Source organism: Primulina tabacum, chromosome 11 (assembly GCF_025594145.1).
Source record: "Primulina tabacum isolate GXHZ01 chromosome 11, ASM2559414v2, whole genome shotgun sequence".
Taxonomy (NCBI): Eukaryota; Viridiplantae; Streptophyta; class Magnoliopsida; order Lamiales; family Gesneriaceae; genus Primulina; species Primulina tabacum.
In genome coordinates, this window is record NC_134560.1 from 34,612,405 (window position 1) to 34,684,493 (window position 72,089).

General features: G+C 36.4%; 4 protein-coding genes across 4 annotated transcripts; 2 read left to right on the forward strand and 2 right to left on the reverse strand.

Annotated features, from left to right (window-relative positions):
* Positions 1 to 3,754: 3,754 nt before the first annotated feature.
* Positions 3,755 to 5,512, forward strand: LOC142518163 (upstream activation factor subunit UAF30-like). Its single transcript, XM_075620869.1, has 2 exons — positions 3,755 to 4,129; positions 5,249 to 5,512. The coding sequence occupies exons 1-2, from the start codon at positions 3,854 to 3,856 to the stop codon at positions 5,369 to 5,371; spliced, it is 399 nt and encodes a 132-aa protein (XP_075476984.1). The 5' UTR covers positions 3,755 to 3,853; the 3' UTR covers positions 5,372 to 5,512.
* Positions 5,513 to 5,858: 346 nt separating this feature from the next.
* On the reverse strand, positions 5,859 to 9,702 carry LOC142518784 (uncharacterized). Its single transcript, XM_075621599.1, is given in 8 exon segments — positions 5,859 to 6,188; positions 6,354 to 6,399; positions 6,401 to 6,514; positions 7,343 to 7,465; positions 7,616 to 7,730; positions 8,184 to 8,236; positions 8,325 to 8,497; positions 9,490 to 9,702. Coding segments are annotated over 8 exon segments (939 nt in total). The 5' UTR covers positions 9,619 to 9,702; the 3' UTR covers positions 5,859 to 6,002.
* An 8,421-nt stretch (positions 9,703 to 18,123) lies between these two features.
* Positions 18,124 to 27,705, reverse strand: LOC142517854 (serine/threonine-protein phosphatase PP2A-2 catalytic subunit-like). The gene is made up of 11 exons (XM_075620341.1): positions 27,481 to 27,705; positions 26,542 to 26,598; positions 22,397 to 22,480; positions 21,776 to 21,847; positions 21,613 to 21,684; positions 20,504 to 20,544; positions 19,504 to 19,570; positions 19,020 to 19,211; positions 18,841 to 18,930; positions 18,607 to 18,714; positions 18,124 to 18,448 (listed from the first exon to the last, which is right to left on the reverse strand). Exons 1-11 carry the CDS (start codon positions 27,571 to 27,573, stop codon positions 18,383 to 18,385), a joined length of 942 nt encoding a protein of 313 aa, XP_075476456.1. The 5' UTR covers positions 27,574 to 27,705; the 3' UTR covers positions 18,124 to 18,382.
* A 31,052-nt stretch (positions 27,706 to 58,757) lies between these two features.
* Positions 58,758 to 59,382, forward strand: LOC142518352 (uncharacterized). The gene has a single exon (XM_075621108.1). The coding sequence runs from the start codon at positions 58,856 to 58,858 to the stop codon at positions 59,213 to 59,215; it is 360 nt and encodes a 119-aa protein (XP_075477223.1). The 5' UTR covers positions 58,758 to 58,855; the 3' UTR covers positions 59,216 to 59,382.
* The last annotated feature ends 12,707 nt before the right edge of the window (positions 59,383 to 72,089 follow it).

Genomic DNA, 72,089 nt, shown 5'->3' on the forward strand with positions numbered 1-72,089 from the left:
CATAGGAATTGTAAACATTTGATCTTGAAATGTCTCATCCCAAACATATCATAGTTTTAATTTTAATTTATGAACTAATAAAACAATGTTGGTTATTCTATATCCGGGTTGACAAATAGAGGAAAAGTGGTATATCAATTTTTTTCGAGAAAGGAAATGGTATTCCAATTTATTTATCTCTAAATCAAGAAAAGGACTTCATAGTATTTTTTTTTTACATATAGCTCCAAAAGATCAACTTCAATATTAGCTTATATGAATGTCAATTTCTTAAATCAATTTATAAACTTTTATTTCTTAAATCAATTTATAAACTTTTATTTCGGATACTCCCAAATATATAAACTTCGGACAAGTCGTACTTCATGTCAGTTGGGCTAAATCAGATGTTATATAGGCAAATGGATGATTGCAAAACCAAACTGATTGCACGAAAACAGCAATTAGTTGAACATGAGCAAGTTAAGTTGAGCAGATCCAGTTGACCAGTTTCAGTTGAGCAGAGGAGCAAAACTGAACCAGTTGACCAGGAGCAAAACTAAATGACCAGTTTAGGCTTGCGAAAATGTCCAGCAAGAGAATTGACTGTTTCAATATCAGAAACAGTACAAAAACTTTCTAAACGGTCATATTCTTATATCTAACGTATATATCATTATTGGAGCCTATAAATACATCTTGAAGATCAAATACAAGCTTTTGAAGGGGATTCAAAGCTGAGTAATCTACATGAAAAAATGAGCAAGAATGAGAACAAGTCCAAAAAGTGAGGATAAATTTGAGAGATAAATGCATTGTAAATGATTAAATCCTTACACACAATCATCCACACGTATACATGATAGTTGAGTTTCAAATTTTAGTTGAGTGAGTCTTCACATAAAGACATTAAAGATTGTATTGTAGCCTTGACATAAAAGACATTAAATATTATGCGGATTGTGAGGTTGCGGCCTAGAATCGATGGTATGCTAGGAGTTTCAATTAGGCAATAGATAATTCATTAGTTGAAATAGGTTTGTACAAGAAATTGTATAAATCAAAGCCTTTTAGTAGATCCTTCCCAAGGGGAAGAAATGGTGACATAGAAGTTGTTAATTTCTGAACATCCATAAATAAATTTGTGTCTGTTTATGTACTGCATTTACTTATCATTTCTATTGTTTTAAAGATGTATTGTTGAAGCATTTTATGTGTTCTTCAAATATCAAAATATTGCTTACCAAGTGTTTGATAAAATGATTCAACTAAAATGTTGAGAGATGCTATATCCAACCATCTCATCTTCAATAATGGCATATCCACTTACGTAGAATAGGCCCTCACTGTATTCATGTATGAAGGAAAAATTAAGATATAATGTCACAAAAGCATAAATATTTTTATTACAAATTCAAATAAGATATTTTTATAACAACGAGTAATTTCGAATAAATTAAATAAATTAATATCTTTGTACAAACTGTGTATATTTTCTAATTTAGTTGTTAAGATAATTTATAATAATAAAATACATTAACTTCTACAATAAATGTTTTTAATACTTAACTTGTGTAACTATAATTTGTAGAGATATAGAAATTAATTGAAAGCCAAACATTGTCATTTTTTAATATAAAAAGGAGATATTAAATATTTTTAAGATTTCATTCGTATTAAGTACACTAATAGCAACTCATTTGTCATATTAATTATAATTGTGTATATCAAATTAATATAATTATATTTAAATACTAATACTGAGAATATTTTCAAAATAAAAAATTAGTGTTTATTATTAGTTGTCTTATTATTATTATTGTTATACCATAATTATTATTAAAAATATAATATTTAACAACATTACTGTTTATTTATTGTTAAATACTATTATAATTTTAAAAATTTTTCTAAATATTTATAATTAGTGTTATTATTAGCATCATATACTAATAGCAACATCAACGTCCTTATTTTAATTACTATTATCTTTTATATGTATTTAATACAAAAAATTAATTAATGTTTTAATAATACAATCAATATTACAATTATTGCAATTACAATAAGTACACTGATTATTATTATTACATGATGTAATTTTTTCGGAAAATTGGCCTTCAGTCCCCAGCCGTCGATTTTTTTTGTGTTCAGTCCCTGGGTACTTTTTTAGTACCATATTTTCATATGAAGTGTACCACATTTCCACATGAAATATACCACATTTTGTACGACATAGTACCACAATTTTGTAGGTAGGGAGTGAACCCAAAGAAATGTTTTGATTGAGGATTTTTCACCAACTTCCCCTAATTTTTTCAAATGAATAATAATATTAATAGTAATAATAAATTAATAAGTAATTACAAAGAAATTAAGAAAAAAAAAACAATAATCACTAACCGTATACATTAATAAAAATAATACTGGGAATTCTCGTTAATGAGGATTATGAAAAAACATTTATTAATAGTATGTGTACTCATATAAATTTATTACTATTATCATTAGAAAATATTTTTATTATAAGAATAATAATAAAAATGTTTGGTCTTCTTTTAAAATTAATCTTTTAAAATATTTTTAACTAATCACTTAATTTGCTAACTTATATAAATAAGTTTTATTTTAGTCATATATATTTTTGTCACAAATGAGATAGTAGGTTCAATAATAAAATAATTTAAAAAAATAAAAAAGGTGGAATCCAAGAAAAAAAAATTATTGGATCACATGTTTTATGTGTTATTGTTTAATCTAAATATAAACATGATTCAATCTAAATACTCCATTGAAAAAATATAATTATTTTTTATATTATATTTAAAAAAACCACATCGACAATACTAAAAAAATACATACATTCATTATAAGAGTAATAAAATAAATTACAAACAATAATTTTAATATGTAATAACAAATAATACCTTTATAAAAAAATATTAATTAGTAAAATTATTATTTCAAAAGTGTTCCTATGAAATTGGTGATAAATGAAAGAATAACATTACAACCTGAAATTAATGAAAAATGTTATCAGAATATTACAAAATGAAATTATTTTAATATTCATAAAAATATAATATATATTTTGCACGTAAATTACTAAAACGACCAAATATTGCTTGTTGTTAGCTCAAAAATCAAACATTTGAAGGCAAAAATTTGTATAAGACAGTTTCACGGGTCGTATTTTGTGAGACAAATCTCTTATCTGGGTCATACATGAAAAAATATCACTTTTTATGCTAAGAGTATTATTTTTTGTTGTGAATATCGGTAGGGTTGATTCGTCTCACAGATAAAGATTGGTAAGACCATCTTGCAAGAGACTTATTCATATCTGAACTGATGTTAAAAAAAATGATAAATCGTAACTCTCAATTATATAGCAAAAAAATGTTGTGTCATTTGCGCGTGAATAAAAAAGTGATCAAAATCTGAATCTGTGATAGACAGCTACAAATTCACAATATTTGGGTTTTTTTTACCGATTATTTTTTAAATAAAATATATTTTTAAAAATAAATAAAAATCCGGAAAACACTTGTACTACTTTTGTATAAGTTTTGAAAGTGCAATATTTTTAATTATTTTTTATTTTTATATTATTTTAAAAAAAATCCACAAGTGAAGTGTTATTATATTTTTACTATTTTTTGTTGGAAAATGATTTAAATATGTTTAATTAATTAATGATTTTAAATACTAAAAGATAAATAATACTTTATTTATTAAATAAATAATGTTTTTTTTAATAAACAAAAATTATGTCTGATATAGCAGTGATGTAGAGTCTTCCACTTTGAATGAACCCTAAATTCGCCGGTCAACACTCTCTGCATCACGCACAGATCAAATTGAAGAAATTCCAATGGCGCCTACTTCTGGGCTTTTCCGGGGCTGCAGGGCCTTGTATTCCGCCGCCAAGTCCGCCGCAGCCCCTTCCCCGAAACCCAACTTCTCCGCCTCCAGCAATAAACCCGCCGCAGCTGCCGCCGGTACTAAGGACAAGAAGAGTTCGCCTACGGGGTTGTTGAAAGCAAAGCCAGTGTCCCCCACACTGCGTAACTTTGTGGGTGCCTCAGAAATTTCTCGTGTTGAAGCTCTTAAGAAAGTTTGGGGTTATATCAAGCTGCATAATCTACAGGTATCACTATGGGTTCTTATACATCTAATTTCACTTGCCTTTCTTCTTTTGGGTACTTTACCGTTGACGCTTAAAAGCACCTTAGAGGTCACTGTCATTCATATTTCCTTGCATTTTGAACATTGTGGCATGTAAGTTCCACATTAAGCGTAAGATGATGTGATAATTGTAATAAGTCTAAAGTCTAAAATATCATCACCCATTACTCTTTGCTTGAATAAGGCATAAAATATTTTTCATGCTACTGTAGTAACGTGACACCTAAATGTATTGATGTTATTCAAAGCATGTGCTATTATAAAAACTACTTTAGGTTGAAGCCTTGTTCTTTTGATGACATGTTTTCTTTTATGGTAAAAGATCAAACTTTGCATGTATCATCTGCTTGAAACTCTAGGGCACCATTTGGTGCGTTATATGTAGGACTCCAAGTCTTTGTTACATCCTATGTTTGACTCAAATTTTACAATAATTGGAGTTAAAAATAGTTATGTTATCTATAACTTTCAATTTATTATTTCAATATTATAGATCTTTCACAATAGCCAAACTGTGCATGGTTATAATTGGACCTCAATGTATATCGAAATCATAAATTGCTTTGAATTTTTCTTTCTTTTTGAGCAGTGTAGCCTATAGTTACTCTCCTCCTTTATGTGATGAATCTAATTACGTATCGATTTAGTTTTTGTCTGGGCAACTTATTATGAAGCAGATAAAGCATCTATATCTTTTTCAGTCAAGCAGTTGTTTTCTCTTGATAAGCACAGAAATTCCAAACTGTGACAAATGTGTTGGATGAGAATGTACATGAATCAGAATATATGGATTACTTTATCTTCAATTCATTGTTTGTGTTGTGTTCAGTGTGGAACACGCATCCTCTGCATTAATGAGGCTAACGTTGACCTTGCAGAAGTATGTATTACTTGTGTTTTTCAAAAAAAAATACCAAACCAAAACAATAGTCATCGTAATGGCCTTGTGAACAAAATACACTCCCTTGTATAGTTCTTTATGCTTTTGAATTTCATAACCACTTGTTATGAAATATCATGTGATGAATTTCTGATTTTTGCTTTCCAGAATGTTTAGTGACACTGCTGTGTTTGTGTACAGAATCCAAGTAACAAGAAAGAAATCTTTTGCGATGGGAAGCTCAAGGCTCTGTTTAACGGAAAAGAAAAGGTCGGGTTTTTAGAGATAACAAAACTGCTTTCTCCTCATTTCGTGAATAACTAATCGCTGATTAATCGTAGTGGCAATCTTTTCTTGTTGAAACCTTGTAAAATCTCAAGCTTAATCTTTGTGATACTTTGTTAGCTGGAGATCATGTACAAAACAAGCAGATTAATCTTACCTGTGTTTGTTGTTGGCTTTCAAGTATTTCAAGTACATGTAAGCGTTCTAGTGCTTGTAATATGCTCTTTTGATTTTAGTATGTTGTTAACAGGTTACGCTCTTGTGCATTTCCATGTTAGCAGGCTGATTAGATGTGTTTAAATTTTAAATATGGGCATTATTTGCACTACCAAGCAAACACAAACTGAGAAAACCATGTTTGGATCGATTGACCTAATTCATACTTTTTACGGTAATCAAACCAAAGGAATTCGGTTAGTTTGGTATGGTCGAGTAGTTCAAATGACCAAATTTTTACTTGCTATTAACTGTGATCGTGGCTTCAGTGTGCTGCAAATGTTTAAGGTTTTGATGGAAAAGAATGTCATTAATAAACATGAGAGCATGATAAATCTGATTCTGTATGTTGGAGAAATTTGATCAGTTTATATTCGTTCGATGAAGAAAAATGAAAGATAACACATGGAAACTAATTCTAATTGCCAAGTGCATCTGCAAAATAATTGTGTAGCTAGTCAAGTAGGTGGTGTATCCATTGCTCAACAACAGCCGGAGAGCCATACCACGGTCTTTTCTCGTCGTCGGAACCTACAGACGAATGGTACACTCCGTCCAGACTGATGTTGAGTGCACCATCCAAATGTGCAGACATTTCTGGCACGACTCCATCTCCCCATACATCTGCCAGCCCACAAACCTAATACATTCTCCAAGTGATATCACATACCGAACAGGATAAGAATGCCACAAAAAAATGACGCAGAATGGGAAAATGTGATTGTCTAAAACCAAGAAAACAACTTTTCTTCAGGAATAATATTGGAACTAGAAAACAGGAGTTTAAATGTTGCCAACCATTTACCTGTTTATATCCTTGACCAATAAATCGAGCTTGCAAGGAGGCAGATGCTGGAAGCGAAGTATTTACTACAACCGTTTTCCCCAACTTGTTGGTCAAGTGCAATCAAATCTACAGAATCATTGTTATCACTTAGTCCAAGAAAACGGACCCCTTGAATGTACCTGCCATTCACACAAATCGGTTCAGACCATTTTATCAGGGGGACAAAACTTTTTACAGATTCCTGCTTTTATATTCAGTTCTTTTTGGCACATATCCGATATCACCATCCAAACAACCAAGAGGATGATACCTTCAGTGCCGACTCCCAGTTATAGTATCATGTATTAACAATCATTATCAGTCGTGAAAGCTTAACTTAGTAACTTTTCTCTGCAAAATATTTGCATGGAGTGCCCTCTATAAATTATGTTATAGGAACAATAACCAGATTGTTACTTCCCTCAGCAATTTTTTCTCCGATGATTTAGCAATTTCTGAAGCCACCACAGGAATGTAGTTTTGAAAGTGCCCAGAATATAGCCCAAAGAAATAAAAGTGCGAGTCTCATCCGATTTTCTGTATGCACGTATGTATATATTTATCAATCAAATTCCAATCGTTTAAGGAATCTCTCATGCCCAGAATGCTATGTTCACACATTATGGAGTCGTTATTAATACAAAAACCTTTAAAGGTGGGTGATGAATCCTCCTTTAATCACAAATAACCAAGCTTAGAAGATGCATTCCTCATTATTGCTGTAACTTTATCTTACCTTCTTTAGTCACTGTATATAACAACTTTAGCAAGTGTATAATATATCACTTATGAAGGTTTACCTCTACTATAAAATATTATGATTCTGTCAATGAGTAAAAACTCTGAAATATTATATTCGGTCTGCTTCAGAAGTCTGGATAAACATCATTGCAGCATCCAGTGATTGCTACTCAAATATAGTCTAGATATAATCCTAAAAGGATAAATATTGAACAAGCTTCAAATACCTGCCAGCAATGCACACATATCTTAGTTCTGGAGAGTAAACTGCTTTTGCACAATTCTTTTCAACATAATTTAAGAGACCCCTGGTTTGATCGATTACCCCCGATACACCTTTTGGCGGTGCCCTAACATGAATTTAATTGAGCAGTTATATTCATGAAGGGAAAAACTACATAGAATTCCATTTTAGATACAAAAACAGAGCACTTCCTAGCAAAGGGTAACAAGGCATAGAGAACTGATGTATAATTTCAATAAAATGAAATATAACATACAGGTGTGGGGTTCCTAATGTCAACAATAAAGAAACATCTGATGCCCCAAATTCTTGCAAGTAAACACGAGCCAGCCATCCTCCTGCTGAGTGCCCAATCAACGATATCCTTGAATCTACAATGGAATGCCTTCATTACGTAATGTATTTAAAATTAGCTTGTTTTTTGGTTAGAAATCGAATTACGAGGTTTAAGCTCAAAAATTAGGACAGGTTTCAACAGATTCCAATAATAATTTTTTCCTTGGGGCATATCACACTACAAACAAATTTAAATTGCAAAACATGAGGTTATAAAGATAAAAATAAGGATAGATGCAATCAAATAAATATTAGAGAATAAACGTTAGGATTCCATTTTCTTTCTTTAATCCATCTGAACAATACATATAGGATGTTAAATATTTTACACATGAACTGCCCTTGGCAAACTAGTAGGCATTCCATTTTAACAAAGGTAAAGTACATGCAGGTTGTGAAAGGCACAAAAGTGGAGGCGCAGAGCTAACCGCGACAGCTACAAATTTGATGTAACGTTCTAATGAAAATTGGCAAGCGATTACAAATACCTGGAACCAATTTTTTTGCTTCATATACTGCTTCTTCAACCCTTTTAAGATACCTGCAATGAAATGCCAAATAAGAAAATAAATGAAATATGCATTCGAATACTTAGATTTGAAAAATAGAAGGTTACAAAAGAAAAGTACCAATTAAGAACTGGTCTAGGTTGAAGACTGCCTTTCCAATAGTTCGAGTCCACCAAACCAGCAGCGTTTCGCAGCCAATCGATTCTTGAAACCTTTGCAATCACACTGGATACCCCATAGTCTTTCAAGATAAGGTCTAATTTCTGATAGTCATTTGTGTTGTTTCCTAAGCCCTGACAGAGACAATCTCAAACAACCACAAACACTGAGCCCCGGCTTATGGCAAAGATTTCAGGAAAAGAGAGAGAGAGGTGGCAAAAAAAATTAATTTTAGAATCCCATATCTGAAAAAGCGTTCGTAAAGAACTATTTGAATGACACTCTCATGATATTTTCACAATGCTAAAGAAACTCAGTGGATAAATGAATGAAACTTTCTTATTTGCTACAAAAAATTACTCATGTGTAAATAATTAAAAAAAAAAAACTCAAAGGAGATGCAACTAAAGTCTGCCGTAAGACATAAGATCTCGATTCGACATAAGATGCGAGTAACTCGATTCGACCAAATTTCGGACAATGCTGAATAGGGATGGCAATTTTCCCCGCGGTTTCGGGGCTCCGTGGGGAAAACCCGAAATGGGACGGGTTCGGGAATATGTTAATGGGTTTGGTTTCGGGTTCGGAGATTTTTAAAAATCCCAGAAATATATTGGGACGGGTTTGGTAATCCTATCCTCATACCAAACCCTCCCAAACCCGCCCCGATAACATATATATATATATACATATACAGTTGTATATTTTATATAATACTTATATATATATATATATAAATATAATAATATATTCGGGTATTTCAAACGGGTTCGGAGACGGGGACGGGGATTTTATCCCCGCGGGTTCGGGGACGGGGATTCCCCGATTAGGTAGATCCGGGGATGGGAGCAGGGATATGATTAGGGGACGGGGATAGGAATGGCAAACCCGCACCCACTCCGTGCCATTGCCATCCCTAATGCTGAAGAGCTCAAGGGTAATTAGAGTAAAATAATAAAAATGTCGCAAATTCTTTGTCATTTGACCACAACCACATTCAGTAATGTTAGAAAGAACGTGGGCATGCCAAAAATTTGAGAATGAATCTTCTAAAAATAAAATACAAACGGAAATAGTGAAAGCGGGTAAATAAGCGACAGAGAGAGAGGAAGAGAGTTGTAATAACTGGAAGGATAACAGCAGGGCGGCGGCTGGGTGTCGAAGTGCCGGATGAAGGGAGAGTGCAACTGCAGGGGCGGCGGAGACGTATTGACGGTGGCGGAGGAAGCGGTGGCGTAGCCAAAGCCACGGCCATTTTTTCCCACCGTACGACACAACAGCTAAAGCGTGAGGTAAAGTTTGTGACACGTCAGTGGCTGTTGGTGTATGTTGAAGATATTTTTCATAATTAATAATATTAATTTTAAACATTAAAGTGTTGGTTTAAATCACTCTCAAGACATTTGTTAATATTCAATCTTAATATAAGCTATTCTCTAGGTGCAAATATAGGAATGGGGATAATAGAAAAGGTATGTTTCTTAAATGTGCGTTCATGAAACTCATTAAGAAGTGTACTGTATATTTCGAATCAGCCAGCCTAAAATAGAGATGAAGATAGCTTGAGTTTGAGACTAGCATTTGTAGGTAAACGTGGTGTGTTGTTATTGAGCCTCCAAACTTAAATTCTTACTCTCTAAGTAAAATGAGTTCAATGGTGAGTATGATCGAATCCACAAAGAACAGGAGATGATTTCTTTCAAGGAAAAATAAACAACTTTATTTAATTTATTAACTTTTTTAATAACTGTGGTGGTTAGCAATAAAACTACTAGATGAATGGTTTAATCAGTTAATTAAATTTGTTTAATTAATTGATGTTAATATGTGATATTAAATGCATGAAGGATGATCGAGAGTCTCAACCAATGTGATAGGTGTATATTATGATATTTTACTATTTAATTCATTTTGTTAATATTTGATATTATTAAAGTGAGCCTGATTTATGACTCGTTTCATCTCACGAGATGTATCCCTTATGACTATTGAAATGTAATTATTAGAATAGTGGGAGATCTAAACTGAAAGATGGTGGGTCCGATTCACAAAGTGAAGACATATAAAATATTGGAAGCTCTTATAATAAATAGCATTTGCATCCCTGCATTCACCTAAGTTATGAGTCTGGATCTATGTCTGTCTCACATGCAGCGTGCCATTGGTAATGATTCTACTACGGTGCCACAAATTCACAAGCTCTAATAGTATTGATGATCCATCATCCTTATTAATTTTTATGTAATATTATGATATATATGTTACAAGTACTAATATGCATTTATGTATATTATTAAATAATATAATTGCATGAGACCCAATTAGGGATGTAATCGAATCGAGTCGAGCCGAGCCGAGCCAACTCTTGAATGTTTGAGCTTGGTTCGTTTATAATCGAGCCGAGCTCGAGCTTTATTTAACGAATATATGCATGGCTCACGAGCTTATTCAAACTTTTATCGAGCCTAAACAAGCTTAATAAATATGAATTATACATTTAAATTTTCATTAAATTAATTAAAATAAAATTATATATTTAAAGAAAAATATATTATTCTTATTAAAATTGGTAAATTTATTATAATAAATAAATTTAATAGATTTTTCTATATATTTAATAAATAATATGCAAAATCAATAAATCAAATATCAAAACTATTATTTTTTCATCTAAAAGATTACTCATGAACTTACCAACGAACATGTTCACGAGCTAACGAGCCGAATACTGTAAAGCTTGAGTTTGGTTTGTTTATCTTAATGAGCCTCATTAAACGAGCTTGATACTCACGGGAAATTTAGGGTCCGATTCCTGCAAGCGTCACTAGTACAGACGCAGGGTTTTGAAAGTGCCCTGGGCCTGAAATCACGAAGAAGACCGTTAGAAGGGGGCCAGGAGGGTGTCTTGGCGTAGCCCCTCCGACGCTCAAGTCAGTGACTGAGGATATATGGGGGGAGCAGCTAAGGGTGTTGCTGAAAACAATATATTGAATCCATAATTATACGCTCAAACCTGGTATTTATAGGAGAATACATGGGTTTGTTATGGGCCATTCACCTGTGGGCCTTAGAGATTGGCCAGGAGTTTGGGCCGGATCTTGATGGGTTCATCCCTTGGGTATCACCAGTCTCCCCCTCCCGAGTCGAACTGAATCGTAGGTTCAAAGTTCGATTAGTTGTGTTGTCCTTGGTTTATCGACGATGAGGACGTACCGTACTAGAAAAATCTACTTCGTTTGCCGTTAACGAACGATGTTCACCACTGCGAAAATTACGGGGATCGTGGGGGTGTGGGGGCAACGCCCCCATAAAATTTTCTCCTTCATTTCTCACTTCTCCCACAAAAATTTCCGCCGAAATTCATTAACCAGCTCCTCCCTGCCCACGCTTTACCATCGCACGCCTTGTCTAAGCCAGCGCGCGCCCTACCGCGCGCTCTCGCCTCTCGTCCATTGCTCGCCCTGCCGCGCGCGCCCCTTGCCACGAGCTCGCCCCTCGTCGAGCGCCACGCTCGCCCCGCACCTGCTCGCCTGGCGCCCCCAGCCGTCGCGCGCTCGCCTCTCACCCATCGCTCGCCCTGCCACGCGCGCTCCCTGCCTCAAGCTCGCACCTGCTGCGCGCACGCTCGCCCCTGCCGCGCGCACGCCCTCGCCCCTACACGCTCCACGCTCGCCGCTAGCCCCTGCCAGCGCCGAGCGCCAAGCTCGCCCTAGCCCGAGCATCCAGCTCGCCCTCGCCCGAACGCACAACCCCAGCCGAGCGCCCCTGCACGAGCGCCACGCTCGCCCTTGCACCTGCTCGCCCGACGCCCCCAGCCGAGCCCCGCCGCGCGCGCACCTGGCAGCCCACGCTCGCCCGCGCGCCTCACACTCGCCCACGCTCGGTTCGTTCTGTTGGTCCTATTCCGCGAGTATTTTGCATTTGAATTTACTGCTTCTCACGAGTTTATCTTTGATGTTATTAAATCCACCAGGGCTAATAAAATATCCAACTCTCCTTCTCTTCTACTAGGCGATGTTCTAACAGGAAAATAAAGATTCAACGTCTCCGACCCTCTAACTCCTCCACCCTCTAACTCCTCTGCTAGGTGATACATTAGCAGGAAAATAAAGATTCAACACCTCCCCCCTCTAACTCCTCTGCTAGGTGAGACCTTAGCAGGAAAATAAAGATTCAACACCTCCACCCTCTAACTCCTCTGCTAGGTGACACCTTAGCAGGAAAATAAAGATTCAACACCTTCACCCTCTAACTCCTCTGCTAGGTGATCCCTTAGCAGGAAAATTAAAATTCAATACATCCACCCTCTAACTCATCTTCTTCCAAACTCTGCTCCTCTACTAGGCGATGCCTTAGTAGGAAAATAAAATTCCTCAACACCTTCACCCTCTAACTCCTCTGCTAGATGATACCTTAGCAGAAAAATAAAAATTCAACATCCCCACTCTCTAACTCTTCTACTAGGCGATGCCTTAGCAGGAAAATAAAACTCTCACCTCATCATCTCGTAACTCCTCTGCTAAGCCGGGTCCTTAGCAGAAAAAATCAAACTATCACCTCATCATCTCATAACTCCTCTGCTAAGCCGGGCCTTTAGCAGGAAAATAAAAATTCTTCACATTCACCCTCTAACTCCTCTGTTAGACGACGTCATAGCAGGAAAGTAACATTTTTCTCTTCCCCAACTCTGCTCCTCTGCTAGGCGATGCCTTAGCAGGAAAAAAAATTTCTCCTCCCCAACTCTGCTCCTCTGCTAGGCGGTGCCTTAGCAGGAAAATAAAATTATTCTCCTCTCCAACTCTGCTCCTCTGCTAGGCGGTGCCTTAGCAGGAAAATAAATTTTTCTCCTTCAAAACTCTGCTCCTCTGCTAGGCGGTGCCTAGCAGGAAAATAAAATTTCTCCTCCCCAACTCTGCTCATCTGCTAGGCGGTGCCTTAGCAGGAAAATAAAATTATTCTCCTCTCCAACTCTGCTCCTCTGCTAGGCGATACCTTAGCAGGAAAATAAATTTTTCTCCTTCACAGCTCTGTTCCTCTGCTAGGCGGTACCTTAGCAGGAAAATAAAATTTCTCTTCTCCAACTCTACTCCTCTGCTAGGCGGTGCCTTAGCAGGAAAATAAAATTTTGTCCTCCCCAACTCTGCTTCTCTGTTAGGCGATGCCTAAGCAGAAAAATAAAATTTTTCTCCTTCACAACTCTGCTCCTCTGCTAGGCGATACCTTAGCAGGAAAATAACATTTTTCTCCTCCCCGCCTCTGCTCCTCTGCTAGGCGATGCCTTAGCAGGAAAATAAAATTATTCTCCTCTCCAACTCTGCTCCTCTGCTAGGCGGTGCCTTAGCAGGAAAATAACATTTTTCTCTTCCCCGTCTCTGCTCCTCTGCTAGGCGATGCCTTAGCAGAAAAATAAAATTATTCTCCTCTCCAACTCTGCTCCTCTGCTAAGCGCTACCTTAGCAGAGAAATAAAATTTTGTCCTCCCTAACTCTGCTCCTCCGCTAGGCGATGCCTTAGCAGGAAAATAAATTTTTTCTCCTCATAATACAGCAACATCCACGAACATAATATAAGAACTTGGCTTTATTGAATAACAACCAATTATACATGACAAATTCAGAAACGAAATACAACAAAATTCAAGTCAAGATTAATATTCTCTAAGGTGGTAAGAGTTCCCGAGCCTCTTTAGAGTCTTGCTCGGCGCATTCTCCAACGTTCTTCTCTGCTCCTCTTGTACCTCCATAGGACAAAGTTACCCACTTCTTCCACTTCTTTCTTTCCTAATCATGTTAAGCTCCATACTCGCTTTTTTCTCCTTCTCCCTCAATACCCCTTCATAACACTGACGCACGACTTTTTGGTCCCCGCACAAGACTCCAACTCCTTTTTCCACAGGAAACTTAAGCTTCTGATGATAAGTGGAAGCTACGGCTCTGAAATCCTTCAGGGCTGGCCGTCCTAGAATTCCATTATACGCTGAAAGGGTATCCACCACGGTGAACGCTATCATTTTTGTTACCCGCCGAGGATCAGTCCTCAAGGATAAGGGAAGAACAATCTGACCCAAATGCGGGATGGCGTGTCCTGCAAACCCATACAGCGGGGTGGAGACCGGCTCAAACTCAAATCCTTCCACCTTCATTTGATCCAACGTGCTGTTGAAGATGACGTTCACGGAACTTCCATTATCAATAAATATCCTTGCCACATCATAATTGGCAATGGTGGCCGTCACCACCAAGGCATCGTTATGTGGAGTCACAACGCCTCGGAGGTCTTCCAGCCCAAAGCTGATAACGGGGTCTCGTGGTAAGTCTGCACCCCTAGATATCTCAAAGTTCTCCAACCTTCTCCCATGTGCCTTCCGAGCTCGCCCAGAGTCTCCATCAGTAGCACTCCCCGAGATCATATGAATCATTCCTCTCATAGGGTGGTTATCCTCATTGATTCCCCTCCTTGGCTCGACTGGGCTCCTGAGGGACATCTTGACCTCTACATTCCCATCTCTGCTCCCCTGACCTTCTGATTCATCCATGGAGGGCCTTGACCACGTCTAGGGGACGGGCGAGACCTCGGTCGACTCCCGGATGCGGATCTTTCTCGTCTGTCCCGCGAAGACAATCTAGCACTTGCACTCAACCCTTCGTGACTTCTCCCACCTCCCCGCGGGCTCCCTCACCTCCATCACCTCGTCACGACTCCTATCCAGAGGAACATGTGATGAGAATTGTTCTCTACTTCGAGTTCTGTCCTCCTCTCTTTCCCCCACACCCCTCTTCCTTTCTCCTTTCTCCGCTCCCTCAACTCTACTTCCTCTGGGCCAGTTCTCCATCCTTCTGTACCATTGGGCATCTTTCAAGTTTACATATTTATCAGCTCGAGCCAACAGATCATCATAGCTCGACGAAGGCTTCTTGACCAGCGACTTGAAAAACTCCCCTCCCCTCAGTCCTTGTGTGAAGGCACTTATCATGATGTCAAGGGTAGCCGCTGATATTTCCAACGCTGCACTGTTGAAACGCTGGACAAATTCTCGCAAAGTTTCATTCTCTTGCTGTTTCATCACGAACAGACTCAAATAATTTTTCTGCTGTCTCTTGCTGCTAGCAAATCGGTGCAAGAAGGCAGCTGAGAAGTCCTCAAAAGAACGTATAGAGTTCGGCTGCAAGGTGTTAAACCACTACTGGGCTGACCTCACCAACGTGCTCAGAAACACCCTGCACTTGACCCCATCTGAATATTGATGTAACAGGGCAACATTCTCAAACCTCCCCAAGTGTTCCTTGGGGTCAGTATGTTCATCGTACTCTCCCACATTCGACAGTCGAAAATTTGGAGGAAGCCTGTGAGGCCCGGGGCCGAAGAGAGCGGGGGGTGATCCCCGTTGCCATCAGTTGCACGGACAATGAGCGGCTTCTGGCAGGCTTCTAGGTGGAGGGAACATGAATGAACCGATCCCACACCGGAATGAGAGGGATTCCGAGACTGTTCAATGTAATGGACTGTACAGTTGAAGAGGTCTTAAAAGATTTGATTTGTACTACTCATATCACGAAGGTGCATCTTCTTTTCGGTAGCTCATCACATAAGAACTCCAAAGTTAAGCGTGCTTGACTTGGGGCAATTTTGGGATGGGTGATCTCCTGGGAAGTTTCCCAGGGTGCGTGTGAGTGAGGACATAAGTACGCTGGAAAGACTCGTCTTGATACAGCGAGGACAGTCGTCGAATCTGGGACGTTACAAGTGGTATCAGAGCCGACCTTTCTTAGTACGGTGTGGTTTGGGGACGAACCAAGCGGAAGCTGGTGGGCATGTGAGGCCCGGGACCGAAGAGAGCGGGGGGTGATCGCCGGTGCCATCAGTTGCACGGACAATGAGCGGCTCCTGGCAGGCTTCTAGGTGAAGGGAACATGAATGAACCGATCCCACACCGGAATGAGAGGGATTCCGAGACTGTTCAATGTAATGGACTGTACAGTTGAAGAGGGCTTAAAAGATTTGATTTGTACTACTCATATCACAAACGTGTATCTTCTTTTCGGTAGCTCATCACATAAGAACTCCAAAGTTAAGCGTGCTTGACTTGGGGCAATTTTGGGATGGGTGACCTCCTGGGAAGTTTCCCAGGGTGCGTGTGAGTGAGGACATAAGCACGCTGGAAAGACTTGTCTTGATACAGTGAGGACAGTCGTCGAATCTGGGACGTTACAAAGCCATTCTTCTAAAATGGCTAGTGAAAAAAGACTTCCTCTCCTGGGTGTCGGCGCTCTGCTTCCCAACTGCTGCCTCAACATCTGTATTTCCTTCCACATTTCTCTCATCTCACTAATCTCCCCACTTTGGTGGGGCTGTGTCTCTTCAACCCTACTATGGTGGCCCTCAGTATTTTCTTCACGCTCCTGACGGGCGGCCTGTTCCTCTACAAACATAGACTCTTGATTCTTCTTCACGGCCTCATCCACTGTCCGAGTGATAAATTGACCCAACTGCTCTAGGGTCAAGTTCCCCACATTTTCATTAGGACGGGGTTGCTCGACCTTGTTCTCTTGACGAGACTGTTCTGTTCTCGCCTCCTGATGGGGTTGTTCCTGCCTTGCCTCAGCATGAGACTGTTCGGGTCTCCTCTGAGGACGCGATGATGCTGAGGTAGCTCTTCTACTCCCTCTCTTCCCTACCATCTCTACGTCTCAACTCAAATCTTTCCACAGACGGCGCCAAGTGATACTCACGGAAAATTTAGGGTTCGATTCCTGCAAGCGTCACTAGTACAGACGCAGGGTTTTGAAAGTGTCCTGGGCCTGAAATCACGAAGAAGACCGTTAGAAGGGGGCCAGGAGGGTGTCCTGGCGTAGCCCCTCCGACGCTCAAGTCAGTGACTGAGGATATATGAGGGGAGCAGCTAAGGGTACTGCTGAAAACAATATATTGAATCCATAATCATACTCTCAAACCTGGTATTTATAGGAGAATACATGGACTTGTTATAGGGTCATTCAACTGTGGGCCTTAGAGATGGGCCAGGAGTTTGGGCCGGATCTTGATGGGTTCATCCCTGGGATATCAGAGCTCAAACGAGCTTTTATCGAATCGAGCTTTGAATAGCTCACGAACGATTTGATTCATTTACATCCCTAGACCCAATCACGTGGTCCTTTTTCTAGGTGACGTAATCTTTCATCCCTTAGTTACCTTGCGCACTCGTTTCATTCTCTCCTTGCCCACCATTGAGGCTTCGGCACTTGAATCCATCTGATTTAGAAGATGGGCTTGGTTTTGTTGTAGTCTTCATTTGGTAGCCCAATCACTTAATTGTTGATCCATTAATATTGGGTTATTGCCCATTTTTATCTCCTTATCAAAATAGCAAATAGTGTTCGTTCAAAGTGAATCACTTGATGATAATGCGAATTGCAGTTTCGTAAGATATTTATCAATGGTCACACTGATTTACATTCATTCATGCAGTTATCACAGAAAACTTTGCCCGAAATTGTATTTAATCAATCATAGTTACTTTGTTCAAACCTAGTGTATGACTGCGTCTCACTATTCTTGCTGGTCTCACCTTTTCATAAAATTTGCTCGAACCTATATGTATCCTAAATCAGCAGAGCTCAAGCATGATGACGTTCGGCTCGACTACATCCTTACTGAAATCAAACGGAACTTTAAGTGTAGAACAAACTTCAGCACCTACTCAAAATATGAAAAGAAACCTCGAAATTAAGTACTACATTACAAATTACTTCTATAGCAATAATCAAACAAAAAATAAAGAAAAATAAATAAAAGCAGTAATTAATGAATAACAAAGTCAAGAATCCAAAAAAGCTACAAAAAATGATAAACGCTAGCATCACTAATCTGCTTCACAACTTCTTAGTTAGAAAATCACTTGGTCAGAAGGCCTTATTCATTTTACATACCTCGTCACTCTCGAAAAACATGGTAACTTAAAGATTGAATCTCAACGCTAACAAGAGAGCACGGCCTGAGAGGTTTACTGAGTATAGAGCTTTTTACAAGAAATAATCTGGTGTTCTTCGAGTTACGTCAGGTTCTCCCCTCCTCGGAGCTGGCTCAAACTGAGATAATGTAAACACGAGGTGTGCCATCAACTAATAATCACTTATAGGTGTCAAAGTAGAAAGAACATAGATAACACTACACATTAACTAGTAGTCCGCACTCCCAGTAAAAAGAAATATAAAACATTGATAAAGAATATCAAAAGAGATGAAACCTGAATAAATGTGTGCTCTCTGCAATCATCAACTTCCAAAATGGATGCCATGTTTCCACAGCGATAGCAATAATTCGGTGCACTGAAAACAGTGACAACCTTTTGTTCCTGAGGAGGAAGTGAAGATCCGATTTGTCAAAGTGAAAAAGGTCTGTATTTCAACTGAAAACACCTCTTCTAAAACTAGTAAATATAAAAAATCAAAGGCAAAGAATTCTGAATTGCAGTAATTACATGGGCCCAGTTGTATCCCTCCATAACAAGCTGATGAGCTCTTGCAATCAGTTTTAAATTATTGGTGTGATTAAACTGCTCTGATATGTCCTGAAATATAGGCAGGAATAGAATGCAGGATTAATCAAAAGAAAAAATGAACGAAAACAAGAAAAATTTGAACCGTGCTCTGAAATTGCCTGGCCAAAAGTATAACCAGCACCACGAGGTGATATACCCCAACCACAACGATCATCAGGATCAGACCACAACAGATCACACATTGCACCTTCATGCGGCACTTCTTGGAAACGATCAAAGTTTCTTATATTATCAAGTGTTTCAATAGAGGGGGATAATCCACCATGGAGACAAAATATTTCTGACTCAACCTATTGAAAATATAGGTTGTTAACAACTTGCATGATCTATCGAAACAAAATTAAATAAATCATAAAACTTTGGACTCAAAACCAGCACCTCCACATAATAACTACCAATTCGATTCACTCAATTACTTCATTAATTGCTACATTTCCGATACGACTGGGAAAGAGTAGCAGCTATCTCAAAACCAATTTATCAGAAAATCCAGGGACCAACACAATCAACTGGAAAATAATCTTTTTAACCTTTTAAAACAAAAATCATTTAGAAGCTACATAGAGAATAATAAAGAATTACCAATGCAGTCAGAGGTAAGTAGTCAAACAGATCGGTGAATGTCTTCCATACATTAGCATTTCCATATCTACAATCAGAATAAAAAATCAATATTTGAATTAATTTGGGATGGAAATGAGAAAATTAATGTGGGAAACCCATAGAGATTACACCATTAAAAAGTAGCATTTTAAATAATAGTATCCCTCATTCATATAATCCATCAACACTAGATTGTGAAACAGAAGACAAATTCGCAATCCCCCTCTTATAACATAAAGCACATATTCCATCCAAGTCATTCAAAGTTAGTTGCGCCTGGAAGGGATTGCACTCGTGCTATGAGGCACATTCAAGAGCTTCAACCATTAAGCCTCTTGTGTCATTTCAGATCTCTATCCCATGCTTCATGTTAATGTCAATTAAAGCCATACAATTTTTCTCCTCCCAAATATCTAGTGGACAAAAATATTCAAAATATCCGTGAACATGTAAAAATCAATATTCTACAACACCACAATTAATAATTATTAATAATACGCACATGAAATATATACTATTGCAACCAACTATACAAAACATCAACATCAGGAGAATCTTCGAAGTTTAGAAGTATGCCCAGTGACATGAGCAAAAAGCAAATGAATCAAATGAAGGGGTGACTAAAGCAATAAACTACCAAGTCTGAACAATTTGATGACATGTGAATAAACAACATATCAAAAAACAAACCATCATTCCATCCCCTCCACAACTGCCTCCATAATGCATAAGATAAATTTAATTATCTTTTCTACTCAAAATTACTTGTTTCTGGAACATGCAATATTTCATTATGATACAGAGCATATAAATGCAGAATAATGTACCCATCTGATCTTATCATTTCATGTTTATGAACACAAAATATCTGGTTAATTTTAACGAATATTGTTTTTAAAAATTTCTGATCAGGAAATGAAAGTAAATTAATAAATATTGAGCTAGATTTAAGCCAATCACGAGGACATATAGAACTCACTTCCGCAGGCATTCGTCATAAAACCCATAGACTTGTGTAATCTGTAAAATAAAACAAGCATTAAGACAAATAAACAAATTTTAATACTAGAAAATAACACATCCATTAGCCAATTTACATTAAGCGTAACTCGAAAAATGTCCTCACATTTTTATCAATGACACATAATTAGTTAATACATGTAAAATGCACATGCAACTGATAAGACTTCCTTTTGACCAATTTTACAAAAAATAGAGATGTACAACCCAGTTTTAATACCTAGTATCATCATAATGAAATTAAATGATTAGACTTAAGCTAATAAAGGTTTTGATTTACAAGTTTCTTCAACATATTCATCCAGAAGTGCTAAAAGTGCAACATAAACATTGTGATATGACTACTCATTTCCTTAAAAATTCATTTGTGTCCTCTGCCCTCGCTTTCTAGATTTTCTCATTCTTCCATATTTATTATCGGTTTCCTACAAAAATAAATTCTTCAAGAACTTGCACCCTATTAACGATTGTGAATCAGCATGATGAAAAAATTAAATATCTTAGTTAGTAGCCAGTTTATCATAATATATACCAACTCAACATAACCATTTAATAAGGTCTTTCCGTTGAACTATGCAGGAAGAGTTTAGCTTATTAAGAGATATGATGCACTCATTAGTTGTTGTCTGGAAAGGATTAGATAGTAAAGTTTATAAGATGATAATGCTTACTCATCCGTTAGAAAGAGAAAAAAGGATTGCCAAAAAGCTGCATGTGCATTCTTAACAATAAAATATACATTTCTTTTATCAAAGCTACAACTCCACATGCATCAAAAAACAAACATATAATCAACATAAAAAATAAAAGAGTGTGGTTCAATTAATAATTCCTTAACACATATATTCTTAACCAAGGCAATTAATCCTAAGTACAGCTTGTACAAACTTCATATCTGATGAAGACTTGATCTTGTTTTTATGGATTCCATGTAAAAAGATTAGCATTCAACACTCTCACATTTTCTTCCAAGCGAAGGTAACATATATTAACACTAACTTGCAAAAAAGTAACATCAAGAGCTCATTCTGCCACATGTTGAGGAGAACAGAGAATGTAAATGAATACCTGTCTGCTTTCATGATTTCCTCGTAGAATTGCGATCCGGTGAGGATACCGAACTTTCAAAGCCACTAAAAGCTGCAGGCAAGTCTTATAAGCATCTTTCATGCCAGAAAAGGAAGACAGCCAAAAATCAGTATTAGGCAAAGAAATCATGAAACATACTTACAGTTACAGTTTCGACCGAATAGTAGCCCCTATCAACATAATCACCCATGAATAGATAATTTGTGTCCGGACACTGTCAACAAGCAGATGAAACATATTAATTACTCAGTTTGGCCCAAACCATAAAATAGTTATACATCAATTAAGTTGAGTAAAGACAAAAATAGAAGAACTAAGAAGAATAATCCCACAATTCCATCGGTATTCACTAACCCCTCAGTCAATATCTTAAACAGCAAATGAAGTATACCTATACATACCCATTCCAGTGAACTAGTGACGCGTCATAAGGAAAAAAGAATAATTTGGACACAAAAGAAATGGATTTAATAAATTTACTTGTCTTTGAAGACTCTTGCATGTAAGGCGTGTGTGCAAAAAAAACGCATTAAAGGAAGTTAAACAAACTCCAGCATCAAAACAAGTGATAATAGCACCATGAAAGGGAAAATGCACAGCAAATAAAGCAAACACATTTAATCATTTAAGAGAGAATGCCACATGATTAATTAATTGGATCCCCATGTTGCAAAATAATTATATTCCCCAAAACCTGATGTCAGAGTTAAAAAACAGTTCAACTTCAACTCCGTTTCTTTCGAGACACAAATAATTATGATACCTTCCCTCCAATGCGGAAAAGTTCGGCAAGGTCATGAAATTGACCATGAATATCACCACAAATAGTCACAGGACTTTTTACAGGCTGCATACACAAACAAAGAAATCACTCTAGCATCTAACTGGCAAGAGAAATATTAGTGAATGAAACTTGAATTATTGCTCATGCAGAATTATACCCACACAAGCCCATAAATTATATGTATCAATCAAAACAACTAAAATAAAAATTCAAAAAGAGTAAATTTTCGAAAAGACGGTTTTAAGACCATTGCCTAGAGGCACATTCTGGAGGCATTGATCTAAATATTACGAGATAACTAAATATTTAAGCACCAGGATCGAAAAAAGCACATTTGAGGATTCCATTGTTGATTAAAGTTTAAGAAAATATGATTAATTCCAAAAGAAGCATGAATATTAACTAACCTGTTAGAAAACTATTACTCTCAGAAGCCACATGGCACCAAAAAAATTCTTAAATAAATAAAGATCTGAAAAGTTTTAAATAAAATTAATGAAAGTCTTAAGATTTCACAAAGCCCCAAAATTGTGAGTGTACAGAGATTAAACAGCCTAAAAAGGTAATGTTTGCCACATAACCGCATAGCTATGTAAAGAATCAATTGTTTCATGTGATGGTGCAGCATCTGAGAAAATTACTCAATGAGAGCAAGCCCCACCAATTAAGATTTCTCGATTATGATAAACCACTAAACCAGTTTGAATATAGAAAGATTCTTAGTTCACGGCTGGATGGACTGAAATTTATCCATTTTATAGACAAACACTCTTGCCAAGAATCACCTCAGATCATTTTCCAGTGGTCTTGGATTTCGAAAAAAGTAAGTGGGGACCAACGCTTTTTATATTCGAGAATGTGTGGTTGAGGCACAAAGCTTTAAAAATTTGGTCCTATCGTGGTGGAACAATGCGGATATCAAAGGATGGAAGGGGTATAAATTTATGATGAAACTCAAGGCAATGAAGGGTTACGTTAGAAGATGGAATGAAGAGGTTCATGGGATGGTGGAAATGAAATCAGCAGAGTTAAGAGGTAAGATCAGCAGACTGGATGAATTAGAGAGTAAGGGTCGGGGATCGGAAGAAGTATCTAATGAAAGAAAAGAAGCAAAATGGTTGTTAGAAGAGTGAATATGTCGAAAGAATCAAATCAATAACCAAAAAAGCAAGGTCAAATGGATTAAAGATACGGATCACAATACAAAAGATTTTCACTCGCTCTTAACTCAACGGAGGAGTAAGGCTACCATTAACAGATTGGAAAGAGATGATGGATCGGTTACAAGTGATGAGGATGAAATTGTATCCATTATTTTGAAGTTCTTTAAAGAGTTGAATAGTTTGTCTGAGTCGAGATGTTGGGGTATTGAAGGAGTGAAGTGGTGCCCCATTGATGGAGATTTGAGTCGAACGTTAGAAAAACAGTTCTCGGAAGAGGAGGTCAAGAAAGCAGTTTTTCAGTGTGATGGATGTAAGAGTCCGGGGGCCGACGGCTTTGGCATTTTTTCAAGAGTGTTGGGATATAGTCAAAGGAGATCTAATGAAGGTTTACGATGAGTTCTTTCAAAGCGGAATCATAAATGGCGTAACCAATGAAACATATATTCGTTTCATCCGAAATAAAAATGAAGTAAAAGATTTCAGACCGATTAGCCTACAACAAGTTTGTATAAGATAGTAGCAAAAGTTTTAACAGCAAGGATCAAGAATGTGATAGCAGAGACAATAACCGAGTCTCATAATGCTTTCATTGAGGGAAGACAAACACTCGATTGTGGTCTTATAGCGAATGAACTACTCGAAGAGGGAAGGAGGAAGAAGAAGAAAGGGTGGGTATTGAAGGTGGATTTCGAAAAGGCATATGACAATGTGAGTTGGGATTTTTTGGATTTTGTTTTGATGAAAAAGGGGTTTGGAGGGAGATGGAGAAGATGGATCAAAGGATGTGTGTCGAATATATCGTTTTCTGTTATGATTAACGGGAGGCCAAGCGGTAAATTTAAAGCATATAAAGGGCTTAGACAAGGTGATCCACTGTCTCATTTTTTGTTCAATTTGGTAGTGGATGTGTTGGGGAGATTGATTGATAAAGTCAAGGACGGGAATTTAATAAGGGGGATCGAGGTTGGTAGAGCAGGATAGAGATATCTCACATTCAGTTTGCAGATGATACACTTTTCTTTATGAGGAATGAGGACCATATCAGGTTTTTGGTGCAAGTTGTGAGATCTTTTTGCGATATGTCTGGATTAAAAATCAATTGGGATAAGAGTACTTTGTCGGGTATCCACTGTGAACAAGAAGAAGTTGAGTTGTTAGCACAACAAATTGGATGTGGTAAGGAGAAGTGGCTGATTAAGTATTTGGGAGTGCCTTTATGTGGAAATCCGTTACAAGCATCGTTCTAGGACCCCATTTTGTCTAAGATGTCGAAAAAATTGGCAAGTTGGAAAAAAGTTTTTTTGTCAAGAGGGAGAAGATTAACCTTGATAACGTCGGTTTTAAATGCACTCCCGATACATTACATGTCTCTTTTTAGGGTGTCTAAAGGTATAGCGGAACTGATGGATAAGATTTCAACGAACTTTTTATGGGATGGAGCGGATGGAGAAGTTTATAGTCACTTGGTTGCGTGGGAACATGTGTGCAAACCTAAGGAAAAAGGCAGATTGGGTGTTGGGAATATTATTTTGAGAAACAAGGCTATGTTGTGGAAGTGGTGGTGGGGATTTAATGCGGAAAATGGGACGTTGTGGAAAAAGATCAATGTAAGTAAATATGGGTTACAAGAGAATGGTGGGATGCAGGTCTAGCAAGAAACGTGACATTCAGGTGCTCATGGAAGTTTTGGAAGAAGATCAATGTAAGTAAATAGGGTTACAAGAGAATGGTGGGATGCGGGTCTAGCAAGAAACGTGACATTCAGGTGTCCATGGAAGTTTATTTCCCGACTATACCCGATTTTTCAGCAGCTAGTTTCGATTAAGTTGAGAGGAGGTAACAGGCTAGATTTTGGGAAGACAGGTGGTGGGGGGATTATTCTTTTAAAGAACTTTTTCCGGCATTATTTCAGTTATCTGTGGTTCACAATTTGCCTATATCACATTTGTTTAATTTGATAATTCCATGTTTACCCATTCCTGGGATTTTCATTTTAGAAGGGCCGTGAAAGATGAGGAGCTTTTACAGTTGTCTGAGTTATTAGGTGTGTTAGAGAGGACTAGGTTGGTTGAAGGGGTAGATGATTATCGTGTGTGGAGGGGGGATTCTTGTGGTATTTTCTCAGACAAATCTTTCTTCGAGTCTTTTTTCCCAAAGTCACTTCCCCGTTTTTCCTCTTTTCCATGTTATTTGGAAGGTCCCGGTTCCAACAAAAATTCAGGTATTCTCGTGGATCGCGATTCAGGCCAGGGTAAGCTGCCGACCTCGGAGATGATGCAAAAAAAGTGGCCCTCAATTGCTACGTGCCCAAATTGGTGTATGTTGTGTAGAAATGAAACGAAACTCAGGATCATATGCTCATCCATTGTGCATTCACGAGCGGGAGATGGAACTAGTTTGGGTGGTGCCTAAGTAACGAGGGATTTATTCTCTATGGATCTAGGACAACCGAGACGAAGAATTTTTTGGCAAGTGGTGGTTCAAGGCATATGCTCGACAATATGGCTCGAAAGAAATCGAAGAATTTTTAAAATAAGTAAGACACTATAGAACAGTGCTGGGATAAAATCAAGATCAAAGTTGCTACGTGGATCGACACTAATGATGACTTAAAAATGTGCCGATCTTAGATATATTGCGAGATTGAGCTTATGTGTATCATTATACAACATTGATATTATATACTTCCTGTTGAATGTGGACCATTAGTCCACTATTGTACTTAATTCTTATCATATTATTAATAAAATATTGTTTGTTATTAAAAAAAAAGTTTGAATATAGTTGTTGCAAAAACTATGTCGCATAAATGTGGCTTCATCCTTCGGCAATTGATTTGATGATAATAAAACATTAAAAATACCGTTATTCTTTGTCAAGCTACAAGAAATGAATAACCTAATCAATGAACACACTCACACCAGATGTAAACGTGAACTATACATATATATATTTTAATACCTGAACATTGCTTTCCCCCATTAGTACCTCTTTAGCTTTCTCACATAAGGTCCTAACCTGCATTCACAAAGTGAGAAACATCCCATCCTACACTAAATATTATGTTTTCACCATGTGGATAAATAATAAAGAACACGTTAATTAAAAGTCAAACTACCAGTGGCCAGCCAATCCTTTGATCAAATATAAAGCATAATGTCATGGTTATTTATCAATTATCATAACTAAATGAAGCTAGAATCAAGAAGAGAGTCTCCAAATGTCTTCTTAGTTACCAAGCTACCTCAATTATTTGAGAAATGTTGCCTGAGCCTCTAAATAAACGGAAAACAACAGTAACATAATTACAAACATCATGTTCTTTCAAGAATTGATAATGTCCATGAACTTTCAATCTCCCCCTTCCTTCTTCTAGCCCTTCTGGGTAATATTCGTCGTCCCTTAAAAAATATAATTGTTCAATTATAAAGCAAAATATCAAATGCTCAAATAAGAAAACACCACATATCCCCACTCATCAATCACCTAAATTTGCATAAACGTACACTACAGAAAATATTACCTCAAGATAAGAAGCCACGCATTCATTAACGGAAAATCCTGACACTCCAACAATAATACCCTAACTGCGGCTATCTAAAACAACAAAAGCTTTTGACTTGTACGCAATTTATTTAATTTATGCTGTCAAAGCAATCAATTTTTTCCCTAAAACCGACAAGAAGAACCCAAAAATAACAAATAATTACAAATGAAATGGTCGAATTTAAAGCTCGAATTGGATAAAACATCGAAGCATAGAACGTGCAGGGAAAATAAAGAAACTATCTTGCATCTCTCCAAAAGTCAGCGAAACCATATGAACCAGACCAGATCTTTATACCAAAACAAAGAAAAACGAAACAAGATATTCAAAAACGAAAGGAAGCAAGAAAAAACCTCGGGCTCAGACAAAGGCTTGCACTGCATGAGCTGATCAATCTGTTCGTCCAGATTCCCATGTGTGCTCGCTGCCGCCATATCCGCACTCATCTTGCTTGATCTTCAAATGCACCGTACAGATCCGATAGTGTTGGATATGGTGTCGCTTCTCGATGTCTAAAGATATGGCATCCGGAGAAATGATTCCTTAAACCTAGGTCAAATTAAGTTCACTGGATTAAGATTAGTCATCAAAATTTGTTTAATTGTTTTTTGTTAAACTATGGGAAAATTGTGTATCAGTACATTTTTTAAAAAGAAATTGTGTTTTGATAACTGGAAAGAGAAAATAATTTTCAAAATGCCAAAATTGTCCTTCTTTCTTATTTGATTTTAATTGATCCTCGCGCTTTCGAAAATGGTATCAGAGCATAAGGTTAATTTATTTCATACACAGATTTTATTATTACTAGTAACTAATTGTATGAGAAGGAGAATTTTGAAAATATTATGAATCCGAACTTAGGTTCGAGAAAAATAATTTACAAGATTTATTCCAATACTTTGGAATATACACAAGTTAATCTAACTATTGTTAGATATCAGAAGAAGAAATGGATGCTTCAGCACTCTCAGGTAAACTTATGATTCAAACAAATAAGTTCTTGGAAATAGTTCCAGATTCCTCTAAGCTCTCTTCAGATCTTAGAGAAATTCAGAAGACAGTACAAAATTATGGCAATATGCTATATTTTGTACCTCAAAGAGTTGAAGAAATCCTTAAAAACCAGGAAGAAATTCTTGGAACATTAAAAGATATTCAAACAAGAATTCAGAAACTAGAACAACAACCAAGTTCTAGTAAAAGAACTTCAGGAGGATGGTTACCACCACCATTTGGTACCGAACCTTTGTTACATCAACAAGGTAAGACCAGAGTGGTGTCAAAACCTTTGACCGAAGAAAAAAAGATGATCAATCTAATTAAGTCTGTCTCATAAAAGAAATTAATCTGATGACAACTTTAGAAAGGATTGGTCTGGAGGATCTACAAGAGCTTGCGGAATCCTTCGCAAATCTTATAGTAGATCTAAAGATGAACACAGCACGAGGTGAAATACCTGCTATAACCTGGTCATCTACTCAGGAACCACCAAGAGAAAGTGTGGGATCTCATAATATAAACATGAGAGAATCTCAATCTGATTTCCATACTGGTGGAGGTTCACACCCAGCAGAGACAAGGACAAGGAGAAGTCAAATTCCCTTGCACCAAACACCCTACGGGAAGACTGTTTTAGATCCTATACATCCTTATAGGATTATGCTTAACCTTGATGTATTAGATTTCAAAAACAGAGAAGATCTCATAGATGATTGGACATCTGCTATGAGAATCGCAGCAGGTAAACTTAATCTCAACAAAGAAGGATTCATTAAACTTTTAGAAATGAGTCTTATGGGATCAGTGAAAATTGCTTGGGACATGACTTCATCAGAAATGAAAGAGTCAGTCCTAGGCCGGAGAATCTCTAAGCGAGATAGCCGGAAAAATGGCTACCCTATTTAAAGCACAATTTATAGGAGTAGACTATTTTAACAGCCAAGATACAGAGAAGAGGAAGAAATATACTCAGGCTCTGTATAGTCTTGAATTACACGATATATGTTTAGTAGATGAATACATCATGTTATTCACAAAATATCGATGGAATTCAGGAGTCGAAGAAGATATAGCTATGCAGCTTTTCTTCGCAAAAATGCCAAGCCCTTGGAAGAAATGCTCATAAGGGAATACGTACCTGGTAATCCAGATACGCTGGCAAGAAGAGCCTCTTTCCTCAAAGGAAAGTTGGCGGAATGGTGCCATATGGCAGCATTACAAAAGAATTACAAATGCTTAAGGGGTATCAACAAAAGAACTCCATTGTGTTGTAAGGAAAATGATCTTCCAATAATTATTGGAAGTAAACCACAGAAACATAAGAGGAAAAGTTTTAGGACTCATCCTTATGCATGAAGTGGAAGAAGTTCTTGGAAACCAAGAACTGTATGGTTTAGACAGAAAGCCAGATCTTATAAATCTGGACAAAGAAGCGGACCATCGAGGAGTAGGATATCATCCCAAGCATCGAGTACATCTCAAAGCACAGGAAGAATACCTACGAAGAAAACTTTCAGAAGAGCTCATACTCGAACCAATGAAAGTTTCAAGGATTGCAATTGCTGGACATGTGGAGCAAGAGGTCATATTTCGACCAACTGTCCAGAAAATGAAAAAAGAGGTATTAAACGTTTCGATCCTACCTCGGATATTGAAGAAGCAGATTATTACCAAAATCTTATTCAAGTATACCGATTTGAGGACATTGCCTCAGATGAAAGTATATATGAAGAAGAAGAAGTTCTAAGTCAAGAAGAGTCCGATGGAACTGAATCGGAATCTGACTGAGGACGAGGTGTTTCGACACGAAACACATGAAGATTTTTCTGGATTTTTTAGCCAGACAACAATCTCTAATAATATGGTCCAAAGGATCATGAGAGAAAATCTTAGCTTACAGAGATATCAAGGATTCTCTGCAGGACAGGTAGAAAAGTTCTTAGGAAGTCTTGGCCTAAGAAACAGAAAGCATCATCTCATCTATAAAGTTTCCAGAAGGGAAATGGCTATCCCAATGGAACTTACGGGAAATAGAATGGAGATGCGGTTAATTCCTTCTGAAGAAATTAAGGAGGAATTACAAAAACTCAAGATAGAAGTAGCAAGGACTATGTCTTAGATTCATATTGGAGCAATCCAAATTATGATAAAAGCTACTTTCAAAGAAGGAATAGATTCGCCTATTGATATTGCTATATCCGATAAAAGAATGGGGAATCTTCAAGATTCAGTACTAGGAACTATCTCAGGAAACCTCTGTGCAGGAAAGATTGTAGGAGTAATATATCCAAGGATAGCCTACAACCTGGCAGATCGAGATTTCAGCCGAGCCTTGACATTACATCAAAATTTCAAGGAAAAGAGGCTGATGAAAGAAGGTAATGGACCATACTCTATTACTTATCAAATTTCATATGCTCTATCTAATATACATCATTCTGAGTTGTTTATTATAAACGAGTTCATTGAAATACCCGAGATATTCGGAAAAGTTGCTCAGGCAATTTATCCGGAATGAATTGAGTTTCCTTTAATACAGGAAACAGATATCCAAATACAAGACAAACCGATCTTAGATTGGAATCAAGAAGACTATCTTTTCAAGGAGATATAATTACGAGTTACAGGTGGGGAAAAACACCTGTTATAGAAACCCAACAGGAGCCGAAAAGTTTTTCTACAATAAGAAAACTCAGATGCCCAGAAGGGTGGAAGGAAGTTGGAATAGTATTTGATATTACAAAGCAAAGGAATCAATTTTATTGTAATTCAATATACTATTTAGAACAACCAATGATAGGAACTTACCAAGGACTGATTAATATCGGAGAATTGGAAGTTCATATTCAAGGAATTCCAGGGAAAGAATCAGATAGATTGATTCTTGGACTAGAATTTCTCGAGGAACACAAACCTTGGAAACGTCTAGAGTATGGAATGGAGTTTATGGCAAATAATAAGATGTGGAAAATCCAATGACCACAAGCCCATTCTCCATATAAATTCCAATAGAAATGTTGTATGAACAATATAAGGCAGAATATTTTGCTGCTTATATTGATTCAGGTGCTGGAATATGTACAGCAAAACGAGGAGCTTTTCCAAATAATTTGGAAGAAGAACTACCAAAGATAGCTGGAAGAGATTACTTCAGAAGAATCTTAATCTTATGTAAAGGGATTAAGATGACTGAAATAATGATTGGCGGTGCTGGGCAAACACCTTGGTACAAGGTAAAGACACCCCCAATTTATTTCCATGACACAGGAGCTGACATATTGCTAGGCAATAACTTCCTACAGATGTTCAAGTCCTATACTCAAGAAAATGAGACTAGAAGATTAGTATTCACAACACCCTGTGATCACAAAATCATAGTCCAGAGACTACGAGAGGCATTTTATAGAAAATTGTCGATCCAGTTTCGCAGCAAGCGTGGTGATTCGTACTCAAACCAGAAGATATAGCATGCCTTAAGATAACTCTACAAACAAATAAAATAGAGTTCGATTCTATGGTATCATTGGAAGATGTCAAGAAGAGGATCAAAGAAAATTACAATGAAGATCCCTTGGCATGGTGGGATAGAAATCAACTCAAAGCTTGCCTCAAGATTAAGGAAGGCAAAGAGTATGAATTTGTCCGTTGCAAGCCTATCCCAATGAATATCATTGATCAAAGGGATATGCAGATTATAATCAAAGAACATTTGGATCTTGGTTTGATCAAAGCAGGTATGTCACCATATAGTAGTCCAGGGTTCCTGGTAAGAAATCATGGTGAGATAAAACGAGGAAAACCCTAGATTAGTTATTAATTATCAAGAAATTAATAAGATTCTGGAGTTTGATGGGTATTTTATACCTAGTAGAGAACACTTGATTAGTTGCATACGCAATGCCAAGATATTCTCTAAGTTCGATTGCAAGTCTGGATTCTACCAAATTCGGATGCAGGAAGAAAGCAAGAAATTCACAGCTTTCTCCACACCTCAAGGACATTATATTTGGGAAGTGTTACCAATGGGATTGGCCAATTCACCCCAGATATTTCAAAGAAAAATGGATAATCTTTTTAAAGATTATTTTAAATTTATGTTTGTTTATATTTATGATGTTTTAATAGCATCCAAAGATAGGAATGAACATGTTAAGCATTTGGAGATTTTCTCTAAAGTTTGCAAGAAAGAAGGACTGATTTTATCTGAAAAGAAAGCAGTCATTGCTACAAGGAAGATTGAATTCCTCGGAATTGAAATCGATGAATCAGGAATAATTCTGCAAGAACACATAGTGGAAAAAGTGCAGAATTTTCCAGAAAATCTCAAAGACAAGAAGCAACTTCAAAGTTTCTTAGGAGTTCTTAATTTTGCTGGGATATTTATTAAAAACCTAGCAAAACACAGGAAGGTGTTCAGTCCATTATTGAAAAAAGATGCAAGATTTATATGGACAAAAGAACACACGGAAGGACTTATCCATTTAAAGGAGGTTTGTAAAAATCTTCCAAAAATGGCTATTCCTCAAGACGAAGATGATCTGGTATTGTATATCGATGCTAGTGATCATTGGTGGGCAGCAGTTCTTACTAAGCTCTCACCAGATGGAGAACAACCGTGCAGATACTGCAGTGGATTATTCTCAGATACAGAAGCCATTAGATGGCATATCAATGAGAAGGAATTCTATGCAGTAAAAAGGGCTTTTGAAAAATGGCCATTATTCTTACTTGCAAAGAAATTCACTTTGAAAGTTGATAACACACAAATTAAAGCTTTGTTAAGGAATAGAATTGAGTCTAAACCTGAGAAGGCTAGATTATTACGATGGCAAGCACTATGTCAGAATTATATTTTTGATATTGTGATAATAAAATCTCATGAAAATATTCTTGCAGATTTTTTAACAAGAGATGGACAACATTGACATTGATGCTATTATCAAGATGCAGAGGCATTTGAGAGAACACCTTGAAATGCTTCAAACCGAGTTCAACAAGTTGGCCGTTAACGCAGAAGTTGCGGGAAGGCTACAACAAGCCAATAAGAGAATTGTCTCTGATCGAATTACAAGTTGTTTACAGGCATATACTCAGTTATGGTCTGTAATGCAAAGGCCTATCCTCCAAGGCATCGAGAAGCCATTGGTTTCCCAAATGGAGAGTTTTCAAGTACAGGACTCTATACCTGTAGCGGGGGATTCAAATACCCCTTGCACAAGTGTTAAGTCGGGATCATCACCAGATGAATCGGCTGAAACAAAAATTGAGATTCCTGATCTTTATCTTGAGTCTTCAAGTCAACCCTTCACCTCAAGGATTGAAGAGGGAGAGATCAACCTTAGGCCTCGTATGGACAAAGGCAAAACAAAGGTTGGTACTAACGAAGCAACAATTTCTCCATTTCAGGTTTATCAACAGAATTGAGAGAAATTAAAAACAAGAATTGGCATTAACCCAGCTACCAATAGGGTTGATGTTTCAGGAAAATATCCCAGGGTATGGATGAAACCAAATTCATATCCAAAGGAGGTCAAGGCATGGTATGAATTCGGGGCTCTTGCCTCAGTTTATACTACATCACCAAGCTTTCCGGAAATTTCAGGACTACCAAAATGGATCCAGAAAGCTGTTCACGAAACTTGGGCGAATAATGATTATTTGTCCAGAGGAGATATTTTGGAGCTATACTTTTTCAGTGCAGCATCCAGAACCAGCAGGGAAAGGTTCTCACGAAGCCTTTCATTTCATCAAGTTAAGGAGGCCGGATACAAATGTTCAAAAAATTATCATGGACCCTCCAACAGAAGAAACACCCCTGTGGTTGCTTCAACTACTGAAGATGACATTTCTACCAGAAGAGCTAGGGGTCTATGGGTCTGTCTCACTGAGATGGACAAAGTCAAGTTTCCGTTCAAATTTTATAATCATTCAGTAAACGGATCATTCATGTTAATACTATGACAGGAAAAACAACAAGTTTTGCAGAAGATTTATTTGAGAAAAAGAGAAATCTTTTGTGGAACAGCAAGCTGCCGGCCAGTAAAGAAACTCGCCGAAAATTCTGTAATATGGCACATATAGGAAGATGGTCAGAAAACATCTGCCTTGAATGCCAAAACCAGAAGGAACCTTGAATTCGGTAAAGGATTCAAACCGAGATCTGATCGGAAAAACTTTACCGATACAAGCACAAGTGGGGATGTAACACATTCACGTTTTCCTCGGGGACACCGAAAGCCAAAGATTCCTCGACAAAATTGAATGTGGACATGTGACTAGTCCACTAACAAAAGGAAAACCCAACATGTGAGTGGAAGGACAGGACCACCAATAATCGGTGGAATATGACAAGGACCATTAAATACCTAATTTAAAAAAAGGAATCCAATGAAGAAAAACAAGAAAACTGGACCCCAACTTTACACTATAAAAAGGGTAAATTGAACCAGTTAAACACACCAAAATCAAAACTAGAAGATGTACCGTGTATATCTGAAAGTCTTGAAAAGAAGAATTAATTATAAGAGAAAACAGGCGGATGCTCTTAAATGGCTAGTTCAACGTTTCTAGGAAAAGGGAGACGAGATTACCGCAGATATCTTATATACTCATCGTCAATGGTATCTCAGAGAGATAAAAGAAGATGAGAAGTTAATTTCTAGATTAATAATCTAGAAAAAGACAGGTCAAGAAGGGACCACCCCAACCACTATATGGTCCCCAAGCAAGCTGTAAAGGTTTATGAAGATTTGAAGTCCGAGTTTCAAATCCGAAGAAGCCTTCTATAAATAAGGAAGCAGAAGGAAGATGAAGGCATCGATCAACCTCTTCATTTTTCTTCAAATCATTTGTAATAATTTTCTTTCAAGTGTATGTGTATAGTGAGTTCAGCTACTATTAGTAGCTAAACAAGTTTCTCCTCCTCTACAGGAGGTTACTATGTATTAATAAAATGTTGGTGTTTGAATAAAGAGATCTTTGCTCTTAACCCCTCTCATGCATTATTTTCAAAATTTTATTTTATACTGTACACTCTAAGGTAGGAAACGAATTAGAGTTGTGCCAAGTGCTGCTGAAGGAATCTGTGTCTGTAACCATCGGTTGCGATCGTGTGGTTGGACTGTGAGGAGCAGTTCGTAAAATACGGTGGATATAACCTGGTGGTACTCCGGTCAAAAAGGTATAAGATTTAATTTATTTTACGGAAGCATGATGTGCCATTATTTTAAAAAGAAAATCAATTAGTTAAAAATGGAGATTGAGGGGTATTTTGGGAAATAAGGTATCAAAACCAAATTTAATAAAAAAGGGGTACTGAATCACAAGTTGCCCTTAAACTATTTTCCCAGTTTAAAAATAATATTTTTTCGAATATCACAAAATTGATTTGTGAAAAAATTCTATATAATTTTTAGTGAAAAAATAAATAATATTCACCACAATGAGAAATAAATCCAAATGCTAATTGTTAAGATATGATAGTATATAGAACCTTAAATATATTTAGAAGTTTAAAATTAAAGTTAAAATATTTTAACTTGGAAATTGTTTATTCAATTTCAAACAATATAAATACATAATAATTTAATAAGAAAACAAAAGAGAGAAATAGAAGAAAAAATCTTTGAAAACCAGGAAGAAATTCTTGGAATATTCAAGGATATTCGTACAAGAATTCTAATTCAAGAACAACAACCAAGTTCTAGTAAGAGAACTTCAGAAGGAAGGTTACCACCATCCTTGTTACATCAACAAGGGAAGGCCAAAGTAGTGTCAAAACCTTTGAATGAAAAAGAAAAAACGATCAATATAATTAAATCTATCTCCGAAAATAAATTCATCTGATGACAACTTTAGAAAGGATTGGCCTAGAGGATCTACAAGAGCTTGCGGAATCTTTCGCAAATATCAAAGTCGTAGATCTGAAGATGAACACAACGGGAGGGGAACCACCTTTTATAACCTAGTCATCTTCTTAGGAACCACCAAGGGAAAGTGTGGGATCTCAGAATATAAATATGAGAGAATCTCAAACCGATTTCCATACTGGTGGAAAATTACACCTAGCGGGAACGATGACAAGGAGAAATTAAATTCCCTTGCACCAAACACCATATGAGAAACTGTTTTAGAACCTATACATCCTTATGGGGTTATGCTTAACCTTGATGTACTAGATTTCAAAAACAGAGAAGATATCATAGATGAGTGGACATCTGCTATGAGAATCGCTGCAGGAACACTTGATCTCAACAGAGAAGAATTCATTAAACTCCTAGAAATGAGTCTTATGGGATCAGTTAAAATTGCTTGGGATATGACTTCATTAGAAACTAAAGAGTCAGTCCAAGCTGGAGAATCTCTTGGTGAATAGATGGAAAAATGACTGCCCTATTTAAATCACAGTTTATCGAGGTATACTATTTTAACAGTCAAGATACAGAGAAGAGTAAGAAATATACTCAAGCTCTATATAGCCTTGAATTACATGACATATGTTTGGTGGATGAATATATTATGTTATTCATTAAATATAGATGGAATTTAGGGGTCGAAAAAAATATAGCTATGCAGCTTTTCTTCGCTAAAATGTCGAGTCCCTGGAGAGAAATACTTATAAGAGAAGATGTCCCTGACAATCCAAACACGTTGGCACGAAGAGCCTCTTTTCTCAAAGATAAATTGGCAGAATGATGTCATATGGCAGCATTACAAAAGAATTACAAAAGCTTAAGAGGTATCAATAAAAGAACTCATTTGTGTTGTAAAGAAAATGATCTTCCAACAATTATTGGAAATAAACCACATAAACATAAGAGGAAAAGTTTTAGGACTCATTCTTATGCTCGAAATGGAAGAAGTTCTTGGAAACCAAGAACAATTTGTTCTAGACAAAATGCCAGATCTTATAAATTTGGACAAAGAAGTGGACCATCAAGAAGTAGGATATCATCTCAAGCCTCGATCACATCCCAAAGAACAGGAAGAACACCTACGAAGAAAACTTTCAGAAGAGCTCACACTCGAGCTAATGAAAGTTTTAAGGATTGTGATTGCTGGACATGTGGAGCAAGATGTCATATTTCGACCAACTGTCCAGAAAATAAAAAAAGAGGAATAAAATGCTTCGATCCAACTCCAAATTTTGAAGAAGCAGTTTATTACAAGGATCTTATTCAAGTGTACCAGTTTGAGGATATTGTCACAGATGAAAGTATATATGAAGAAGGAGTCTTGAGTCAGGAAGAATATGATGGAACTGAATCGGAATCTAACTGAAGATGAGGTGTTTCGACGTGAAACACATGAAGATTTTTTTGGTTTCTTTAGCCAGACAACAATATCTCATAACATGGTTTAAAGGATCGTGAGAGAAAATCCTAGTCTACAGAAATATCAAGGATTCTCTGCAGGACAGGTAGAAAAGTTCTTAGGAAGTCTTGGCCTAAGAAACAGAAAGCATCATCTAATCTATAAAGTTTCTAGAAGGGAAATGGCAATCCCAATGGAAATTACAGGAAATAGAATGGAGATGCAATTAATTTCTTCTGAAGAAATTAAGGAGGAATTACAAAAACTCAATATAGAAGTAGCAAGAACTACGTCCTGGATTCATATCGGAGCAATCCAGATTATGATAAAAGCTACTTTCAAAGAATGGATAGATTCACCTATTGATATTGCTATATGCGATAAAAGAATGGGGAACCTTCAAGATTCAGTACTGGGAACTATATCAGGAAATCTCTGCGCAGGGAAGATTGTAGAAGTAATTTATCCGAGAATTGCCTACAACTTAGCAGATCGAGATTTTAGTCGAGCCTTGACATTACATCAAAACTTCAAGGAAAAAAGACTGATGAATGAAGGTAATAGACCATATTCTATTACCTATCAAATTTCATATGCTCTATCTAATACACATCATTCAGAATTGTTTATTAGAAATGAGTTCATTAAAATACCCGAGATATTTGGAAAAGTTGCCCAGGCAATTTATCCAGAAAGAGTTGAGTTTCCTTTAATACAGGAAACAGATATCCAAATACAAGACAAACCGATTTTACAAAGGAATCAAAGTCTTATATTGGAATCAAGGAGACTATCTTTTCAGGGAGATAGAATTACAAGTTACAGTTGGGGAAAAGCGCATGTCCAAGAAACCCAACAGGAGCCAAAAAGCTTTTCTACCATAGGAAAGCTTAGATGCTCAGAAGGGTGTAAGGAAGTAGAAATAGTATTTGATATTACAAAACAAAGGAATCAATTTTCTTGTAATACCATATACTATTTGGAACAACCTATGATGGAAACTTACCAAAAAATGATCAATATCGGAGAATTGGAAGTTCATATCAAATGAATCACAGGGAAAGAACCAGATCGACTGGTTCTTGGACTAGAGTTTCTCGAGGAACACAAACCTTGGAAACGTCTAGAGTATGGAATGAAGTTTATGGCAGATGATAGGATGTGAAAAATCCAATGACCACAAGCTCATTCTCGATATGCATTCCAATAGGAATGTTATATGAACAATATAAGTCATAATATTTTGCTTCTTCTATTGATTCAAGTGTTGGAATCTGTACAACAAAACAAGGAGTTTTTCCAAATAATTTGGAATAAGAATTACCAAAGATTGCTGGAAGAGATTTTTCCAGAAGAATATTAATCTTATGCAAAGGGATTAAGATGATAGAAATCGTAATTGGAGGTGCTAGACAAACACCTTGGTACAAGGTAAAAACACCACCAATTTATTTTCATGATACAGGAGTTAACATTTTGCTAGGAAACAATTTCCTACAAATGTTTAAGTCATATACGCAAGAAAATGAGACTAGAAGATTAGTGTTCACAACACTTTGTGATCACAAAATTATAGTCTAGAGACTAAGAGAGGCATTCAATTCAGTTTCGCAGCAAGCGTGGTGATGAGGAAAAACTTCTGAACCGAAAAATGAAGGATTCTAGACGGTTTGGAGAAACAATGCTCCAACTAAGAGCAGAAAAAGAGCTCCAACCAGAAGAAATAGAATGCCCTAAGATAGCTCTACATAAGAATGAGGTAGAGTTTGAATCTAAGGTATCATTGGAAGATTTCAAGAAAAAGATCAAAGAAAATTACAATAAAGATACCTTGGCATGGTGGGACAAAAATCAACTCAAAGCTTGCCTTAAAATCAAATAAGGAAAATAGTATGAATTTGTCTGTTGCAAGCCTATCCCAATGAATATAATTGATCAAAGGGATATGCAGATTATAATCAAGAAACATTTGGACCTTGGTTTGATCAAAGCAGGATTTTAACCATACAACATCCTAGGATTGCTGGTAAGAAATCATGGTGAAATAAAAAAGAACAAACCTAGATTAGTTATTAATTATCAAGAAATTAATAAGATTCTGGAGCTTGATGCATATTTTATACCTAGCAGAGAACATCTAATTAGTTGCATATGCAACACAAAGATATTCTCTAAATTCGATTATAAGTCTGGATTTTACCAGATTCGAATGCAGGAAGAAAGCAAGAAATTCACAGCTTTCTCTATACCACAAGGACACTATATTTGGGAAATATTGCCAATGAGATTGGCTAATTCACCCCATATATTTCAAAGGAAAATGTATAATCTATTTAAAGATTATTTTAAGTTTATGTTTGTCTATATTGACGATGTGTTAATTGCATCTAAAAATATAGAAGAACATATTAAACATTTAGAGATTTTCTCCGATGTTTGTAAAAAAAAAGGGTTGGTTCTATCAGAAAAGAAAGCAGTCATTGCCACAAGAAAAATCGAATTTCTAGGAATAGAACTCGATGAGTCTGGAATAATTTTGCAAGATCATATAGCAGAAAATGTGCAAAATTTTCCAAACGAACTAAAAGAAAAGAAACAACTTCAAAGTTTTCTAGGAGTTGTTAATTTTGCTGGGATGTTTATTAAAAACCTAGCAAAACACAGGAAAGTGTTCAATCCATTACTGAAAAAATATGCGAAATTTATATGGACAAAAGAACACACACAGTGACTTTGTCAACTAAAGAAGATTTGTAAAAATCTTCCAAAAATGGCTATTCTTCAAGATGAAGATTATCTGGTATTATATACGGATCCTAGTGATCATTGGTGGGCAGCAATCTTAACAAAGCTCACTCCAGATGGAGAACAGCCATGCAGATATTGCATGGACTATTCTCAGATGCAGAAGTCATAAGATGGCATATCAACAAAAAAGAATTCTATGCAGTAAAGGGGGCTTTTGAAAAATGGTTATTATTCTTACTCGCAAAGAAATTCACTTTAAAAGTTGATAATACACAGGTAAAAGCTTTCTTAAGGAATAGAATTGAGTCTAAACCTGAGAAGGCCAAATTATTAAGATGGCAAGCACTATGTCAGAATTATATTTTTGATATTGTGATAATAAAATCTCATGAAAATATTCTTGCAGATTTTTTAACAAGAGATGGACAGTGGTGATATCAATGTCATCATCAAGATTCAGAGGCATTTGAGGAAACACCTCGAAATGCTTCAAAACAAATTTAACAAGCTGGTCTTAAACGCAGAAGTTGCGGGAAGACTGCAACAAGCCGATAAGAGAATTATCTCTGATCGAATCACATGATGTTTACACGCTTATACTCAGTTATGGTCTATAATGCAAATGTCTATCCCCCAAGACATTGAGAAGCCACTGATTTCCCAAATGGAGAGTTTTCGAGTACATGACTCTATACCTGGAGCAGGGGATTCAAATACCCCTAGCACAAGTGTTAAGTAGGGATCATCTTCAGATGAGTCGGCTGAAACAAAAATTGAGAATTCAGATCCTTATCTCGAGTCCTCAAGTCAACCTTTCACCTCGGGGATTGAAGAGAGAAAGATCAATCTTAGACCAAATACTGACAGGGGTAAATCTAAGGTTGGTACTAATGAAGCTACAATTTCTTCATTACAGGTGTACCAACAAAATTGGCAGAAATTGAAAACAAAAGTAGGCATTAACCCAGCTACTATCAGGATTGATGCTGCAGGAAAATATCTTAGGGTATGGATGAAAAAACCAAATTCACATCCAAAGGAGGTCAAAGCTTGGTATGAATTCGGGCTCTTGTCTCAGTTTATACTACATCACCAAACTTCCCAGAAATTTCAGGTTTACCAAATGGATCCAGGAAACTGTTCATAAAGCTTGGACATATAACGATTATTTGTCCAAATGAGACATTCTGGAACTATACTTTTTTAGTACAACACCAGAACTAGCAGGAAAAGGCTCTCACGAAGCCTTTCATTTTATCAAGTTAAGGAGGCTAGATACAAATGTTCAGAAATTTATCAAGGATCCTCCGTCAGAAGAAAAACCTCTTGTTGCTTCAATTACTGAAGACGATATTTCTACCAGAAGAGCATGGGGTTTATGGGTCTGTCTAACTGAGATAGACAAAGTCAAGTTTCTGTTTAAATTTTATCATAATTCGGTAAACGGATCATTCCTGTTGAATACTATGACAGGAAAAACCACAAGTTTTGCAGAAGATCTATTCGAAAAGAAAAGAAATCTTCTGTGGAATAGCAAGCTTCCGGGTAGTAAAGAGACTCGTCGGAAATTCTACAATATGGCTCATATGGGAAGATGGTCAGAACAGATCTGCCCAGAGTTCCCGAATCAAAAAGAACCAGAATTTCACAAGGGCTTCAGACCTCGGTCATACATGAAGCATCTTGCAGAAACAAGACCAAGTGGTGAAGGACCAGAATCACGTTTTCGTCGGGGATATCAAAAGTTTAAGATTCTTAGGTAAAAATAAGTGGACATGTAAAGCTAATCATTTTTTATTGGGGTTAACAAAAGCAAAAGATTCCTCGAAAAAAGATAGTGGGCATGTGACTCACCTACTAAATGAACAAGGAAAATTGGACTCAATTACAACTATAAACAGAGTAAATGAGAATCAGTAAAAATACACAAGAACAAAGTCGAAACCTGAAGAAAAATGTATTATACATATTTAAAGGTTTCTAAAAGACATATTAAGAGAATAAGAAAGCAGCTAGTAAATACTAAAGATCTCTACGAACTGTTAAAAGTAGAAGGGAACGAGATCTCAGCTGATATAATACAAACACATAGCAAGAGTTTGAAGTCCGAAATACAAATCCGCCGAGGACTTCTATAAATAATCAGGCAGAAGGAAGATGAAGGCATCACTCAACCTCTTCGTTTTTCTTCAAAATATTTGTAATATTTTCTTTCAAGTTTATGTGTGCTGTAAGTTCAGCTACTATTAGTAGCTAAACAAGTTTCTTCTCCTCTACAGGAGGTTACTATGTAATAATATTTTGTATGTTTGAATAAAAGAACCAAGGCTTTTGTCCCTCTCATGTATTAGTTTCAAATTAAACTATTTTACTATACACCCTGAGGTAGGAAACGAAACAGGATTGTGCTAGGTGCTATTGAAGGAATCTGCGTCAGGAACCATCTGTTGCGACTGCGTGGTTAGGCTGTGAGAGCAGTCTGTGAAACCCGGTGGATATAACCCCACGACATTCATGTAAAAGAGGTAAAATAGTTCAATTTATTATACGACAGCATGATGGGCCTTTTACTAAAAAAATCGATCATTTGAGAATGGTATATAGGCTGAAAACCTTGCGTAGCTACATGTCTTGGGGCTGTATGCCTTTAAGAACAGGCTCGATATGTATAACAATGTCACGTACTAAAATCAAAGGAATTTAAGGATGTTTTTGAAAATTTTAAAAAATTAGGGAGTTAAAACAAAGAAATAGAGGGGTGGGGAGTAAAGAGAAAGTTGAGAATGGAGATAGGGAGTAGGTACAAATTTGCCCAAAAAACAATTAGTTTATAATTTTCTCGGATAGGTTTAACATCCATACAAGTTTTTTAAAAAATTTATGACCTTCCTTAAAAAAAATATGTACAACATTCAAAAAAATTGTACACGAAGATGTCATTTTTTTTTATAAAAAATATGTTGAGAAATTTAATCTTCGTATTTTTTGCTCAAATAAACGTGTACAACAGAAATTTTTAGGGATAGCTTGTGTTTGCACAATATTGATATTTGCCGGCGTGCCAGTGCGAAGTTGCACCAACTTGTGTGAAAAATAATAAAATATAACTTTTAAATATTCAAGCGACGTGAATTCTAAATTCGACCGTCGGTTCTAATCTCCTAAAACAAATGCAATGCCAAAATGAAGAAAACTATTGAAAATTGTTGGAAACACAATCTTGGATTTACAAAAACTGTAGGAATTCATCAAAACATGAAAAATATATTAAATTATTGCTGAAATCTAAAACGAGAAGATCTAGAATGCTAGAACAACTACTGGAAAGCTTGAAAATTAATGCTCGAAGATTGAAAATTAGCAAAGAGCTTTTTGCAGATTTTTTGTGTGTAGAGTTGTCTGTCTTTTCTGTGCTGCTTTGTAACGTCCCGAAAATTTGAAGGTCCACGTGAACCACATCAATGCAAGTTATTAAAATTTTTTGGTATTTTATTAATTTTTTAAATCATTAAATGCATGTTTATTTCATTATTTGTGTTTTAATTAATATTTTATTTAAAGTTTCATGCATTAGAATTTTAAGTTGTATTTCGCGCTCGAACGAGGAACGAAGATCGGTGAATTATCAGGAAAATTATTTTAATTACATGTTTAATTTTTATTAATCAATATGTAGTGTTTTTAAGCGTATTTTTAAAAAATGGGCTTTCCGCATGATTTTATTTTTATCCAGTACGCAAATTTTATCGAATTGGGGGACTTTTTGAAGGTTCGGTCAATAATTTTAAAAACGTACCTAAACGAAATATTTTTCGGGAGTGTGTTTGGACTTGATGTGCCTATTTTTAAGCTTAGTGGGCTCAAAACTCTTTTTAAGCTTTTAAATGATAAGTGTTGGTCCATTAGAGTTTATTATATTATTTAATTAACACCTAATCACCCACTAATCCTAAATCTAAACTTCATCAGCCGACACCACTTCCCCAACCACTCTTTTCTCTCGGTTTTAGCACCCTGTCAGCAGCAAGGCTTCGGCCACATCTTTTTCCAGCAGGGTCTAAACCGCAGGCTTGGAGAGGTCCTTCATGGTTGGGTTCGGCTAGGTGGAAGTCGAGGGTGGTTAGGGTCGATCTTTGAGCTTGTAGGGGATATGGTGATCAACCGAGGAAGGAGGGCTGTAGCCGCGGGTTGCATGGTCTAGGAAGGAGTCCATAGACTCGGTATGATCTTAAGGTGTTGAGATAGTGGCTGGACAAGTCGGCGTTTAGACAAAAATCGATTAGATTACGGTTCGGTCCATGGAGAGTCGTGGGAGTTCAATGTGCCTAAACTCCAGCAGCTTTTTGGGGCTGTTTTCGTGGGTCTTTGAGGGCTGGAAGGAGTGGTTTAGGGGCTGTAGGAGGTGTTTTAAGTATGGTAAAAGTTTGGGAAAATTTTGGTTAAGTTTCGAGTCGATTCGAGTTAAAACCGGGACGCTGGTCCAAATTTTTAAAATGAATCGGTTAAGTTATGAAATGAGCTCGATTTTACGTATAGAAATGCTTATAAATATATTTTGGGATATTTTAAGGAGTTTGGTAAGCTTGGGGTCAATTTTAGAGATCCAGGGGTAAAACGGTAAATTTTGGGTTTGCCAGGGGCAAAATGGTCATTTTTCACCCGGGATGAGATGGTAATCCTGTCACTGATGTCCGACAGTCGCCGGATACCGCAGTTCTATGTATGATGGATCCATCGTAAATGATCATGTACGATAGCCAACTCTAATGAACTGAATTCACAAATGATTAATGGTAAATGATGAATGGTGAATGATGAATCATGATTAACGATGAGCTGTTTTTACACGTCATGATTTTACACGACACGTTTATGTTACGCTTTTAAAGTTCATGAAAGATATGTTTAGCGTGTTATTTTTCACTGCTGTGTGCCATGTATATGTACTTGTTATTTATGGTACATGTGTGTTGAGTCTTTAGACTCACTAGGCATGTGTGATGCAGGTGAGTTCGATGTCGAGGGGACTGGAGGTGATGAACTCTGATTCGGCAGATCTGGTGGGCGACACGACCTAGGACCTCATGTTTTTTCGCACATTTATGATTTTATGTTATTGAGAGGATATGAGTATTTTTATACGCTATTGTTTTCATCGTTGAATGTTAGGATTTTTACTCGTTTTTGCTCCGTTATATTTTTATTGGTATTTACTTATGATTATTTTTAAATGATATTTTTTTAGTAGGACTGTATGCATGCAATTTATTTAAATGATTCTTTTAAAAATGTGAGCTTTAAAAAAAAATTCCGCACTTTTAAAACGGTATACGCTATATGCTTAATCCTCCTTATTTGTTCACGCTTGAGACCGTTTCTTCAACTCTTGGCTGCTCAACTCCCTACTTCCTCCACTATCCATGATCACGTCCACTACAGCCACTAACCATGAATTCCTCCCACGACCTCCTTACTGACATTATCTGCTTATTTAAATACATTAATGAGCCTCTTTTTTTCTATTAATTTAAATTTTTGGGCTTAGACAATTAATTGGGCTTGTAATTAAATTGGACTGTCATAATTTTAATATTTTAGCCCAAACAATTGCCCCACACAAGCATTGACCCATTGGGTCAAAATGCTTGTATGTAAGCCCAGTTCAACTCATTTATTTGTAGCGGTCCGCAATTGTTCTTCCTGTGAAATGGGCTCGCAGTGGTGGGCCAAGCACCCAAGCCCAATTCTCTATTGGACTTTAAGTCTCACTGCCTCTTGGAATTTCCTCATATGGATTCAAACTCAAACTCTCCAATACCTTTTCTACTTCCCTTTCTTCCTCCCTTGTCTATTGCTCTTTACTGCCACTGGAAGATAGCTGCCCCTTAGAGCTTTCTCGCCTTTCCTTCCTCGTCGTTTCTTCTACTCCATCTTGCATAATCCCGCACCTCACTTTCTTCACTCAATTTCTGGATTTGAAAATCTGACCACAACCCCTCTTCACTAATTTCTTTTTCCCAAACCACATCACGGCTACAGGCTCTTCTTCATCGCGCCTCCCTGGTTCGAACTCCGTGAGTGCATCTTCTGCGCAAGTCACCATCTTAACTCAACCTTCGTCCCTTGTTTCTTCCACTACGCCGGTCTTGCCAACCCATAAGTTATTTTGATCACAATTGTGCCTTCATGGTGTTTGTGACTTTGCCTAAACCAGAATACATTAAAATTTTGTCGTTGTCATTCTTCGCTAGACCGATGCCCCAACTACCATGGTTCCTCGGTTCACCACTACCCTTTGTTTCTTTGCAATCATCAAGTTCCTATGGGGAGTTGGGTGCTTTTGTGCACCCCACTGACAAACAACTGATTCAAGCCATGTGTTGGCATTAATCCTCGGTAGATCACTGACTCTCTTGTTTAATGAACGTGCATATGACCTTGAATTGGCAGCCAATAGGTAACTCTAATATTTTCTTTATGTGTTGCACATCACTTGGATCACATTCGCCCTACCCAAGCAGCATTTGCATGCATTGCACTTCAGTTGGACCCCTTTCCCTGCATACACGTTTACTTGTTGTTCTTGCATGCGATGGCTCCGTTTTATATTTGTTGAGTGTTGGTTTGGTGTTGTGGTTGTTGGGTGATGGATGTGGAATGAAGATGAGTTTGTATCTGATGTTGTATACTGGATGTTGGGAAGAAGTTTCTATTCGTTCTTAATCCAATTAACACAACTCACTTCAATAGCTTCAAGTAAAACCATAGGTTGGCTTAAAACTCCCCGCTCGCGATTATTTCCTCATCTGAGTCCCTAATGAAACCAGATACCTCTAAAATGATGAAATTGGCCTGCTGGCCTACTTCATTTGATCAGTCTCATTATTGAACCACAAACAAGGAATATTTACATCAGTGGCCCTAAGGCCTACATCACATGAAGTCTCAAAATAAATAACTACACATATACAAAAGTGGCTAGTAAGCCTACTCTTATATCAAAACATAACTTCCACGCCCTTCTGTTGTTTGCACCGTGTTCTCATTCTGCTCTGCTATTTCTTCAGTCTTTGTTGTCTGGTTTGGTAAACTTTAACTCCTCATTCTCTGGAACTCTTTCCAGCCATATTTTAGGTGGCCTACTTCACAGGTCTGTCACTGCACATGCAAGCAACCCATTTATTCATTGGATGTGTAGTCTACCTTATCAACGATTTCTAGTAATATATAAATAATAAAAACATCAACCAAATGTATGTACAAGTGGTCATAAGGCCGACTCCCCATGTTCAAGATTTCTTTTCAAGAAGTCAGAGACACAGCTCTTGACATGCTACTATTCAAACCATAAATTAACTCACAAAAGTGGCTGTGGAGCATATTCTCGCTACCCTATTTCACAGTATACAAGCGAGGATAACCAAAAAGAAACATATGCTAAAATGGCCATAAGGCCAAATCTCTGCTAAATAAAAGTTCATCTCGAACTGATACTCACTCTCTCACAAGCTTATCAAATCTTGTTTAATTTCTTCTTCCATCAATGTGCTCACATATACCAGCTTAGGATCATCAAGCTCCCCTAAGTTGATTTTCTATCGAGTCTTGTACCTCATGTTGGCCATCTTCCATTTAAGAGGGCGTCATTAATAACTCGTCAACTTGAACCTCATCTTCCTTATACTCCTCTTCGAACTTATATTCATAAATCACTTCCATCCCATGGGTATTCATGTTCTTCATCGCATACGCTATCCAGAACCTGCTGCACACAGACTTTCCGCATTGAGGTTCGGCCACCTTTTTCTCCTTTTGGTTGTATTCAATCATCAATCTCCTCGATCTTCGGCTGAATCATCGGTCTATATGGTCCGATGACAGTAGATTTAAGTATATGATTCGAAAATGAACTTGGGGTTGAAGACTGCATGTAAACTAGACTCCATTTTCTATTCTCGCCACGAACTTTTATGGGCCCGAAATCGCCGTTGTAATATATGGCTTCCACTGTGTTGGCATGAGCTTGAAAAGGCTGTGCATCAGCTTCCACAATTTGCACATCATTTCCTTTCCAAAATAAAAAGAACAGGTGTATTAAGGATGGGATGCAGTGATTTGCATGGATCCAATCTCTACATAACAAGTCTTGGAAGTTGGCAGATAAGTTCACAATGAAAAATGTGCACATAGATGACATACTCCCCACAGTAACATCAGCTGGGAGAACCCCAATGGTCTTGGTGGTTCCTCTTTAAACGCAGCAACATAAACTTCTGTGGGGATTAGGTCCTCTTCACGTTTGCCCAAAATTTTCAACATATTCACTGACAAGACACTCACTGCCGAGCCATTGTCGATGAACACTTTGGACACTGGCTTGCCATTAACATGAGCCTTGATGTATAAAGGCCTTATGTGCTTAGTCATAGCGGCTGATGGCTTTTCCAAAATCACCTGCTTAGGCTTGTTAAAGTGATTTTCTCTGATGATAACTCCTAAACCTCCTTAGGAGAGTTTGTTGCCAACCTTCACCTCTTCAACTGCTACTTCTGACATTGACACCACGCACTCTTCCTCGACAAGTTTAAACCTCTCAAGTAGTATTATCACTCCTGTGGCACAATCCACAGTGATGTGAAACTCCCCAACACAAAAATTGATTGTTTTTCTTCTTTGATCATCCTCCTCACTTAACAAATCATCGTCCACTAAATTATCCTCAATAGATGATCTTCCAAAATTGAACTTACTCCCCACCTGATCTCCGGTGACGGGAATATCAATTGTGGGTTAATTTCTCGACTTAACGGACTCTTCTCTTCTCGCAATATCTCTTTCTCTTAACAGTCGTCTTTTCTGAGTCCTAGTAAGTGGCCTAGGGAACCTTTTGTGTTGGGCCACTCTCCAAGACTCACTAAACTAGCATCTGGCAGGAAGGACGGACCTGGTCTTTTCTCCCCTGCCCGCCATAATTTTTTCTTTTACAACTTCATTCGCACGCGGCTCTCTATCTTGGTCAGCTAGCTTTTTCCTGATTTCAATCCTTTGTGACTCAGCTCCATATGTGTTTCTCATGTTCAAGTATCTCTGGTGCTATTGGTGTGACGAATCCCCTCTAGACCATCGACTCTCATGAACTAGTCTCTCGAAGAAATGTCGGTTCCTCAGACTATAGGCCGCGGATTCACCAACACTTCTGGGGAAACGCCGCCGAACTGTTCTTACTCGATCAGTACTATTCCTTATGTTAGCTTCAAACAGTTGACCCTTCAGGATACAACATTTTTTAATTATTCGGTCTTTCACTGCAAATGATCGGCTTCTTTTCGATTTGAGAAGATCCTTCAAATCTGTCACATTCACATTAACAGAAGCTACTGCCATAGACTCTTGTTTGTCAGGGAACTTCAAGATTCCCTTATTAATTATGTCCTAAAAATTATTTTTTAAACCCAACACAATTTAGTAGAATGATTATATGAGTCGTGATACTTACAGTATTCTCGACTTTTCAAATCGCATTTAGCAGGAATTTGATGATCGGGTGAAAAGTGATGAACTTTTCTTTAACAAGAAAATCAAATATGTCGTATGTCTTGGAAACATCAAATGTGTACTGCAAGTCCTTGGAAGGTTGGGTGGTGCTCTTCCTCTCTGATTCTGTGAATTTTCTCTCGAGTAAAGGGACTATGCACGAGCCGTTAGATCGAATCTCGGCCACGGCAATCTCTTATACCTCCTGGTAATAAGAGCTCACTGTTGTTTTCTTCTTAGCCGGCTCCTCTAACAATAGTTTCTCGTACTCCCCAACCTTTGCTGCAAGTTCAAAAAAATATCTGAATTCCATACCCTGAAACTTCTTCTACAGCTCTAAGTCTAGTTCCTTTTGGGCTATTTTGACAAACTCAGTCTCTAGCATAAACACCTTGCACATGTTCTTTGTTTCCTTGAACCTACCAATGAACATGAAGATCGTTTGCGGAGCATCTTTCGGATGCTTCAAACAAAATATTCTCCAATGAGCTGCAATAGCTCGTGTTATAAGAATATTAACACCGATGAATTAAATCGAGTTTGGTTAAAAATCAAGCGGAAAAAACTCGAAGTAATCCTTCGTGAAGAAAATTGTTATATTACAAAACGTTTTAACTTATGTAAACTGAATAACCGAAAAAGGTAGATAAGTTTTTGCATTCATCAGTTCGGTTATGGTGACAACTGAACTGACGAATACTCTAACTGATCCAAACAATTTGAAAACAATAGTTAATCAGTTAAATACACAAGATATATTTATGGATGTTCGGAGACTTCAACTGCTCCTACGTCACCCCTTCTACCGCCTCGGGTAGGATCCACTACAAGACTTTGATTTATACAACTCTTTGTACAAACCACTCAGATAGGGCTTACACTACTGCCTAAACTGAACTCCTAGCTACGACTGAAGGCAGCACCTTCCAACCAACACTTCTTTAACGTCTATGTGTCAAAAACTACATACACAAGTTTAACGTCTTTGTGCAAGATTGTATTTGAGTGGTTGAGAGAATTTGTGTGTAAGAACTGAACAAGGATGTTCTCACACACTAAGGGAAAATGGCTTCTAAACTAAGCAGATAACACGTTAAAGTGTCCCTCTTGGCTGAATGCTTCTGAAAGCATATATGCAATGTGTGTGCCCTTTCTTTTCTTTCTTGAAGAAGCTTTTTGTATTGAATCTCGTTCTTTTTCTTCAGCTTCTTCTTGTGGTTTATATTTCTATATCTGAGTCTTCACTGATCTTCTCTTTATATAGGCGGGAAAAGTGAACGTACAGTAAGACTCATTTATTGTATCCATTGCATCTTGAATTCGTTTCTTGGACTTTATGTCTTGACTTTTCGACTGCCTTTCTGAAACGTTTTGTCTTTAATGCTCTGATGCAACATCCATTTTTGTCCTTGGATTGGATAATGGCTTTGTACCTTCACGTACAGCTGGGCTTCACTGAAAACGTTTGTCTTCATCCATAACTGAAAGATTCTGACTGATGCTTCGAACTGGTCAGCTGAACTGATCTTCAGTTGGGCTGGTGAAATCAATTGACTCGTCAGTTGAATTGATTTCACTCTTGTTCAATTGGACTGATCAGCTGGGTTTCTTCATTAGTTGAACAATCCTTCGGCTGGCCAGGCTTCTGAGGTTCTCCTGCTGAACCACCTATCAACTGGACAATCAGCTGGACTGCTCAATTGACGTAACAGTTCGATTGATTCAGTTTGTGCGATCAGTTGGGTCTTTAATTTGCGATGTAAACAGCTCGTGAGTGATTCTAGATGCTGCAAACTAAAGTAGATTATTAGTAACATAATTGACAAGTTTTGTTATAATCAAAATCAAGATTGCGAACTTGAAAAGTTCCAACAATCTCCTCCTTTTTGATGATTACAAAGACTTGAGTAGTTAAGCGCAATATATTCAGCTCAATGGTTAGTATATTCAAACATCATTAAAAGCTCCCCCTTTATAACTAAATTTAAATAAGTTTTTGAAAAACTCCCCCTCCAAAACTGAATTGAAAAACTTTTTAAGAGAGATAACCAGAATTTGAGATAATACTTTTCAGTTGATGAAAAGGAAATAATTTTTCTCAACAACTGAATTTTTTAAAACTGATTGACAATAATTTCAGTTTAAAAAAAAAACTCCCCCTCAAAAACTGAATAAAACTCGTATCTGAAGGATATTTATATAATCATTCATTCAGGGATTATAATCATTCAATCAATGTAGACAAGAGATCTGGAAATATCCATTCAGTCACAACGAAACACAGCTGAACAAATATGATATTTATTTAAATAAATTTCCTTGTATTTACATCTGAGTACATACATTAGTTGAACAAGAAAATTACTACAATAGTAGCATATTTTAAACAACATCCGATATCAGTTGGTTTATGCGATAGAACTGGATATACCATCAACTGGTTGCTTAACTGCTTGAAATGTTGCATCGGTTGTGAGTTCAATTTGCTAGAGAAACCAGTTAAACTGCTTTAAATTGACTTCTTCGCAGACTAACTGGTCGAGCAGACTCTGACTAGGCTCAACTGAAATACAACTGGTGATTTAATCAATCAACTTCCCAGCATGGATGAGTTTCGTCTGAATAACAACTGACCTGGTAGGCTTGCAACTGAAAACTTGTTCAACGAGCAATTTAGCTGTGCACCTTTGCAGATGATTCTCAGTCCCCTGCAGGCTGATTAAAGCCCCTAAGCAAAGAGTCTAAAGAAGTGGCTACAATATTAATTGCAGAGTCAATCCTCTCAATTCTTTACTAAAGAGAGACATATAAATATTTTCAAATAGTTTTGAAAATAGTATGAAATATTTTTAAATAACTTTTAACACTATTTTAAAGTAATAAATTTTAAAACACTGTTTTCTTCAAATGTTCTTCTTAGAACAACCCGCTTGATATCAATTGAAGGATCGTTTGCTTGGCATCTTTCGGATGCTTCAAACAAAATATTCTTCAATGAGCTGCAATAGCTCGTGTTCTAAGAATATTAACACCGATGAATTAAATCGAGTTTGATTAAAAATCAAACGGAAGAAACTCGAAGTAATCCTTCGTGAAGAAAACTGTTATATTAGAAAATATTTTAACTTATGTAAACTGAATAACCGAAAAAAGGTAGATTAGTTTTTGAATTCATCAGTTTAGTTATGGTGACAACTGAACTGACGGATACTCTAACTGATCCAAACAGTTTGAAAACAATAGTTAATCAGTTAAATACACAAGATATGTTTATGGATGTTCGGAGACTTCAACTACTCCTACGTCACCCCTTCTACCGCCTCGAGTAGGATCCACTAGAAGACTTTAATTTATACAACTCTTTGTACTAACCCACTCAGATAGGACTTACATTACTGCCTAAACTGAACTCCTAGCTACGACTGAAGGCAGCACCTTCCAGCCAACATTTCTTTAACGTATATGTGTCAAAGACTACATACACAAGTTTAACGTCTTTGTGCAAGACTGTATTTGAGTGGTTGAGAGAATTTGTGTGTAAGAACTGAACAAGGATGTTCGCACACACTGGGGGAAAATGGCTTATAAACTAAGCAGATAACACGTTAAAGTGTCCCTCTGGGCTGAATGCTTCTGAAAGCATATGTGCAACGTGTGTGCCCTTTCTTTTCTTTCTTGAAGAAGCTTTTTGTATTGAATCTCGTTCTTTTTCTTCAGCTTCTTCTTGCGGTTTATATTTCTATATCTGAGTGTTCACTGGTCTTCTCTTTATATAGACGGGAAAACTGAACGTACAATGAGACTAATTTATTGTATCTGTTGCATCTTGAATTCGTTTCTTGGACTTTATGTCTCGACTTTTCGACTGCCCTTCTGAAACATTTTGTCTTTAATGCTCTGATGCAACATCCATTATTGTCCTTGGATTGGACAATGGCTTTGTACCTTCACGTACGGCTGGACTCCACTGAAAGAGTTTGTCTTCATCCATAACTGAAAGATTCTGACTGATGCTTCGAACTGGTCAGCTGAACTGATCTTCAGTTGGGCTGGTGAAATCAATTGACTCGTCAGTTGAATTGATTTCACTCTTGTTCAATTGAACTGATCAACTGGGTTTCTTCATCAGTTGAACACTCATTTGGATGGCCAGGCTTCTGAGGTTCTCCTGCTGAACCACCTATCAACTGGAAAATCAGCTAAACTGCTCAATTGACGTAACAGTTAGACTGATTCAGTTTGTTCGATCAGTTGGGTCTTCAGTTTGCGATGTAAACAGCTCGTGAGTTATTCTAGGTGCTGCACACTAAGGTAGATTATCAGTAACATAATTGACAAGTTTTGTTATCATCAAAATTAAGATTGCGAACTTGAAAAGTTCCAACAGAACATATCAGTTGTTTCTCTTTTTTTTGAAACTTCCTTGAAAAATCAGCGATGCACACCTCAAGCTCAGTTCGGTAAAACTGAGTATGCAATTGCTTCTCCATATCTTGCCAACTTAAAATTGAGTTTCGGGGAAGTGCAGCATACCACGAGAATATCGTGCCAGTAAGAGTATTTTGGAACAATCTCAACTTCAAACTAGTAAAGTTTTCGAAGTTCGCCAGCTCCACACAGTTTATAGTGAACCTAGCAATATACTCAAGGCTAGATTGACTATCTTCTCCAGAAAATAGGCCTGCAAATGGATTGTTGACATTTATGTGGTTGAGGTATGGCTTGTTAAACTCTAGGCGGCCAATTTGTCTCAAGCCCAGCCCATACATTTCTTGTACAATTTCTCTCAATATATCAGGATGGATCATTGTTGCATTTTTGTTGGGGAGCAGATGGTGATAATAGTTTGCCCCCCTGAGTCTAAGCCCATGTATTCTAACCAGCATTCCATCCTTGGAAACTTCCATCAACTTCCCGATAACCCAAGTGTGGTATATCATCATACATTCCTGGTTGATGATACAAAGGATTAGTAATCGTATAGACTTGGTTGACAGGTTGTTTCGAACTCCCTGCCCCATCTGTACGCGGATATGACCGAACTCTTCCACCTAAAGTTTCCTCCCTTTTACGTGGCGGTGTATACCTTCCTTCTTGTTGGTTTGGGAGTGCGAACTCTGAGCAGCGGGGATCACCAGCCCTTGAGTTTCTTACTCCTTGGTCAAATTCATGGACTTGGTTGCTTTCCTGGTTCTCTTCTTTTTCACTTGCACTCTGCTCTTTGTTGATTAATTGGTTCGGTTTACCCAATATTGTCTTCAAGCAATTAGACACAGATTTCGACAGTGCTTGTGATATTTCTTCAATTTTCATCCCAATCAACTTTTCAACCAAATAATTTGAAATATGAGCATATACCTCTGAAACATGACTTGGATGCAAATCCAACTCCTTGATCGGCTCTTCAGCAGCCGGTTGTTCTGTCTATGGAGCATGAGTCTCTTCCTGGCTAGGTAGAGACTCTCTATCACCTTGATTGACATTTTCGTTTCTTCTTACAGGCATAATGGTGTCCCACCGGGTGTGCCAAAAATTGTTTGCACAATATTGATATTTGCAGGCGTGCCAGGTGCGAAGTTGCACCAACTTGGGTGAAAAACAACAAAATATAACTTCTAAATATTCAAGCGACGTGAATTCTAAATTCGACTGTCGGTTCTAATCTCCTAAAACAAATGCAATGTCAAAATGAAGAAAACTATTGGAAATTGATGGAAATAAATTTCCAACACAATTTTGAATTTACAAAAATTGTAGGAATTCATCAAAACATAAAAAAATACTAAATTATCGCTGAAATCTAAAATAAGAAGATCTAAAATACTAGAACAACTACTGTGAAGCTTGAAAATTAATGCTTGAAGACTGAAAATTAGCAGAGATCCTTTTGCAGATTTTTTGTATGTAGAGTTGTCTGTCTTTTCTTTGCTGCTTAATCTTCCCTATTTGTTCACGCTTGAGACCGTTTCTTCAACTCTTGGCTGCTCAACTCCCCACTTCCTCCACTATCCATGATCACGTCCACTACAGCAACTAGCCATGAATTCCTCCCACGATCTCCTTACTTACGTTATCTGCTTATTTAAATACATTAATTGGCCTCTTTTTTCTATTAATTTAAATTTTTGGACTTAGACAATTAATTGGGCTTATAATTAAATTGGGCTGTCATAATTTAAATGTTTTAGCCCAAACAGTTTGAAATGAAATATACTAATATTAAAAAAAAATCATGATCATTATCAAAACAAAAATACATCGGATGATACGGTCTATGAAGAAAACTTGTTGGCGTGTCAGGCACGTGATCGTGCCAAATGTGAAATGATTTGACTTCTTTTATCAAGCATTGTGTGTCTCGATTCGACCGTCCATTAGTTGCAAGAGCAAGATGGCAACACCTCCCATTTGAAACAACATACTTTGCATTGTAATGAATCTTTACTCTTTCATTGCAATGGTTTTGACATCTTATTTTCTCGGAAGAGCTCTCATAACCTTCAAGACAATTTCTTTGTTAGTGTAACATTTTCCAAAGTTGCTGACTCAATAATATTGTTGCTGAATCTCTCATTTAAGTCATTTAAAGATTCACCGGGCTTATTTTCACGTTTCAAATTTTTGCATCGCAACAGTAAGTTTGTTCTCTTTCATCTAGTTGTTTTCTTTACACAGATGAATCAATTTTTCCCAAATCTTTTTTACAGTAGCACAAATTTTGATTTTACTGAAAATATTCTTGTCGGATATCTTGCAAAAATATCTTTGCCTAACATTATTCAGATTTGTCTTCTTTTTCATTAGAAGTACATTCTGATCTATGATTCGACCATTTGTGGTACTCCTTGAATAATAGCAATTGCAGTATTTTTCTTCATGATCTTGAGTGGCCTATCAGTGATTACGTAGTTACATATCATTTTCGTGTATTCTAATTTTTCAATCATCAAACCCTTCTTTGGAGAATATATGAATCTTGCTGGATGATGTCATTGATTTTGAAAGTTCGGAGATAGAGAAAATCGTCTCTGATATCACTTGTTAGAAAATCCGAACCAAATTTTATTGATCTTTGAGCAAAGAAGATCTCAACTGGTGTTACTGGTCAAAATCAAATCTCGATCTTGCGGAAAAACAGAGAAATCAACGGGGAAAAAAATTCTTAATGAACCAAATGAAATGTACAGACCACAATCAATAAACAGATAATACAATTATATGCTATCGTGTGATGTATGCGTTAGCATAAAGTGACGTGGACATCTCAGATGTTAGCCACTCATATTGGGTGGATCCCTCGTGATTTTTTTTTTTAATAAAAAAACTGATAAAATTCAGAAGATACACCAAATTTACATGACAATTGTACTTAATAATCTTAAACAAAGTTTGTTAATTGTGAACAAAAATCTTGTTCTAGAATCAATTCAATGTTAATAGTATAGTCTATTGTGGATCATCATCAACTATTCAATGATCGACTGAATGAACGTTGCAAAAATTACGCCCAAGTAGAAAATTTCATATTTTGATAACACATCATCATTTTCTGACGTCACGACAACACTCCGTAAAAATAGATCAGATCGGGAAAAAAAATTACAAATTTATCAATAATATAACCAAAAATAACAAAATTTATAAATTATAAGATCAAAAATATAAACTTCTCCACTTAATTTAACAATAATAGAAACTCTACCATGTTGTAAGAAGGTCTTGGGGGTGTAAAAGTAGACCAATTATAAATCAAAAGGCGACCGGCAGGGGAGGGTGTCACCTTCACTTTTACCTCAAGATCTGGTCCTTGGTCGGTGACACGTGTCTGTACATCGCCACTCATTTCACCGTCCAATGTGTTTTATATTGATTACATTTTACTTTTAATAATAAAGGTAAGGGATCCAATAATGCATCCAAAAGTATGCATAACCTTTGGACTTTAAAAAGCTTAATTCTTTCTTTTTCAAAAATAGAGAAAGAAAAAGGTTAATTTTTCTTAACCTGCAAGAAAATTTTATTACACGCGCCAACTCATCATTTCCAACAAATTCAATTTCCCCTAACCATTAATTAATTTTTATATTTTTATCCATGTAATATATATAATTTACAACCAGCGATGAAAAGAGAGAAGAAAAAAATTAGAGATATGGAGAAATCATATTTTGTGAAAAGTTACATAAAAATCAGAAAAAATAAAAACATCATCCTTGCGCATAAAATATATATTATACTCGAAATAAATATTATATATGTAAGATCGAATGCTTACCGTTTGATTGAATATTATAGTACGTAAATGGGAGTAGTACAATTAAAATCATTTAAATTATTCAACGACTTAATTGTTATTTGAGTAGGTCTCTTGTGAGACGATCTCACGAATCTTTATCTGTGAGACGGATCAAACCTGCCGATATTAACAATAAAAAGTAATAATCTCAGCATAAAAAGTAATATTTTTTCATTGATGACCTAAATAAGAGATCCGTCTCACGAAATATGACTCGTGAGACTGTCTTACACAAATTTTTGCCTTGTTATTCTCCAATTTCAATCGCTCTAAATTTGTTTTTTATCAGGACTCCATAACCACTATTCTAGAATATCATATATGTGGAAATCTCCAGAGAACACCATGTAAAACTACAACAAATTCTCTACATTTTTATCGGCAAAATTCTATCTTTTAATTCCAACTTCAGTTTTGTTGATAGTTCACGAATTTTAATATTTTTAATATGATATTCTTATATATTAAATATATATACATTTCGAGCATTTCGAATAGTTTCGAGTTTTCTAACCTTCATTCTCGAATTTTAATATCCGAGGTATAAATCGCAAATATGTTCGAATATTTCGCGAAACAAAAACTTCAGCAAAAAAAATTTAAATCAAATTATAATTCAAATATACTTAATTCAAACCTTCCATTTTTTTAATATATATGACTCAATTCGTTAGGCGTATGACCCACCCCACTCCACTATACTCTTCTATATATATAACCCCATCTTCCCCGCTCCAAACTTAACTCCAAACCACATAAATCTCTACTTTCCATACAACGTATATACTCATCTTAGATCTCCACCAAATCACCCAAAAAAAAAAAAAAAACCACCAAAAATGTCGAATCACAGTCACCACGACTCCCCCTCGATCCCCCTCCACCTCTGTTTCTTCCTCTCGATTCTCTTCGCTTTCTTGGGCATGACCTGGTACGCCAACCACGAATCCATCTTCGAGGGCTTCTTCGACCAGCTGAAGCTCGTCCTCATGGTGTCCCCGCTGCTGCTGCTCCTCGCCGTCCACTTGTTGGCGAGGTTGGAGAAGTCGAGCTGGTTCCTCTTGGCTTCGCCGGAGCAGGACGCCATCCACGGGGCAGGGAGCACGCCGTGGGGAGTGGGAATGCTGCTCGTGCTCCTGTTCTTCATGATTTCTCACCACTCCGACTTCCGAGAACGATGGTTCCCCCTGCTCAGTTAGGGATCAATCTGCATGAAATTCTTGGATAATTTTCAGCTTTGGTCGTTAACAGGAAATTTCTTTTTCTTCTGCTTACCAGGAATTTAGCGCGTGTAAAGTACATGTAATTGTGTTCTCCGGTTATGATATTATTATATATACAGTTGGTTAGAGCATTCACGTTGAAACCAATACGTGTTTGAATTAACGTGGAGGAATGTTTTAATTTTTTTTTAAAAAAATTAAAAATTCAATTTGTAATTTTTTAGCATATTATTTTCAAAAAAAAAAAACATTCTAATATTTTAATAAAGTTGAAATAATTTTAAGTGATTAAAAAATTTCAAATAATATTTTAAGTAACAATCATTTAAATAATGTAAATAAAATTAAAAATGTATTTATTTAATACAAAATAAGTATAAAGATGGATAAGCAGACAGTCAAATATAAAAATGATGAATGTTAATGTTGACGTTAAAATAAATGTGAGAAAATGAAGATGTTAATATAATATGTATATGATATTTTTTGAGTAAGTATCACCAACTAATATGGATGTCTGTATATGACACCCTTAAAATTAATATTAATCATAATTTAAAAATTATATTTATTTTAAAAACATCATATATTTTAAAGAGTAGGTATCTTGTGAGATAGTCTCATGAATCTTTATATGTGAGACGGATCAACCTTACCGATATTCACAATAAAAAGTAATACACTTAGCATTAAAAGTAATATTTTTTCATGGATGACATAATAAGAGATCTATATCACAAAATTCGACCTGTAAGACCGTCTCACACAAGTTTTTACTCATTTTAAAAATAAAGAAATGTTATTATGCTAAAATAATTACTCGTTATATAAAAAATCTTATAAAAATGGTCTTATAAAAATGGTTTCAAAATATTTTTAATTTTAATATATGCTGGCTTGCGTGTAACATCTTAAACAATTTACATCAAAATATAAGGGGAAAAAAAAGACAATAACGATTCGGAAAATTGGCTTTAAATCCTCAAACCCAAACTTAAGTTTATTCTAACTTCCTATACCTCAAAAACTTTGTCCAAACTCCCTAAAAATAAAAAAGTGACAAAAAAACCCTTATATTCAAGGGATTGATTTTCCTGAGGAAAATGATATCAGAAGCCTAGGTAAAATTATTTCAAACATACGAATTTATATTATGAAGTAATTAAATGTTTGAGAAGAAGAATTTTCTAAAATAAAATGAATACGAACTCAGGTTCCAGATTATTTATTTACATGATATATTCCAGAACTCTAGAATATATGAAACAGGAAGATCTAACCATGGTTAGATATCAAGAAGAAACTTATCAGAGTCCTAAGGTAAACTTATGATTCAAAATAACATGTTCTTATAAATAGTACCGGATTCCTCTAAACTCTAGGGAGCTTAGAGAAATTCAAAAGACGGTACAAAACTATGACAATATGATGTATTATGTACCACAAAATGTGGAGAAAATCCTTGAAAACCATGAAGAAATTCTTGGAATATAAAGGATATTCGAACAAGAATTCAAATCCTAGAACAACAACCAAGTTCTAGTAAGAGAACTTCAGAATGAAAGTTACCACCATCCTTTGATACTGAACCCTTGTTACAACAAGGGAATGCCAAAGTAATGTCAAAATATTTGACTGAAAAAGAAAAAAATGATCAATCTAATTAAATCTGTCTCAGAAAAAAAATTAATCTGATGACAACTTTAGAAAAGATTGATCTCGAGGATCTACAAGACCTTGCAGAATCATTTGCAAATCTCAAGGTCGTAGATCTGAAGATGAACACAACGGGAGGAGAACAATCTTCTATAACCTGGTCATCTTCTCAGGAACCACCAAGGGAAAATGTGGGATATCAGAATATAAATATGAGAAAATATCAACTCGATTTCTATACTGGTGGGGAATCACACCCAGCGGGAACAAGGATAATGAGAAATCAAATTCCCTTGCACCAAACACCCTATGGGAAAACTGTTTTAGAACATATACATCCTTATGGGGTTATGCTTAACCTTGATGTACAAGATTTCAAAAACAGAGAAGATATCATAGACGACTGGACATCTGCTATGAGAATCACTGCAGGAACACTTGATTTCAACAGAGAATGATTCATTAAACTTTTAGAAATGAGTCTTACGGGATCAATTAAAATTGCTTGGGACACGACTTCATTAGAAACTAAAGAGTCAATCCTAGCGGGAGAATCTCTTAGTGATATAGCTGGAAAAATGACTACCCTATTTAAAGCACATTTTATAGGGGTAGACTTTTTTAACAGTCAAGATACAGAGAAGAGAAAGAAATATACTCAAGCTCTGTATAGCCTTGAATTACATGACATATGTTTAGTGGATGAAAATATTATGTTATTCACTAAATATAGATGAAATTCAGGGGTAGAAGAAAGTATAGCAATACAGTTCTTCTTCACCAAGATGCCAAGTCCCTGGAGAGAAATGCTAATAAGGGAATATGTCCCTGACCATCAAGATACATTGGCATGAAGAGCCTCTTTCCTTAAATGAAAACTGGCAGAATGATATCATTTGGCAGCGCTACACAAAATTACAAACGTTTAAGGGATATTAATAAACGTATTCCTTTGTATTGTAAGGAAAATGATCTTCCAATAATTATTGGAAGTAAATCACAGAAATTTAAGAGGAAAAGTTTTAGGACTCATCCTTATGCTAGAGGTGGAAGAAGTTCTTGGAAACAAGAACAGTTTGGTACAGACAAAAGGCCAGATCTTATAAATCTGGGCAAAAGAAGTGGACCGATCAAGAAGTAGAATATCATCCCAAGCCTCGAGTACATCCCAAAGCACAAGAAGAATACCTACGAAGAAGACTTTCAGAAGAGCTCATACTCGAGCTAATGAAAGTTTCAAGGATTGTAATTGCTGGACATGTGGAGCAAGATGTCATATATCAACCAACTGTCCAGAAAATGAAAAAAGAGGTATTAAACGCTTCGATCTAACCACGGATATTGAATAAGCAGTTTATTACCAAGATCTTATTCAGGTATACCGATTTGAGGATATTGCCTCAAACGAAAGTATTTATGAAGAAGAAGAAGTCTCGAGTCAGTAAGAATCTGATAGAACTGAATCGGAATCTGACTGAAGACGAGGTGTTTCGACATGAAACACATGAAGATTTGTCTGGTTTCTTTAGCCGGTCAACAATATCTCATAACATGGTCCAAAAGATCATGAGAGAAAATCCTAGTCTTCAGAGATATCAGGGATTCTCTGCAGGACAGGTAGAAAAGTTCTTAGGAAGTCTTGGCCTAAGAAAAAGAAAGCATCATCTAATCTATAAATTTCCAGAAGGAAAATGACAATTCCAATGGAACTTACAGGAAATAGAATGGACATGCGACTAATTTCTTCTGAAGAGATCAAGGAGGAATTACAAAAACTCAAGATAGAAGTAGCGCGAACCATGTCCTGGATTCATATTGTAGGAATCCAAATTATGATAAAACATACTTTCAAAGAAGGAATAGATTCACCCATTGATATTGCTATATGCGATAAAAAGAATGGGGAACCTTCAAGATTCAGTACTTGGAACTATCTCAGAAAATCTCTGCGCAGGAAAGATTGCAGGAATAATCTATCCGAGAATTGCCTACAATTTGGCAGATTGAGATTTCAGTCGAGCCTTGACATTACATCAGAATTTCAAGGAAAAAAGACTGATGAAAGAATGTAATAGACCATATTCTATTACTTATCAAATTTCATATGCTCTATCTAATACACATCATTCAGAATTGTTTATTAGAAACGAGTTCATTCAAATACCTGAGATATTTGGAAAATTTGCTCAGGCAATTTATCCAGAAAGAGTTGAGTTTCCTTTAATACAGGAAACATATATCCAAATACAAGACAAACCGATTCTACAGAGGAATCAAAGTCTTAGATTAAAATCAAGAAGACTATCTTTTCAAGGGGATAGAATTACGAGTTACAGGTGTGGAAAATCACTTGTCAAAGAAACCCAACAGGAGCCAAAAAGTTTTTCTACAATAAGAAAGCTCAGTGCCCAGAAGGGTGGAAGGAAGTATAAATAGTATTTGATATTACGAAACAAAGGAATCAATTCTCTTGTAATACCATATGCTATTTAGAACAAGCCTATGATAGGAACTTACCAAGGAATGATTAATATAGGAGAATTGGAAGTTCATATCAAAGGAATTCCAGGGAAAGAACCAGATCGACTGGTTCTTGGACTAGAGTTTCTCGAGGAACATAAACCTTGAGAACGTCTAGAATACGGAATGTAGTTCATGGCAGAAGATAAGATGTGAAAAATCCAATGACCACATATCCTTTCTCAATATACATTCCAGTAGGAATGTTATACGAACAATATAAGACATAATATTTTGTTGTTTATATTGATTCAGGAGCTGGAATCTGTACCGCAAAAAGAAGGGATTTTCCAAATAATTTGGAAGAAGAACTACCAAAGATTTCTGGAAGAGATTTCTCTAGAAGAATCTTAATCTTATGTAAGGGGATTAAGATGACCGAAATCATAATTGGAGGTGCTGGACAAACGCCTTGGTATAAGGTCAAAACATCACCGATCTATTATCATGATACATGAGCTGACATATTGCTAGGAAATAATTTCCTACAAATGTTTAAGTCCTATATGCAAGAAAATGAGACTAGACGATTAGTATTCATAACACCTTGTGATCACAAAATCATAGTCCAGAGACTTAGAGAGGCATTTTACAGAAAATTGCCAAACCATTTTCGCAGCAAGCGTGGTGATGAAGGAAAACTTTTGAACCCAAAAATGAAGGATTCTAGACGGTTTGGAAGTAACAATGATCTAACTAAGAGCAGATAAAGAGCTCCAACCAGAAGAAATAGAATGCCTTAAGATAGCTTTACATAAGAATGAAGTAGAGTTTGAATTTAAGGTATCATTGGAAGATGTCAAGAAAATGATCAAAGAAAATTATAATGAGAGTATCTTGGTCAATTACAATCTTCCTCCATTGATGTGCATGTCGAAGGAAAATCTTATGTTAACATTACTAATACCAGGTCCAAAGCAACCGGGAAATGATATAGATGTGTACTTGGAACCTCTTGTGGAGGATTTGAAGGAGTTGTCGGGACATAGGTGTGGAGGCATTTGATGCATTTAGCAAGTCAATGTTCAATTTGAAGGCTATCTTTATGTGGATGACGTTGATATTTTTAACCATAGCGTGCGGTGCACGCTGCCGAAAGATAACTATCAATAGCACACTCTGCACGCCGTTATTAGAGTAAACCGCAGCGTAAACCGCACGCTGCAAATAGTTTCAAACTTAAGACGGCCTTTAACATTACAGTGTGCGTCGCAGCGTGCATTGCATGTGGTGGATATCTTTCCGCGGCGCACATTGTACGCTGCGGAACCCACTTTTCTTTAGTGAATGATTGCGTGTGAAGATTTTTACAGTGTAAGTATATATCAAATGTATCCTCACACTTGAGTTTATTTTCATTCTAGCTAATTTCTTCTTGTTAGTTGTTCATACTTTGAATTCCCTTCAAAAGATTATATTTGATCTTAAAGATATTGTATTTATCAGCTCCATGAATGATATATATACGTTAGATACAATAATATGACCGCTTGGAAAGTTTCTATAATGTTTCTGATAATGAAACGGTCATTTCCGCTTTGTTGGCCCCACTTTTCCTGAGCCTATATAATTTTGATGTCCGCTAGGCAGTTGGGCTCGTCAGCTAGACTGATCATTCAGTTGGGCTCGTCAGTTAGACTGAACCAAACTGACGAGGTCTGCTTAATCAGCTGCACATATATCGTATTTTTATTGTCATTTATCAACATCTTAAATTCCAATTCAAATTTTTTTAATATGATTTGTAGATACTGAATCGTTCCATTTGGATAACCGAGATGATGAGGCTGGCCAAAATACCGCAAATGCTTGCTATTTTCGTTACAATCAGTTTGATCTTTTAACCATCAGTTTGCCAATATAACATTCGATTTAGCATGTGACGTGAAATGTGACTTGTCCCAAATTGATTTTTCTGCTAAGCCGTTTTCGTAGATGGTCATTTTGCATCACCGAATAATGAGCTTTATATATATGATTATTTTTAATAGTTTATTATGTTTTAACAAATAATTTTGTAAAAAAAATAATCTTCTAAGTAAATTCAAAACTGGAGCTCCACTAAGGCTGATTAAAAATATTGAGCTAGAATTATTCCTAAAGTACTGAAGTGGGAAGAGTTCTAATTCAAAGATCTATGCTTTAACGAGTTCAAACCTGAATAACACTGAATCTTGTCTGAGTAGGGTGAGCATTACTTACCTCAAAATTTTTGTCTTTTTTTATATAAAAAAATTCGAAAATAGGCAACTTGGAATATTATTTTTTTAAACAAGTTAAATTTACTAAAAAAATATTTTAAAAAGTATTGTTCCAGAAGCCAGAAATATGGCTTCTCGACTTCTGTTAAGTTTTTGTCCTTGAAAAACAAAAACAAAAATTTTCATTTCTATATCCATATATCTTGTTTTTTTTAAAAAAATAATAATAATTCAAGTGTGTACAAACCATTGTGAAATATAAATCTTTATCTCGTGAAACGGATCAACACTACCGATATTCACAATAAAAAGTAATACTTTTTCATGGATAACCCAAATAAGAGATCTGTCTCACAAAATACGAGCCGTGAGACCGTCTCACATAAGTTTTTGCCTAAACGAATAATATACAACGAATGTTTTATCTAAAAACATGAGCTAGGCAATCTACTCTTGTATTTTGTTCGATAATCTCGTATTCAAATTTTAAGAACTAAAAAACATTTTATTGTCAAAATTAACACCAAAATATTTATATCTAATTAATATATCAATACATATTAATTTATCATGTTTCTAGTTTTCTAAATAGCCGTTACAGTTCTATTAGTCTGATACATTCGAAATTCGTTGATTATGCTAAATATCAAGTTAAAAAACTCTAAATAATACTTTATAAATAACTGTTTTTTATTTGTGAAATCATCAAAATATATATTTTTAAATTTTTTTTGCATATATAATTTGTGTGTTTTTTTTGTTTTGTTTAAAGTAATGATGAATTTGGATATCCATTAAAATATCGAATATAGTTTCTCTAAATGTTTTATCCATTTTAATATAGTATATATATAATAGTGTCTGAAAAAAGGTGGAAGCTCAATAGTCACGAGCAGTCGAAAAGCGAGCGACACACGACCAATATGAATATGAACGAACATACGAGAGTACAACATCCACAATGGTAATTAGACTTGTCAACTCAAGAGTTGAGATCGTATCGTCGTAGAAATTGGGCGGGCTGAGTGGATGAAATATCAACATATTGGAAGGGCTGTCAAACGGCTTGAGCTCATTTGAGTTGTGGGCTAGGTCGGGGCGGGCTAGCCCTGCTAGATTAAGGTTATATATATATATATATATATATATATTTATTTATTTATTTTTTTTTTTTTGTAGAAATTTCTATTTCAATTTTTTTTTAAATAGATATTTTTAAGTTTTAGTTGGAAGTAGATCTCTTGTGAGACAGTCTCACGAATCTTTATCTGTGTGACGGGTCAACTCTACCGATATTTACAAAAAAAGTAATACTCTTAGCATAAAAAATAATACTTTTTCATGGATGACCCAAATAAGAGATCCGTCTCAAAAAATACGATCCGTGAGACCGTCTCACATAAGTTTTTGACTATAATTGGATTACTTTAAATGAACTTTAATGATAATTATTTTTTTGTTTTCGTCATATATTGTTTAACCGATTAATATTTTGTATTCTTAATTTCTTATTATAATGATTTTAAGTATTTGTTGAACTGTTTAGCTAAGATTTATTCTCCATTTTCTTTGCATTTATAATGTTCATAGCATTTTTTATTACCAAAAAAATAAAAATTGTTCTTATAGTTTTTCAATTTTTTTTTTTAAAAAAAATCCCGCCTAACCCACATCCCAAGATTGGTTGGGTTGAATTGGCAATTTAGTGAGCTATACAGCTAGCTAGCTCATTTTGATATGTTGCGGTGATTCGAAACACTGAATCCAACTATCTTATATTATGTCTTTGGCAAGATAAAGAAGACTGAAGTTTAGAAAATATGTTTTCCAGAAAAAAAGCACTTAGTTCTTTTTTTTGAGTTGAAGAAAGAAATTGTTATAATTAAATCTCGAATATAAAAAATCATGTCTCATATAACTACGGGGTTTGAAGATTTCCGTTAAGGAAAATTTTGTTGTTTGTGGTATTCAAATATGAGAGGAAAGCAAGAAGAAAATAGATGAATGACTTTGTAGAGGCAAGTGTTGAACACTTTCTCCTTAAGAAAAATTTGCCCCTCACAATGTGCTAGAGGTTGTTGTAATCTTCTCCCAAATACAACTACAACACTTGAATAATGAGCACACTCAAATATTCAAGTTCTATCACAAAGAAAAAAAGAAACTCTCTCTTGAAGAAGAAGGAAGAAGACAATATGCAAAAATGATGTTATGATATGTGTGTTCTCTTTTGATTTTCAAAATATCAAGCATTTAATATTTTCATGTTAAAAGACATGATCTTTCATTCATAGGGGGTGTCCCTTGGCCATTGTAACTGATCACAATCATCAAACAATGCCAATGAAATGAAAAAACATCAGAAAATTCGAAGGGACACGAAGACCTGCAGGCACCCGCTTGCGCCTGCACGCGCGCGCTGCTGCCGAGCGCACCCGCGCGCAGACATGCGCGCGGGTGCGCGCCCGCGCGCGAGTGCGCGTCGGCTACTGTACACGCGATTTTTTTTTCTTCGGTTTTCATCCTTTACACGTTCCGACTACTCGTTTAAGTTTCTTTCAACATTTGATGAACTCTTCTCGAGTTTTATTCAGAACCATCGAACTTAATATTCGTTCATTAAGCTTCGTTCTTCGTTTCGAATTTTTCCAATCAAACACATTGATTTATTTGCTTAATTTTCATTCATTAAGCACCAAAATTCCAACAATCCCCCACATGAATGAAATTAATGCATGAATGCTCGTGATGTATAAGAGGGAGTATATACGAAAAATTATCACATCAGGAGAGGTAGCTTTTGGCTTTGAACCTGCCCTAGTGGAATACAATCGGATTTACTAGGCCACGAAGTGAACGTGATGTCTTGAACTTCTTGGCGGTTCATGTAAACCCAGACAACTGAACCCACATGATAACCTTTCTTCCATTTCCATTTTGTGTTATCGGTTGTGTCTGTTTTGGCCATGGAACACATCTTGGCTTCATACGTGTTTCATTGAGGCGGCCCGTCCTCACACGTACATAGGTGATCTCCTTGTAAAAGGGTATCCTACTTACCCCGCTTTTGCAAGCTACAGAATCATTAAAAGTACAATACTTAACCTCACTATCTTTGTAGGAAATTTCACTCATTGTCTCAGGAATGAGGAGTGATTCCTCAAGTTTTCATAATTTAGTTGTCCCATTGAACCAAGATCTTGGGATCTCCAATCTACAAGTTGGGTTGCCACTATGAAAAATTTATCTGGTAGGTTTTAAACCCATTCCTCTTGACAGACAGTACATTTGATCTCTATTTAATGCTTTTGTAAGCGGATCCGCTAAGTTATCATTTGATTTAATATAATCAACAGATATAACTCCATTAGAGATCAACTGTCGCACAGTATTATGTCTTCGACGAATGTGTCGAGACTTGCCATTGTACATACTGTTTTGTGCCCTTGCAATTGCCGACTGACTGTCGCAATGTATCAAGATTGCTGGCACTGGACTTGTCCAACATGGAATGTCCTCTAGAAAGTTGCGAAGCCATTCCGCTTCTTCTGCAGCTTTATCTAGCGCTATGAACTCTGATTCCATGGTAGATCTAGCAATGCAAGTTTGTTTCGATGACCTCCAAGAGACTGCTCCTCCACCAATGCTAAATACATAGCCGCTGGTGGATTTGGAGTCATTGGTATCAGAAATCCAATTTGCATCACAGTATCCTTCAAGTACTGCAGGATACCTTGTGTAATTTAGTCCATATTCTGAGGTGTGCTTTAAATATCTAAGCATCCTTGTCAACTGCCTTCCAGTGTGCATAACTAGTGTTACTCGTAAACCGACTTAACTTGTTAACCGCACAAGCGATGTCAGGTCTAGTACAATTAGTAATGTACATAAAACTTCCAATAATTTTGGAGTATTCCAGTTGGGAAACTGGTTCTCCACGATTCTTCGCCAAATGAACATTTACGTCTAAAGGCGTTTTTACTGGGATAGAGTCATAAGCGTTAAACTTCTTTAACACTGTTTCAACATAATGAGATTGAGATAGAACTATTGCTTCTGGAGTTCTAAAGATTTTAATCCCTAGAATTACATCAGCAATACCCATATCTTTCATATCAAAATGTTTTGTAAACATTTTCTTTGTACCCTTAATCAACTCTTGGTTATTCCCCATTATTAGCATGTCATCCACATATAGACATACCATCACATAAGATTCTCGAGTGCCTTTAATGTAAACACATTTGTCACACTTCATTAATCTTAAATCCATTTGACAATACTACCTTGTCAAATTTTTCGTGCCACTGCTTGGGCGCTTCTTTAAGTCCATATAGTGACTTAATTAAACGACAGACCTTTTTTTCTTGTCCTTTAACAATGAAGCCTTCAGGTTGCTCCATATATATTTCTTCTTCAAGTTCACCATTTAAGAACGCCGTTTTGACATCCATTTGATGTATCTCAAGGTTATGCAAAGCTGCAATAGCAATGAGTACACGAATGGATGTTATTCTTGAAACTGGTGAATACGTGTCGAAGAAATCATGACCTTCTCTTTGTCTATACCCTTTGGCCACAATCCTGGCTTTATATTTTTCAATACTTCCATCAACTCTCATTTTCTTTTTCAATATCCATTTGCATCCCAATGGCTTGGTACCTGGTGGAAGATCCACTAGTTCCCAAGTATGGTTTTGCAAAATAGAATCCATTTCAAAGTTGATGGCTTCTTTCCAACAAGTAGCTTCAGAGCTAGCCAGAGCATCTTGTATGTTCTTTGGTTCATTTTCCAACATAAAAGTATGGAAGTCTGGACCAAAGGAGTTTGAGATTCTAGCCTTTTTGCTTCTTCTTGGCTCTTGCTCTTTTGAAGAGCCTTCCAATGGTATAGCATTTTCATTCAGAGTTGGATCATGTGTAGGTACTTGACCTTCATGCTCCATCTCAAGTTTTCTCTTGCTAGAACCATTTTCTTTCCTTTCTTTACAAGGAAATATGTTTTCAAAGAATACTGCATTTCTTGACTCAATTGTCATGCCCGTATTCATTTCTGTATTTTCAGATTTGTGCACTATAAACCTATAGGCACTACTATTATGTGCATATCCAATGAATATGCAGTCGACCATCTTTGGTCCAATTCGCTCTTGTTTAGGCTTTGGTATTTCAACTTTAGCTAGACACCCCCACACTTTGAGGTACTTGTAGGAAGGTTTGTGACTTTTCCACAATTCATAAGGTGACTTGTCATTTTTCTTGTGAGGTATCTTGTTCAGGATGTGATTAGTCGATAGTATTGCTTCCTCCCACAAGTTTTGGGGTAGTCCTGAACTTATTAACATAGCATTCATCAGATCTTTCAGAGTTCGATTCTTTTTTTCGGCAATGCCATTCGATTGTGGTGAATAAGGAGCAATCGTTTCATGAATTATACCCACAGATGTGCATAATTCATCAAACGGTGCTCCGTATTCGCCCCCTCTATCGCTTCGAACCCTCTTTATTTGTTTGCCTAGTTGATTCTCAACTTCGGTCTTACAACATTTGAATGCTTCAAGAGCTTCATCTTTTGACCTCAAAAGATATACGTAACAGTATCTTGTATTATCATCAATGAATGTCACGTAATATCTTTTCCCTCCTCTAGTTTGTACAAACTTTAAATCACCAAGATCGGTGTGTATTAGTTCTAGAGGAGTTGTACATCTTTCAATCGAGTGGTAAGGCGCTTTGGTCATTTTTGCTTCAACACATATCTCGCATTTTTGTGTTGGATCGACGTTGTGTTTAGGCAATAATTCAAGTTTCATTAAACGTTGCAAGGTATTAAAATTTACGTGTCCTAAACGAACATGCCATAAATGAGAATACTCAAGCAAGTAAATAGAACTTTTGTCTTTATTACTTTCAACAACATTTTGGCGTATAGACATTACATTCAACTTGAAAAGGTTCTCATCGAGATATTCTTTTCCAATAAAATGATCATTCTTAGTCAATACAAACTTGTTAGACTCAAATACTAGTCTAAACCCATGTTTGACCAACAGAGACCACGACACGAGGTTATTTCTTATGTCCGGTACATGAAGTGCATCAACAAGGGTTACTTCCAAACCCGATTTCATCTTCAATACCACATTTCCAGTGCCCACCACCTCAAATGTAGCGGAGTTCCCCATGTAAAGTTTTCTCCTGGTCGATGGAGTGTATGTGGAGAACATCCCTTTGTTGGAGCATATGTGTCGAGTTGCTCCAGTATCAACCCACCACTCATTGGAGTTTTTAACCAAGTTTGCTTCCAAAATAACTGCAGTCAAATCAAGTTGAGAAAAATCAAATTGTACCGACCTTTCTTGAACTACATTGGCTTGAGGATTTCCCTTCTTTGGCTTCCTATAATCCTTCGCCATGTGATTTGGTTTTCCGCAGTTATAACAAGTGCCTTTGAACTTCTTCTTATTTGGTGG

What these genes read in the sequence shown, in the direction of transcription:
- LOC142518163 (XM_075620869.1), top strand. Translation starts at nt 3,854, where the DNA reads ATGGCGCCTACTTCTGGGCTTTTCCGGGGCTGCAGGGCCTTGTATTCC. An exon ending in TCAAGCTGCATAATCTACAG is followed by an intron (nt 4,130 to 5,248) that starts GTATCACTATGG and finishes GTTTGTGTACAG; the next exon opens with AATCCAAGTAACAAGAAAGA.
- LOC142517854 (XM_075620341.1), bottom strand. Translation starts at nt 27,573, where the DNA reads ATGAGTGCGGATATGGCGGCAGCGAGCACACATGGGAATCTGGACGAA. An exon ending in ACTTACCTCTGACTGCATTG is followed by an intron (nt 19,212 to 19,503) that starts GTAATTCTTTAT and finishes TATTTTCAATAG; the next exon opens with GTTGAGTCAGAAATATTTTG. An exon ending in CTGGTTATACTTTTGGCCAG is followed by an intron (nt 18,931 to 19,019) that starts GCAATTTCAGAG and finishes CCTATATTTCAG; the next exon opens with GACATATCAGAGCAGTTTAA.
- LOC142518352 (XM_075621108.1), top strand. Translation starts at nt 58,856, where the DNA reads ATGTCGAATCACAGTCACCACGACTCCCCCTCGATCCCCCTCCACCTC.